Consider the following 72089-nt stretch of genomic DNA (forward strand, 5'->3'; position numbering starts at 1 on the left):
GTGATGTAGTGTAATAATCTAGATTAACACAGTATTGGAGAACAGTGCTGTAGTGTAATAATCTAGATTAACACAGTATTGGAGAACAGTGCTGTAGTGTAATAATCTAGATTAACACAGTATTGGAGAACAGTGCTGTAGTTTAATAATCTAGAGTAATACAGTATTGGAGAACAGTGCTGTAGTGTAATAATCTAGAGTAATACAGTATTGGAGAACAGTGCTGTAGTGTAATAATCTATCAGTAATACAGTATTGGAGAACAGTGCTGTAGTGTAATAATCTAGATTAACACAGTATTGGAGAACAGTGCTGTAGTGTAATAATCTATCAGTAATACAGTATTGGAGAACAGTGCTGTAGTGTAATAATCTAGAGTAATACAGTATTGGAGAACAGTGCTGTAGTGTAATAATCTAGCAGTAATACAGTATTGGAGAACAGTGCTGTAGTGTAATAATCTAGCAGTAATACAGTATTGGAGAACAGTGCTGTAGTGTAATAATCTAGCAGTAATACAGTATTGGAGAACAGTGCTGTAGTGTAATAATCTAGCGGGTAATACAGTATTGGAGAACAGTGCTGTAGTGTAATAATCTAGCAGTAATACAGTATTGGAGAACAGTGCTGTAGTGTAATAATCTATCAGTAATACAGTATTGGAGAACAGTGCTGTAGTGTAATAATCTAGCAGTAATACAGTATTGGAGAACAGTGCTGTAGTGTAATAATCTAGCAGTAATACAGTATTGGAGAACAGTGCTGTAGTGTAATAATCTAGCAGTAATACAGTATTGGAGAACAGTGCTGTAGTGTAATAATCTATCAGTAATACAGTATTGGAGAACAGTGCTGTAGTGTAATAATCTATCAGTAATACATTGGAGAACAGTGCTGTAGTGTAATAATCTATCAGTAATACAGTATTGGAGAACAGTGCTGTAGTGTAATAATCTATCAGTAATACAGTATTGGAGAACAGTGCTGTAGTGTAATAATCTAGATTAACACAGTATTGGAGAACAGTGCTGTAGTGTAATAATCTATCAGTAATACAGTATTGGAGAACAGTGCTGTAGTGTAATAATCTAGAGTAACACAGTATTGGAGAACAGTGCTGTAGTGTAATAATCTATCAGTAATACAGTATTGGAGAACAGTGCTGTAGTGTAATAATCTATCAGTAATACAGTATTGGGGAACAGTGCTGTAGTGTAATAATCTAGATTAACACAGTATTGGAGAACAGTGCTGTAGTGTAATAATCTAGATTAACACAGTATTGGAGAACAGTGCTGTAGTGTAATAATCTAGCAGTAATACAGTATTGGAGAACAGTGCTGTAGTGTAATAATCTAGCAGTAATACAGTATTGGAGAACAGTGCTGTAGTGTAATAATCTAGATTAACACAGTATTGGAGAACAGTGCTGTAGTGTAATAATCTAGAGTAATACAGTATTTGAGAACAGTGCTGTAGTGTAATAATCTAGAGTAACACAGTATTGGAGAACAGTGCTGTAGTGTAATAATCTAGAGTAACACAGTATTGGAGAACAGTGCTGTAGTGTAATAATCTAGAGTAATACAGTATTGGAGAACAGTGCTGTAGTGTAATAATCTAGAGTAATACAGTATTGGAGAACAGTGCTGTAGTGTAATAATCTAGAGTAATACAGTATTGGAGAACAGTGCTGTAGTGTAATAATCTAGATTAACACAGTATTGGAGAACAGTGCTGTAGTGTAATAATCTAGATTAACACAGTATTGGAGAACAGTGCTGTAGTTTAATAATCTAGAGCAATACAGTATTGGAGAACAGTGCTGTAGTGTAATAATCTAGAGTAATACAGTATTGGAGAACAGTGCTGTAGTGTAATAATCTATCAGTAATACAGTATTGGAGAACAGTGCTGTAGTGTAATAATCTAGAGTAATACAGTATTGGAGAACAGTGCTGTAGTGTAATAATCTATCAGTAATACAGTATTGGAGAACAGTGCTGTAGTGTAATAATCTAGAGTAATACAGTATTGGAGAACAGTGCTGTAGTGTAATAATCTAGATTAACACAGTATTGGAGAACAGTGCTGTAGTGTAATAATCTATATTAACACAGTATTGGAGAACAGTGCTGTAGTGTAATAATCTAGATTAACACAGTATTGGAGAACAGTGCTGTAGTGTAATATTCTAGCAGTAATACAGTATTGGAGAACAGTGCTGTAGTGTAATAATCTAGCGGGTAATACAGTATTGGAGAACAGTGCTGTAGTGTAATATTCTAGCAGTAATACAGTATTGGAGAACAGTGCTGTAGTGTAATAATCTAGCGGGTAATACAGTATTGGAGAACAGTGCTGTAGTGTAATAATCTAGAGTAATACAGTATTGGGGAACAGTGCTGTAGTGTAATAGTCTAGATTAACAGAGTATTGGAGAACAGTGCTGTAGTGTAATAATCTAGATTAACACAGTATTGGAGAACAGTGCTGTAGTGTAATAATCTAGAGTAACACAGTATTGGAGAACAGTGCTGTAGTGTAATAATCTAGAGTAATACAGTATTGGAGAACAGTGCTGTAGTGTAATAATCTAGCAGTAATACAGTATTGGAGAACAGTGCTGTAGTGTAATAATCTAGCGGGTAGTACAGTATTGGGGAACAGTGCTGTAGTGTAATAATCTAGATGAACACAGTATTGGAGAACAGTGCTGTAGTGTAATAATCTAGATTAACACAGTATTGGAGAACAGTGCTGTAGTGTAATAATCTAGATTAACACAGTATTGGAGAACAGTGCTGTAGTGTAATAATCTAGATTAACACAGTATTGGAGAACAGTGCTGTAGTGTAATATTCTAGCAGTAATACAGTATTGGAGAACAGTGCTGTAGTGTAATAATCTAGCGGGTAATACAGTATTGGAGAACAGTGCTGTAGTGTAATATTCTAGCAGTAATACAGTATTGGAGAACAGTGCTGTAGTGTAATAATCTAGCGGGTAATACAGTATTGGAGAACAGTGCTGTAGTGTAATAATCTAGAGTAACACAGTATTGGAGAACAATGCTGTAGTGTAATAATCTAGAGTAATAAAGTATTGGAGAACAGTGCTGTAGTGTAATAATCTAGCAGTAATACAGTATTGGAGAACAGTGTTGTAGTGTAATAATCTAGAGTAATACAGTATTGGAGAACAGTGCTGTAGTGTAATAATCTAGATTAACACAGTATTGGAGAACAATGCTGTAGTGTAATAATCTAGAGTAATACAGTATTTGAGAACAGTGCTGTAGTGTAATAATCTAGAGTAACACAGTATTGGAGAACAGTGCTGTAGTGTAATAATCTAGAGTAATACAGTATTGGAGAACAGTGCTGTAGTGTAATAATCTAGAGTAATACAGTATTGGAGAACAGTGCTGTAGTGTAATAATCTAGCGGGTAATACAGTATTGGAGAACAGTGCTGTAGTGTAATAATCTAGAGTAAAACAGTATTGGGGAACAGTGCTGTAGTGTAATAGTCTAGATTAACAGAGTATTGGAGAACAGTGCTGTAGTGTAATAATCTAGATTAACACAGTATTGGAGAACAGTGCTGTAGTGTAATAATCTAGAGTAACACAGTATTGGAGAACAGTGCTGTAGTGTAATAATCTAGAGTAATACAGTATTGGAGAACAGTGCTGTAGTGTAATAATCTAGCAGTAATACAGTATTGGAGAACAGTGCTGTAGTGTAATAATCTAGCGGGTATACAGTATTGGGGAACAGTGCTGTAGTGTAATAATCTAGATTAACACAGTATTGGAGAACAGTGCTGTAGTGTAATAATCTAGATTAACACAGTATTGGAGAACAGTGCTGTAGTGTAATAATCTAGATTAACACAGTATTGGAGAACAGTGCTGTAGTGTAATAATCTAGATTAACACAGTATTGGAGAACAGTGCTGTAGTGTAATATTCTAGCAGTAATACAGTATTGGAGAACAGTGCTGTAGTGTAATAATCTAGCGGGTAATACAGTATTGGAGAACAGTGCTGTAGTGTAATATTCTAGCAGTAATACAGTATTGGAGAACAGTGCTGTAGTGTAATAATCTAGCGGGTAATACAGTATTGGAGAACAGTGCTGTAGTGTAATAATCTAGAGTAACAGAGTATTGGAGAACAATGCTGTAGTGTAATAATCTACAGTAATAAAGTATTGGAGAACAGTGCTGTAGTGTAATAATCTAGCAGTAATACAGTATTGGAGAACAGTGTTGTAGTGTAATAATCTAGAGTAATACAGTATTGGAGAACAGTGCTGTAGTGTAATAATCTAGATTAACACAGTATTGGAGAACATTGCTGTAGTGTAATAATCTAGAGTAATACAGTATTTGAGAACAGTGCTGTAGTGTAATAATCTAGAGTAGCACAGTATTGGAGAACAGTGCTGTAGTGTAATAATCTAGAGTAATACAGTATTGGAGAACAGTGCTGTAGTGTAATAATCTAGAGTAATACAGTATTGGAGAACAGTGCTGTAGTGTAATAATCTAGATTAACACAGTATTGGAGAACAGTGCTGTAGTGTAATAATCTAGAGTAATACAGTATTTGAGAACAGTGCTGTAGTGTAATAATCTAGAGTAACACAGTATTGGAGAACAGTGCTGTAGTGTAATAATATAGAGTAACACAGTATTGGAGAACAGTGCTGTAGTGTAATAATCTATCAGTAATACAGTATTGGAGAACAGTGCTGTAGTGTAATAATCTAGAGTAATACAGTATTGGAGAACAGTGCTGTAGTGTAATAATCTAGATTAACACAGTATTGGAGAACAGTGCTGTAGTGTAATAATCTAGATTAACACAGTATTGGAGAACAGTGCTGTAGTGTAATAATCTAGATTAACACAGTATTGGAGAACAGTGCTGTAGTTTAATAATCTAGAGTAATACAGTATTGGAGAACAGTGCTGTAGTGTAATAATCTAGAGTAATACAGTATTGGAGAACAGTGCTGTAGTGTAATAATCTATCAGTAATACAGTATTGGAGAACAGTGCTGTAGTGTAATAATCTAGATTAACACAGTATTGGAGAACAGTGCTGTAGTGTAATAATCTATCAGTAATACAGTATTGGAGAACAGTGCTGCAGTGTAATAATCTAGAGTAACACAGTATTGGAGAACAATGCTGTAGTGTAATAATCTAGAGTAATAAAGTATTGGAGAACAGTGCTGTAGTGTAATAATCTAGCAGTAATACAGTATTGGAGAACAGTGCCGTAGTGTAATAATCTAGCGGGTAATACAGTATTGGAGAACAGTGCTGTAGTGTAATATTCTAGCAGTAATACAGTATTGGAGAACAGTGCTGTAGTGTAATAATCTAGCGGGTAATACAGTATTGGAGAACAGTGCTGTAGTGTAATAATCTAGCAGTAATACAGTATTGGAGAACAGTGCTGTAGTGTAATAATCTATCAGTAATACAGTGTTGGAGAACAGTGCTGTAGTGTAATATTCTAGCAGTAATACAGTATTGGAGAACAGTGCTGTAGTGTAATAATCTAGCGGGTAATACAGTATTGGAGAACAGTGCTGTAGTGTAATAATCTAGCAGTAATACAGTATTGGAGAACAGTGCTGTAGTGTAATAATCTATCAGTAATACAGTGTTGGAGAACAGTGCTGTAGTGTAATAATCTATCAGTAATACAGTGTTGGAGAACAGTGCTGTAGTGTAATAATCTATCAGTAACACAGTATTGGAGAACAGTGCTGTAGTGTAATAATCTATCAGTAACACAGTATTGGAGAACAGTGCTGTAGTGTAATAATCTAGATTAACACAGTATTGGAGAACAGTGCTGTAGTGTAATAATCTATCAGTAATACAGTGTTGGAGAACAGTGCTGTAGTGTAATAATCTAGAGTAACACAGTATTGGAGAACAGTGCTGTAGTGTAATAATCTATCAGTAATACAGTGTTGGAGAACAGTGCTGTAGTGTAATAATCTATCAGTAACACAGTGTTGGAGAACAGTGCTGTAGTGTAATAGTCTAGATTAACAGAGTATTGGAGAACAGTGCTGTAGTGTAATAATCTAGATTAACACAGTATTGGAGAACAGTGCTGTAGTGTAATAATCTAGCAGTAATACAGTATTGGAGAACAGTGTTGTAGTGTAATAATCTAGCGGGTAATACAATATTGGAGAACAGTGCTGTAGTGTAATAATCTAGATTAACACAGTATTGGAGAACATTGCTGTAGTGTAATAATCTAGAGTAATACAGTATTTGAGAACAGTGCTGTAGTGTAATAATCTAGAGTAACACAGTATTGGAGAACAGTGCTGTAGTGTAATAATATAGAGTAACACAGTATTGGGGAACAGTGCTGTAGTGTAATAATCTAGAGTAACACAGTATTGGAGAACAGTGCTGTAGTGTAATAATATAGAGTAACACAGTATTGGGGAACAGTGCTGTAGTGTAATAATCTAGAGTAATACAGTATTGGAGAACAGTGCTGTAGTGTAATAATCTAGATTAACACAGTATTGGAGAACAGTGCTGTAGTGTAATAATCTAGATTAACACAGTATTGGAGAACAGTGCTGTAGTTTAATAATCTAGAGCAATACAGTATTGGAGAACAGTGCTGTAGTGTAATAATCTAGAGTAATACAGTATTGGAGAACAGTGCTGTAGTGTAATAATCTATCAGTAATACAGTATTGGAGAACAGTGCTGTAGTGTAATAATCTAGAGTAATACAGTATTGGAGAACAGTGCTGTAGTGTAATAATCTATCAGTAATACAGTATTGGAGAACAGTGCTGCAGTGTAATAATCTAGAGTAATACAGTATTGGAGAACAATGCTGTAGTGTAATAATCTAGAGTAACACAGTATTGGAGAACAGTGCTGTAGTGTAATAATCTAGAGTAATACAGTATTGGTTTTGATAATGAACCAGTAGCTAGCACTGGAACTTGTTTTTTATTTTTTATTTAACCCCCTTTTTCGTGGTATCGAATTGTTAGTAGCTACTATCTTGTCTCATCGCTTCAACTCCCGTAAGGGCTCGGGAGAGACGAAGATTGAAAGTCATGCGTCCTCCGATACACAACCCAACCAATCCGCACTGCTTCTTAAAACAGCGTGCAACCAACCCGGAGGCCAGCCGCACCAATGTGTCAGAGGAAACACCGTGCATCTGGCAACCTTGGTTAGCACTGGTGCGACTCCTGTGGGAAGTAGGAGAAACAAACTGAAGCCTGCCTTACAAACCCAATTAGCCCCTGGAAACATCCCAACTCCACAGGTCACAAACCTAGCACATACAGTGCCTTGCGAAAGTATTCGGCCCCCTTGAACTTTGCAACCTTTTGCCACATTTCAGGCTTCAAACATAAAGAACATAAAAAAGTTTGAAATATCCAATAAATGTCATTCCACTTCATGATTGTGTCCCACTTGTTGTTGATTCTTCACAAAAAAATACAGTTTTATATCTTTATGTTTGAAGCCTGAAATGTGGCAAAAGGTCGCAAAGTTCAAGGGGGCCGAATACTTTCGCAAGGCACTGTATATCAGCTACCACAGAGACCAGGACAGAAAGGCCTGAGTGGATTTCACGTTGAATGATGTCAACGTCATTAAAAAATCAAATGCATTATCTTAATAGATCGACACTTGGCCCAAAATAATTAAAGTTAAGCACGTATTAAACTTGTATTTAACTTGATTCACTTTATGCCCTTGTTTCCATTTCTCCATGACTACTGATCTGACAGGATTTGATGGATGGTCCTGAAGGAAAGGAGACTAATGAAGGATGCCAGGAACACCATGCACAAATCTTGTAATATACAATGTAGGTACAGTGCATTCAGGAAGTATTCACACCCTTTCACTTTTTCCACATTTTGTTGTGTTACAGCCTGAATTTAAAATCGATTAAATTTAGATTTTGTGTCGCTGGCCTCATAATGTCAAAGTGGAATTGTGTTTTTCCAAAATTAATTTAAGTAATAAAATATTAAAAGCTGAAATGTCTTGAGTCAATAAGTATTCAACCCCTTTGTTGAGGCATGCCTAAATAAGTTCAGGAGTTACAAATTTGCTTAGCATAGTCACAAAATAAGTTGAATGGACTTACTCTATGTGCCCAAAAATATTTTTGTGTTTACTCTATGTGTTTAAAATGATTTTTGAAGGACTACCTCATCTCTGTATCCCACACATACAATTATCTGGGACGAGCAGTGAATTTCAAACACAGATTCAACCATAAAGACCATGGAAGTTTTCCAATGCCTCGCAAAGGTCTGGGTAAAAAACAAAAGCAGACATTGACTATACCTTTGAACATGGTGAAGTTATTAATTACAATTTGGATGGTGTATCAATACACTTAGTCACTACAAGGATACATGCATCCTTCCTAACTAATTTTCCTGAGAGGAAGGAAACGGCTCAGGGATTTCACCATGAGGCCAATGGTGACTTTAAAACAGTAATAGAGCTTAATGTCTGTGATAGTGTAACGGCGTTCTTCGTTTGTGGAAAGAGAGTCGGACCGAAATGCAGCGTGTAGGTTACTCATGTGCTTTAATAAAGGAAATAGCGATACATGAAATAACTGGGAGAATACAAAACAACAAACGGAACGTGAAACTATACAGCCTATCTGGTGAATACACAAAGACAGGTACAATCACCCACGAAATACAACGTGAACTCAGGCTACCTAAATACGGTTCCCAATCAGAGACAACGATAAGCAGCTGACTCCAATTGAGAATCGCCTCAGGCAGCCAAGCCTAACTAGACACACCCCTAATCAACACAATCCCAATTACTACAAACCCCAATACGAAACACAACATATAAACCCATGTCACACCCTGGCTTACCCAAACATATACCAAAAACACAAAATATAATGACCAAGGCGTGACAGAACCCCCCCCCTAAGGTGCGGACTCCGGGACGCACCTCAAGAGCATAGGGAGGGTCCGGGTGGGCGTCTGTCCATGGTGGCGGTTCCGGCTCGGGACGTGGACCCCACTCCATGAATGTCCTAGTTCCTCCCCTTCGCGTCCTGGGATAATCCACCTTCTCCGCCGACCATGGCCTAATAGTCCTCACCCAGATCCCCACATAACTGAGGAGCCGCTCGTAACAGAGGGGCAGCTCGGGACAGAGGGGCAGCTCGGGACAGAGGGGCAGCTCGGGACAGAGGGGCAGCTCGGAACAGAGGCAGCTCGGGACCGAGGGGATGCCCGGGACCGAGGGGATGCCCGGGACCGAGGGGAAGCCCGGGACCGAGGGGAAGCCCGGGACTGTGAGGAATCCCAGTACTGAGATGAAGCTCAGTACTGAGATGAAGCTCAGTACTGAGATGAAGCTCAGACAGGTAGTAGGCTCCGGTAAATCCTGGCTGGCTGGCGGAACTGGAAGATTCTGGTTGTCTGGCAGATCTGGAAGAGACTGGTTGTCTGGCAGATCTGGAAGAGACTGGTTGTCTGGCAGATCTGGAAGAGACTGGTTGTCGGGCAGATCTGGAAGAGACTGGGTGTCGGGCAGATCTGGAAGAGACTGGGTGTCGGGCAGATCTGGAAGAGACTGGTTGTCTGGCGGATCTGGAAGAGACTGGTTGTCTGGCGGATCTGGAAGAGACTGGTTGTCTGGCGGATCTGGAAGAGACTGGTTGTCTGGCACTTCTGGCGGATCCTGGCAGACTGGCGGCGCTGGGCAGACTGGCGACGCTGGGCAGACTGGGAGCACTGGCAGCACTGGGCAGACTGGGAGCACTGGCGGCGCTGGGCAGACTGGCGACGCTGGGCAGACTGGCGACGCTGGGCAGACTGGGAGCACTGGCGGCGCTGGGCAGACTGACAGCTCTGGCTGCTTCATGCAGACTGACAGCACTTGGCAGACTGACAGATCTCTGCAGACTGGCAGCTCAGGCTGCTCCGAACAGGCAGGAGGCTCCGGCAGCGCAGGAGAGGATACAGGCTCTGGCTGCGCTGAACAGGCGGGAGGCTCCGGCAGCGCAGGAGAGGAGACAGGCTCTGGCTGCGCTGATGAACAGGCGAGGCGCACTGAAGGCCTGGTGCGTGGTGCTGGAACTGGTGGTATTGGATTGAGGACACGCACAGAGCCTGCCCAAGCTTACCTGGCTCGATGCCCACTCTAGCCCGGCCAATAGGAAGAGCTGGTATGTGTCGCAGCTGGCTCTGCACCCGCACTGGAAACACCGTGTGCTCCATAGCATAACACGGTGCCTGCCCGGTCTCTCTAGCCCAACGGTGAGCACAGGGAGTATGTGCAGGTTTCCTACCTGGCATAACTATTCTCCCTTCCCGCCCCCCCCAATAATTTTTGGGGGGTGACTTTCCGGTTTCCAACCGCGTCGCCGTGCTGCTTCCTCATACCTGCGCCTCTCCGCTTTAGCTGCTTCTATTTCCTCCTTGGGACGGAGATATTCTCCCGGCTGCGCCCAGGGTCCTTTACCGTCTAATTCCTCCTCCCATGTCCAAATCTCCAAATGGTGCAGTCTCTCCCACTGCAACTGTTCTTCCCGATTAACAGGGAGAGTAGGCTCAGGTCTGACTCCTGACTCAGCCACTCTCTCTCTGCGCTTTCCTCCGTTACTTTCCGTTTTCGCTTTGTATAGCCGTGCATTCCTTCTCGAATCCATACGTCTATAGCCCTCCTCGCATTGCTGCAGCGAATCCCAGGCGGGCTCCTGCACTCTCTCTGGGTCGTCCGCCCACCTGTCGATTTCTTCCCACGTCGTATACTCCATTCCATTGATATCCATAACGTCCTCTCTTCGCTTCTCCTGCTGCCTGTTAACACGCTGCTCGGTCCGTGAGAGGTGGGTGATTCTGTAACGGCGTTCTTCGTTTGTGGAAAGAGAGTCGGACCGAAATGCAGCGTGTAGGTTACTCATGTGCTTTAATAAAGGAAATAGCGATACATGAAATAACTGGGAGAATACAAAACAACAAACGGAACGTGAAACTATACAGCCTATTTTTTTTTTATAAAAATAGTTTATTATCTTCAATACCATTCATTCTTTACAACTCATAATTTACATACATACACAAATAATGGTATTTTAAATAAACTAATTAAACTAAAACATAAACCACAAACAAAACCTCAGGGGAGCATCTTCCCTCCCCGTTACCCTACAAAATACCTCTCCCTATCTCCCCGTCCCTAATCTATCCTCTTACAAATCTAAATGACACCCAGCCCTAAACCCCCTTCCACCTCTTCCGAGCAGCATGCTGCCCCCACTTCCTCTCCTCCCTCTTCATCCTCCCCCTCAAATCTCCTTCCACCCCCAATCTTTCCCTGTCTTCACCATGTTCTGCCTTGCTTCCCACAGCCCCCATTTAAAGAGACTCATGAGAAGCCAGAGCAGAAACCTGTCCCTATCCGTCCCTCTCGCTCTCCCTACACCCCTCTCTAACCTGGCCCACGTCAATACAAAATCCCCTTTACCAAACCTAACAACACCCGTGCCCTAGCCCATACTACTCCGGCAAAGGCACAGTCCCAAAAGACATGGCGCACAGTCTCCTCCCTGCCACAAGAGGATCTTAGACAGGTGGGGGATTGCACCAAATTATACCGGTACAAGATGGAACGTACCGGCAAACACTTATGAAGGCTCAACCAATTCAGGTCCTTGAGCCTGTTATCCAGACCCCGCGCCTGCACTCCCTCCCAGACCACTTCCGAGATGCCCACTACAGGCGCCGGACTCCCTGCCTTTCTGACCTCCTCGTACAGGTGCCTGTGATCTAAACCTACTCGGGCAACTTCAACCTCAGGGTGCGCACGCAGCCACTTGGCCGCATGACCAAAGTGCCACGGCAGCTGTTCCGCCCGAGGACCCGTGTTAGACCACACCATTATGCTTCTCGCCTGATACGAGAAAAACACCCGCAGGAGGTAACCGGATGGGTGTATCACTGGCTGAGCAAGCTCCGTTAACAAGAAGGAAACAAAAATTGAGTCCAGCTTGAGGGGGAAATGTGGTACCCCCCTACCTCCCTCCCCGATGGGACAGATCATGCGTGCCCTGGCGACCCACTCGCACCTGCCACTCCACATAAACTGAAACACAAGCCTCACTAGAGGCCTCCTCAGACAAGCCGGCAATGGGTAGATGTATGCCAAATACAAAAGAGATGGCAACACATCCACCTTTAGGACCAGAACTTTGCCCATAAAAGACAAATACCTAGCTTTCCACATTGCTAGCTTCCTCTGTACCACTGCGATACGCATGTTCCAGTTTAGCGTCGCTGAGCCGGAGGTCTCAAAATGGACCCCGAGAATCCTCAGGGCCCCCTCACAGAGAGATAACCCCCCAGGCACATCCGTTCTACCGCGCCATCTTCCGAAAAACTTGACAGAAGACTTTGCATGGTTCAGAACTGCTCCCGACGCTCGGGTGAAATCCCCAAAGATGGCAAGGGACCTTGTCAGGCACGAGTCCTTGCACAACAGCAAGGAAGTGTCGTCGGCGTACTGCGTCATCTTAACACGCAGCCCACCACTTCCAGGGATCAGCAAACCTTCCACCCCTGTGTCTGCCCTAATGGCAGCCCCCAGAGGCTCCATGTACAGAACGAAGAAGAGAGCCGAGAGTGGGCACCCCTGCCTGACCCCAGACGAGAGGTCAAAAACGTCACCCAAGTGACTATTTACACTAACTCGGCACCCCGCTCCGACATATAATGTACGAATCCATCCTATGAACTTCTCCCCAAATCCTAATCGACCTAACACTCTGAATAAAAAGGATCTATTCACGCGATCGAAGGCTTTCGCCTGATCTAGCGCTGCTACCATTAAAGGCAGACCTCTATCTTCAACCCAAGCGATGGAGTCCCTGATTAACTGTAGGTTCCATCTAATAGAGCGGCCCTCTACCCCGCACGTCTGATCCTCATGAACGACGTAGGGAAGGGCTGTGCTCAACCGGTCTGCTAAAACCTTTGCAAGTAGCTTGTAATCTACACACAGCATGGTCAACGGCCGCCAGTTGCCAAGGTCTGTTACTTCCCCTTCTTATATAAAAGTGACAGCACACCAACAGCCATTGATCCCCCGGGACCCCGTCTCAAGGATGGCCTTCAAGACTTCGAGGACCACTGGTCCAAGTATACCCCAAAACTTGAGATAAAACTCAGCCGGCAGCCCATCTATCCCAGGCACCTTCCCTTTTCCCATCCTCCTAAGAGCGCTCTCAACCTCTTCTAGTGAGATCTGGGCCTCCATCACTTCTCTAATGTCCTCCGGCAACCGCCTGGACAAGTGTTCTAAAAACACATTTCCCTGCTCTATTAGCCTGGCAATGGCGCCCGCACTGCTATCCCCCCCTCTTCCTAAATCTGTATTAAAATCCCCCCCTATCACTAATTTCCTATTTGTGACACACAGGGGCGTCAGACAGTCCACCATCTCCCTTCTGTCTGCCACCACCTGTGGCCCATACACCACCACTAATCTAAATTTACAATCCCTTATCGTGACATCCACCCCTATAACCCTCCCCTGCATTACCACGAAAGAATCCTCCACTTTTACCTCCCTGTGCCCACACAAAATCCCTACCCCGATGAGTGCACCCCCCAACACCCCAAACCGACTCCCCCTTGTCCCACTCCCTCTTAAACCTAATAACATCCCTCCATCCCTCAGGTGAACCTCCTGTAAAAACAAAAATCAAACCCCACACCCTCCAAATAACTAAAAACCGCCCTCCTCTTAACAAAATCCCTTAAACCCCTTACATTTAAACTAACAAATGTAAAATTAGACTCCATGAAAAATAAATACATGTAATACACTCAAATTCTAAACCCAGACAGAAAAAACATAAAACAGGAGACTCACCCGATGCTCCCCTGCTCCATATCTACCGGTGAGAACACCATCCGTAATCCCGACATCCCCCTCTTCCTCCATCACACCCTCCCAGGATGCAGGAATAGTGTTTGGCTCCGGAGTGCCCTGCACCCTGGGTCTACCCCCACAATCCTCCCCTCCCCAGTGTTGCAGCTGGTTTGGAAAAAAAAATTGGGGAGGCTGAGTCCCCAAACAAAAAACTCCCCACCTCCTCTTGTACCCAGTCCTGAGTCTTGTTATGTGTGTCCCCACCCAACAGAAGTTGAGGGCCTGGGGAAACCAGCAGCAACCCAGAGGTTTCTCCCGCCCCCATCACTCTCTTGGCCATCCCTTCCCCCTCACTGTCGGTCAATCGCCCCCTCCTCTTCATACTCTTCTTTGGTGATGGCGGCAGTGAAGAGATACCACCCTCCCCCCGCCAGCTCCTCCACCATACCCCTCATCTCTTCCACCATGGCACTTTCCCCCAGTCCACTTTCTCTTCCACCGTCTCCTTCTCCACCACTCCTCCCTCGCTTTCTTCTCTCTCATGCTCCTCCACTCGGTTGCCTTCTTCCGCCGCTTTTTCTGGTTCTCCTACTCCCGTGCCTTCCGTTTCCTTCTCTCTTCCATCCGCCGCTTCTGGCTCCTCCTCCCTCCTTGTGGCCTTCCCCTCTGGACCTGAACTCTGGTCATGAGGCGTGCTTCCTTCCCCTCCTCTTCTTCCCCCATCCCCCGCTCCTGCTCCCCCCAGCCGCAGACGCATATGACCTCTGACGGGCCGGGCACCCTCCTCCACAGGTGTGCTGACGAGCCACACCCATGGCACGTCTTAGGCTTGTCACAATCCCTCGCCTCGTGATCCTCAGATGCACAAAATCTGCATTTTCTTGCACTGCATGAGGCGAATATGTGACCATAAGCCATACAGCGTCTGCAAAATGGGGGCTGACGTGCATAATACAACGTCCCCCTGTCAGCCCCTAGGGTGAACATAGCAGGAGGATGGAGGTAGCCACCATGTCCCCTTGGGTCCTCTCTGAGGGCCTGGAAGCCTCTCCTCCCATTCCAAAACCCAAGGGAGTCTTTGAGGTGCCTTGCTGAGGAGACGTTATCCATGTATCTCCCCAGAAAAGCCCTCACCTCTTCGTCCTTAACGTAAGGGTTGTAAATGTTCACAGTTACAACCCTAAAGTTATTCTTCGCCAGGCTTGTTATTTCGTAGTGGCACATCGGCCTCTCACCTCCCACTGCTCTTGCCCTTCTCAGGATATCATCGTGTTTTTCCTCTGTATATAGTGCAACGTCGTATGCTCCCTCCAACGAGTTGCCTTGGAAACAAAACACGTCCTTCACCGTCAGCTTTAGAATCCCCATCAATATTATCCTTCCAAAGGATTCCCGTCCTAATGGCTCAAACTCCTTTTCCTTCCAAGCAAACCGAATCGTGTTGGCCAGCCCAATCCCAGGGACCGACCGTGTTGATGTATTTAGCACCATCTTCGCAAGGAGAATGGCGCTCGTTCTCTTCTCTTCCAAAACAATTGAAAAGAAAAAACCAAGTGACTGAGCCTATCTGGTGACATACACAGAGACAGGTACAATCACCCACGAAATACAACGTGAACTCAGGCTACCTAAATACGGTTCCCAATCAGAGACAACGATAAGCAGCTGACTCCAATTGAGAATCGCCTCAGGCAGCCAAGCCTAACTAGACACACCCCTAATCAACACAATCCCAATTACTACAAACCCCAATACGAAACACAACATATAAACCCATGTCACACCCTGGCTTACCCAAACATATACCAAAAACACAAAATATAATGACCAAGGCGTGACAGATAGGAGAAACTGAGGATGGCTCAATAACCTTATAGTTACTCAGAGTGGTCTCATAGACTAAATGTAACATAGTAAACGTAAATCCGGGATACTCAAATTAGTATATAATATGTTACGTTTGGTATGGCTACATAAGACAGAAGGTTACTGAAGGCAAAACCAAAAGGAGGGTGGTTGGTCAGGGTGGATGAGTAGGCATACAACGCGAACGTCTAGCAACGTTTCGTGTTTGAATCTCATCACCAGCTAGCTAACGTTAGCATTAGCCACCTAGCTAACGTTAGCCACAACAAATTAGAATTTGTAACATATCATGAGTTTTGCAAATTAGTAACATATTGTACGTTTTGGAAATTCTTAACATATTATACAAATTTAAATTCGTAACATATCAAACGAAATGGATGATGGACATCCACAAATGTATACATACCATATGAAACGTAACATATGATACTAAATGGAGCGTTGTGAATTTACCTACAGAATCATACGAAATGCTCGAAGACCAGGTTGTCTAAATGACAGAGTGAAAAAAAGGAAGCCTGTAAAGAATAAAAATATTCCAAAGATGCTTCCTGTTTACAATAAGGCACTAAAGTAACATTTTTAAAAATGTGGCAAAGAAATTAACTCTATTCCGTTCATTTTCATCCTAACAAACTCCCTAGCCTTTGTCGATGACAAGCATACCCATACCATGTTGCAGCCACCACCATGCTTAAAAATATGAAGAGTGGTACTCTGATGTACTGTGTTTGATTTGCTACAAACATAACACTTTTTTTTATTCAGGATATAAAATTAAGCACAGGCAAAATCCTAGAGGAATACCTGGTTCAATCAGCTTTCCAGCAGATACTGGGAGACAAATTCACCTTTCAGCAGGACAAAAACCTAAAACACAAGGAAAATATACTCTGGAGTTGCTTACCAAGACAACATTGAATGTTCCTGAGAAGCCTAGTTACAGTTTTGACTTAAATCGGCTTGAAAATCTATGGCAAGAGAACATGTCTATCTAGTAATGATCAACAACCAACTTGACAGAGCTTGAATTGTAAAAATAATAATGTGCAAATGTTGTAGAATCCAAGTGTGCAAAGCTCTTAGAGACCCAGAAAGACTCACAGCTGTAATCACTGCAAAAGATCATTCCAACATGTATTGACTCAGGTGTGTGAATACTTACGTAAATTAGATATTTATGTTTTTCATTTTCAATACATTTGCAAACATTTCTCAAAACATGTTTTCACTTTTTCATTATGGAGTATTGTCTGTATGAGAAAATAATATTTTTAAAACATTGTTTTATTCAGGCCGTAACACAACAAAATGTGAAATAACTCAAGGTGTATGAACACTTTCTGAAGGCACTGTACACACACAGGGAGGTTTAACTGAAATAAGTTAACATGATGAGCATTTATCATTCAATTGCATCAGTGGTGCAATCAGCAACAATAAAGAATTGGGGCACCTTGTTTTGAAGGCATAGGCAGCAGAAATCACAATGTAAAAACCATGTCAAAAGGACAAATTGGAGGCTATTGTTCTCACATTTGAACACAAAATCCAACGACAGTGTCTTTAATAGTAAACGACAGTGTCTTTAATAGTAAGAAAGTGAAATAATCTCACTCAATAATAAGTACAGCTCCCACAAGATAATAAAAAAATATAGTAATAAAGAACAGAGTGGTTAAGGGCTCTGGGTTCACGCCCAGGCTCTGTCGTAACCGGGAGGTCCGTGCGGCGACGCACAACTGGCCTAGCGTCGTCCGGGTTAGGGAGGGCTTGGCCGGTAGGGATGTCCTTGTCTCATCGCGCACCAGCGACTCCTGTGGCGGGCCGGGCACAGTGCGCGCTAACCAAGGTTGCCAGGTGCATGGTGTTTCCTCCGACACATTGGTGCGGCTGCCTTCCGGGTTGGATGCGCGCTGTGTTAAGAGGCAGTGCGATTGGGTTGTGTATCGGAGGACGCATGACTTTCAACCTTCGTCTCTCCCGAGCCCTTACAGGAGTTGTAGCGATGAGACAAGATAGTAGCTACTAAAAACAATTGGATACCACGAAAAAAGGGGTAAAAAAAAAAGAACAATTTTACAATAAAACATTGCGACAGCGCTTTTTACAAGATAATTGTTTGTACTTTGGTAGTGCAAATGTATTGTTATAGCAGGATGGACATTTTTTAGAATGTCCATTAACATTTTCCGCCCTATAGTTGTGGAAATGACGAAAATCAAAGGAATACTTGATGGGAAATGGTTTATGAGATCAGTGATAATTTCCGAACCTGTAAGGAAATGGAAATAAAATACATTCAAGAGTAATTCATTTTATAAATATAACCAATCTCATTGGAAAGTACCGTTCAGGTACTTTTCATTCAAAAGTAATTTTCAATCCCTTTCAGTGTCAAAGGTTGTCCAAGGAGTTGTCCAAGTCGAACACAGTGAAGCTACACCATCTTTGCTCTCCTTCTCCTCCTCCTGCTCCTTCGCCTTCTCCACCTCCTCCTCCTTCTCCTCTTCCTCCTCCTCCTTCTTCTCCTCCTCCTTCTCCTCTTCTCCTTTCCTTTATTCAAGAGGATCAGCCTCAGGAAATGACCTCAGAATCTGGTTCAGAGTCAGAGTTGTCCAAGTTGGACACAGTGGAACTATACCACTCTTCTGTGCCCTCATCTCCATCCCCGCCTTCTCTTCCTCCTCCCCCTGCTCCTCTCTCAGACAGCATCTCCATAGCTGCCTGATGGTAAGGGTGTTTGCGTCTGGTGTGTCGACGCAGGGTGTTGCGCTCGGCGAAGCGTGTGTGGCACAGCGGGCACTGGTAGGGCTTCTCTCCTGTGTGTACCCTCTGATGGCGCTGCAGCTCGCCTGCCTCCCTGAAACGCTTGGAGCAAATGGGGCACACAAAGTTCCTCTCGCCCGTGTGAATGTGCTTGTGTCTCTGTCCAGGGTCAAAGGACGAGGGTCATGTTTGTTAGATCATACTATACATTCATGTTCATAAATTATGATATGTTTATACCGACTTATTACATAGCAGTCATTACAAGATGAAATCTGACACAAAGGACCTAGTTCCACTTCAAACACAATCAAAACAGGTAACCTGCCTAAATGACTACCAACCAGTAGCACTCACGATTGTAGCTATGAAGTGCTTTGAAAGGCTAGTCATGGCTCACATCAACACCATTATCCAAGAAACCATAGATCCACTCCAATTTGCATACCACCATTTCAGATCCTGCCCTTTCCCACCTCTATTTCACTTCACACTGCCCTTTCCCACCTGGACAAAAGGAACATCAATGCTAGTCATTGACTATAGCTCAGCGTTCAACACCATAGTGCCCACAAAGCTCATCACTAAGCTAAGGACCCTGGGACTAAACACCTCCCTCTGCAACTGGATCCTGAACTTCCTGACGGGCCGCCCCCAGGTGGTAAGAATAGGTAACATCACAGCCGCCACACTGATCATCAACACAGGGGCCCCTCAGGGCTGCGTGCTCACTCCCCTCCTGTAATCTCTATTCACTCATGACTGCATGGCCAGGCACAACTCCAACATCATCATTAAGTTTGCCGATGACAAAACAGTGGTAGGCCTGATCACCAACAACGACAAGACAGCCTATAGGGAGGTCTGGCCGTGTGGTGCCAGGAAAACAACCTCTCCCTCAACGTGATAAAGTCAAAGGAGATGATTGTGGACTACAGGAAAAGGAGGACCGAGCACGCCCCCATTCTCATCGACGGGCTGTAGTGGAACAGGTTGAGAGCATCAAGTTCCTTGGTCTCCACATCACCAACAAACTATCATGGTACAAACACCAAGACAGTTGTGAAGAGGGCACGACAATGCCTATTCCCCCTCAGGAGACTGAAAAGATTTGGCATGGGTCCTCAGATCCTCAAAAGGTTCTACAGCTGCACCATCGAGAGCATCCTGACTGGTTGCATCACTGCCTGGTATGGCAACTGCTCGGCCTCCGACCGCAAGGCACTACAGAGGGTAGTGCGTATGGCCCAGTAGATCACTGTGGCCAAGCTTCCTGCCAACCAGGACCTCTATACCGGGCAGTATCAGAGGAAGGCCCTAAAATTTGTCAAAGACTCCAGCCACCCCAGTCAGACTGTTCTTTCTTCTACCGCATGGCAAGTGGTACTGTGGCACCATGTCTAGGTCTAAGAGGCTTTTAAACAGCTTCTACCCCCAAGCCATAAGACTCCTGAACATCTAATCAAATGGCTACCCAGACTATTTGCATTGCCCCCCCCCCCTTTTACACTGCTGCTACTCTCTGTTATTATCTATGCATAGTCACTTTAATAACTCTACCTACATGTACATATTACCTCAATTACATGTGTACCATACCCCCTTATTTTACTGCTGCTCTTTAATTATTTGTTACTTTTATTTCTTATTTTATTTCTTGTTTATTTTTATTTTTTAACTGCATTGTTGGTTAGGGGCTTGTATGTAAGCATTTCACTGTAAGGTGAAAGGAGAAACACCTGTTGTATTCGGTGCAGTGGCCAATTAAATTTGATTTGATTTGAAAACAATATGTCATCATGGGCCCACCAAATCACCACAACACAATTCAAACATTTATTAAAAACTGAGCTCACCTGCAAATGGCTGGAGCGTTTGAAGGCCTTGCCACACTGCAGGCAGACATGGGGTTTGTTCTGAGAGTGGGTGATGGAGTGACGCTCCAGGTCAGACAGGTAGTAGAAGATCCTGGGGCAGAGAGGGCAGTAGAGGACCCTTCGTGGCCCAGAGGAGGGAGAGGAGGCTGGGGACAGGGGGTCCAGAGGGTCCAGGGGGTTCAGGTTCCTGGGTCCACTGGAGGGGAAGATGGGGGCAAGGGGAGGGGAGAGAGGAGCGGTGGCAGAGGAGAAGTAGAGATGGTCGTCCCATGGGAGGGGCTTTTGATTGGTCGGATGCCTCCAAACGGAAGTCAATGGACAGAGAAGGTGATTGCAGGTGTGTAAGGGGAGGGGCTTTAGTAGGAGATGGCCCATTTGGGACAGACTCCATTCGGGTTTCTTCAGTAGATAGTGACTGATGATCGGTGTTGGGGTCACAACAGTTTGGTTCAGTGTGTTTGTGAGGAGGTGAGCTGAGTAGAACTGCTTTAGAACTGCCATCAGCACTGGGCTGCTTGGAGGGAGGGGAGGAGACCACAGAGGGGGAGGTCAGGGGGGCGGGAGGGTTAACGCTGGAACTCTCTCTTGATAGGATGGTAGGGGAGTTGTTGGGTGTCGATATAATAACTGGGTGGGAGGGATTGGCAGGGAGGGATGGCCCTGATGTGGCAAGCTGACCAGAAGAGAGAGAGAGAGAAAGAGGGGATGAAGAGGAGGCAGTGATTTGGGAGAGCTGACCGGTGGAGGGGTCAATAAGAGCAATGGGGGTGGAGGTAGAGAAAGACTGACCGGAGGAAGAGGTGGTGGAGGAGGAGAGGAGAAGGAACATAGAGGTGGAGGCACTGGGAGTGTTTTGGGTGAGGGAGAGGGGGAGAGAGAAGGCCAGGAGGCCTGGGTTGGTATCAGTCTTGGTTAGGGGAATGGAGGAGTGCTGGGGGGAGGAGGGGAAGAGGAGGATGGGGGTGTTGGAGGAGGGGTTAGTCAGGATCTGGATGGGCTGAGGGGGTTGGAGGTGTACAGCAGAACCAGAGGGTTGGGAAACAGAAGCACTAGCCTCACTAACAGATATCACACCTGAATCTAGAACCTTAGGGGGTTGCACATTCTGTGAGAGTTCTGGGTTCTTTGAGTGTTCTGTATTGTTTAGAAGTTCTGACTTCTGTGAGGGTTTCATAGATGTAACAGGAGCGGGACATGTGTTTTCCTTGTGTGTGTGTGGAGTTTTTACTAAACTTTGGCTGAGGTAAGTGACCCCTGCTGTGGTTATATGAGACGACCTGTCATCCTCTACCTCCAATGAGCTGGACTGCACCTTTGGCTGGCTTGAGGGGGGGTTGTCTGGCCTGGAAGAGTCCATTTGGGGCACTTTGTGCCCCTCAGGAGTGAGTGTGTATGGAATACCCTGGTCATCTATCAGGAGAAGACCTTCACTTTCAGAGTCTATGGAAGAGAGGGAGGTGAAGACGGAGGTAGAGAAGAACCAGGGAGACAAGAGAGGTCCCCCCAAAATGTCAGCTCCATCCATTTTCAATATAGATTCCTCTTCATCATCGCCATCATCTTCCTCTACTATGTCCCTATCTCCATCCCCCTCTACCTCATCTACCTCCATAAGCAGTGAGCTCTCATGCCAAAGGCTCCTCTCCTTAATCTCTCTCTTTTAGGGAAGCTCAGATCCAATACTTCTCCCTCCTCTTCCTCTCTTCTCCCCCAAACTCCTTTCCCTGCCTCTGCTCTCTCTCCTCTATCCTCTCCCGGTCTCTCTTTTCCACCATGACATCGACTAGGGGGTAGGAAAAGAGGGATCACTCTCTCATCCTCTCTATCTTTCCTTTCTTTCTCTCCCCTTATCCCTCCATCCCTCTCTGCCTTGGCTGTGTCGGAGATGAGAGGCGTTTCAGGGACAATGGGACTACCATTCCTGTGTTGTGTAACATCACTCTCTCCATCTCTCCTCTCATCCCTCTCCTCTGTCTCCATCCTATAGAGAGGCTCCTCCGTGTGTTTTATCTCTTCAACACACACATCCTCCATCTGACCCGTACCAGTCACAGTAGTGGAGGTCAGGGCATTTCAACTGGTCCCAGACCAAACAGCTCTGGCTTCTAACCTACTCCCTTTAGAATCAGAGGGAGACACGTCTTTGGTAGAGCTGAGAGCTGCAGAGTCTGTGATTGGCCTGTTGCACAATCCAGGAACGTTTGATTTGACTCCGATTGGTTGATCGCACACACCAGGAGACTGTGATTGGTTGGTTGAGCCCGCAGGGTTCAACTACTTCCTGTAATGCTGGCTGTGTCCCTCTCACATCTGGCGCTCTCCCAGCCCCTCCTCGTTTGGCCTAAAAAGGTTTTGATTGGAAACCTGTACCGGAGTACACCTGTTTAAGGGAGCATTATTGGAGGTTGCCTGGTGGGCAGGATAAGATCAAGGAGTCCACTGGCTCCTCATGGATCTCTGGCACAGTCCACGATCTCTTCAAGGATTGGCCGACACTCCTGTCATCTGAGCCACCATTGGTCAGAGCCCCTGTCTGTTGAGAATCCATTTTGGAACATGCCTGAATCTGTCAAATGGGGATTCAATATTTTATCATCTTAACAAGAGATTAATTATTACATTAAAATAATAAGAGGACTTGTCAATCAAATGACTATAGGCTTCATTGATAAGGAAGATGTTCTGAGGTGGCCAGGTGTCTTTATGCTGTTTCACAGGATATCAGAGCAGCAAAATGAGGAAGTTGATTAAATTAGTATCATGTTGTTAGAATATCTTACTTGTTCTTTCATTCTGCATAATGAAATATGCCTAGACTCAAACTATTCACATAGCCTATTTAGTCTATTATGAATTTCTTAAACTCCTATTCTTGTTTTACTACAAAAACAGGGCCTTCAGGGGGTATTCACACCCTTCGACCTTTTCCACATTTTGTTGTGTTACAGCCTGAATTGAAAATGGGTTAAATGTAGATATTTGTGTCACCGGCCTACCACACAATACCCCATAATGTCCAGGTGGAATTATGTATTTCAAAAGTTTTACAAATTCATTAAAAATGAAAAGCTGAAATGTCTTGAGTCAATAAGTATAATAAGTATTCAATCCCTTGGTTATGGTAAGCCTAAATAAGTCCAGGAGTAAAACATTGCTTAACAGGTCACATAATAAATTGCATGGACTCACTCTCTGTGCAATAATAGTTTTTAACATGAATGACTAACTCATCTCTGTACCCCAATTATCTCTAAGGTCCCTCAGTCGAGCAGTGAATTTCAAACACAGATTCAACCACAAATACCAGGGAAGTTTTCCAATGCCTCGCAAAGGGCATCTATTAGTAAATGGGTACAAAAAAATCCCTTTGAGCATTGTGAAGTCATTAATTACACTTTGGATGGTATATCAATACACCCAGTCACTACAAAGATACCATCGTCCTTCCTAACTCAGTTGCCGGAGATTTCACCATGAGGCCAATGGTGACTTTAAAACAGTTACAGAGTTGAATAGCTGTGATAGGAGAAAACTGAGGATGGATCAACAACATTGTAGCTACTCGACAATCCTAACCTAATTGACAGAGTGAAAAGAAGGAAGCCTGTGCAGAATACAAATATTCCAAAACATGAATCCTGTTTGCAACATAACACTTGGATACAAAGTGTTATGTTTGGGGCAAATCCAATACAACGCACATTACTGAGTACCACTCTCCATATCTTCAAGCATAGTGGTGGCTGCATCATGTTATGGGTATGCTTGTAATCGTTAAGGACTGCAGAGTTTTTCCAGGATAAAAAAAGCTACGGAATTGAACTAAGCACAGGCAAAATACTAGAGGAAAACCTGGTTCAGTCTGCTTTCCACCAGACACTGGGATTTGAATTCACCTTTCAGCAGGACAATAACCTAAAACACAAGGCCAAATCTACACTGGAGTTGCTTACCAAGAAGACAGTGAATGTTCCTGAGTGTCCGAGTTACAGTTTTGATTTAAATATGCTTGAAAATCTATGGCAAGCTCTGAAAATGGTTCTTTAGCAATGATCAACAACCAATTTGACAAAGTTTAAAGAATTTTGAAAAGAATAATGGACAAATGTTGCACAATCCAGGTGTGCAAAGCTCTTAGAGACTTACCCAGAAACACTCACAGCTGTAATCACTGCCAAAGGTGGTTTTAACATGTATTAACTCAGGGGGTTGAATACTTATTTAATCAAGATATTATAATGTGTTTTTTTTTCATTAATTTGTTTTAAAAAATATTTTAAAACATATTAGAATTTTTCTTCCACTTTGACATTACAGAGTATTTTGTGTAGATTGTTGAGGGGGAAACTGACAATTAAAACAATTTTAATCACACTTTGTAACAACAAAATGTGTAAAAAGTCCAGGGGTGTGAATACTTTCTGAAGGCACTGTAGGTTCAATCATCCCCATCACCTTCATAACATCCCCACCACCACCTTGTCATTATCACCATTACATTGTCACCATCATCATCATCAACAACATTATCATCATTCAAACCGGTTCCAATTCCTGCTATTATCTCAATAACTTGAGGCAAGATGTGTTTTAAAGGCTACAGTGTGGTCTCGTGTTCTACAATCATTGATTGCCTGATATGCTTAATTGCTATGATTGTCAATCTTAAAAATGTAACGCAGCATGCGTAAATTACGCACATGTTACATTACATTTGCTGTTATTATGGACTTCACTGGTCACTGGTTTTATATAATTTGCTTACCGGGCTCTAAACAAAGTCGCCAATATACCACATAGCATGAACGCGACAGTCTGCAGTGGAGGGTTCAAGAGAGCATGATGTCAGCGAAATCATACTATCCGGGGGTAAAAGCCCATTTTTTCTTTCGATTTCAGAATTTCATTTGTCTGCCATAGTCTAACACAAAATAAGACATTCGATAAATATCTGGCAACGTGTTTGGGTCGACATCATATTTGTTTTCCTCCATTTGAACCCTTATCCATCCTTGTACTGTATTTATGTTGGAATAAAAAGTGTCGCTCTTCATGGGAGACGCCATTGCGCGCAGTCCGAGGTCCGAATAGCCAAACCCTGTTTCATATCTGTGAATGTACTGCGCATCAATGGACACGACACTCGAACCTGGGACAATGTTTGCTAACTGCATTTAATGTAATATATTCGGTTCACTTATTTTGAATGACGCCGCGGTATTTGTCTAAATTATGTTGATATTTTTGCCGTAATAACTGCCCTTGCTGTCTATGGACCCACAACCAGCCATTTTACAAGTCGAGGGTTCGAGCCCTGTAGGGAGCTCAGCCCGACAGCTGGCAGAAAGGGCGATGTAGGAAACTTTACCGGCATATTGTAATTTATTTCACTAACTTAATTGTCTGGACATACACTTGTCAATATAACAGGTGTGGGATGCGCCCGGTATACTGTCCATACATTTAAAACTCGATAATAAACTACATACTCCACCCATAAGTCACTCGCTGCATAGACACTGGCTTACCCGAGCTGTGGATACTTCCGGAGGACCAAATATGAATGAGAGGCGGACTAGTTAGGATTGAGATTCTGCGCGCAGCCTGCTGCACGAGGAGAGAGAGGTGGGAGCTCATGGTGTCGCAGCATTCGGCTTCGGTTGATGCTATCTGGGATCCTTGGGCCGTCCTAACTTTAACCCCTACCCATACCATAACCTTAGCCCTTAACCAAATGTAAACTTTAATGGGGAGGGGGGGGGCTACAGGGGAGGGGGGTAGAGGCGTCCCGAGGATACCGGATAGCAAGGACAATTCTGGGTCCGACTAGACTCAATCCATGTTGAGTAAACAGTGGCCAGCTACTGTATATGGTATGAGATCAGATCAGATCACCATTTAATCCAAGTTCATGTAACCTTAGAAAATACAAAAGAGGGATGTAGGTGTGCACGCTGGTGTGGGAGCGAGAGAGAGAGAGAGAGAGATATCAGGGTGTCCTAATTGTTGTGAAAATCAAGTGTTCATCTCTATTTCATTTCAATTACATGAAAAATCACATTCATCACATTACAGCAAAACGTTGTTTTTATTTCAAAACCGTCACATCAATAGAACTTCCAAGCCTCAGGGCTTGGTGTGTCAACAACAGAAGGAGGAGGAGTATCCTGAGGGCCAGCTTGGGGCAGGAACACACTATGTTAAAACAAAACAACACGTAAGGTCAGTCAGATCCCGCAGTGGGAGGAGTCAGAGTCACACGGTAACAACACATGAAGTGAACATTTGAACTATATGAGTCATGACTACGTTTTACATCTGTATTATTGCATGTATTATCATTAACACAGCTGTTATTAAGACATGTAGAGCCTATCATTGGTACAGGCTGAGAGAGAGGGGGACAAGAGATAGAGATGGGAGTGTTGGGGTATTAGTCCAGGTCTACAAGAGAGCAGGCCTCGATCTCCGACACCAGCCGATGAGGGAATAGTTTGTACTGCAGCCAGGTGGGTTCTGGGACACAGAAGGAGGGAGGTGATAGACATGTTACATCAGATGAAGACAATATAAGCACATACTGTCTCTGACTGAACCCTGAGGTCTCCTAACCACTGAACAGTCACATAGAAAGACTAGTAAGGCACCAAGGGGTTTTCCATAGATCCTGTTAGACAGGGCACCAGTTCTGGGTTCCCAACTCACCCAGGTAGCAGAAGGGGGGGTTGAGCCTGCCGTCGAAACAGGTCTGTGTGTAGGGGAAGCTGCACTGCTTCCTGGAGTGTTTACAGTAGAACGTCACGCTCTCCCCGTGAGGAACCACCGAGTCTGTCACGTCATAGGGCCAACGCTTCAGCCCACCAATCAGAACACGGCTCCGCTCCGCTGGGATTGGACAGCGCGCTAAGAGCAGGAAGTACAGGATGAAGAACAAATAAAGAAGAAAGGTCAATATTCTACCTACACTCTCTCTGTCTCTCACTCACACACACACACACACACAGTGGACCCTGGGTGTATCAGTTAGGACTCACCTCTGCAGTAGGGCACTGTGCTCCAGGTGCCGTTGGGCTGGCAGGTGACCCGGTTGGGTCCATCCAGCAGGTGGTTCTTCTTACAGAGGTAATAGATGGCATCGCCCACATCGTACTCAGTCCTCTGTACCGCCACCAGGTACCCCTGGTTCACCTCCTGGGGGGGTGGACACCACACCCCTGGAACAGGAGAGAGAGGGTCACTGTATATACACATTTACTTGTTCTTCAAGCCTGCACACCCTGTGAGTCCCGAGGATCAGACCAGGATACAAGAACAATGCTGAATAAATTGGCAAGAGATGTTATTCTCTGTTTAGGCCAAAAGATGGCAGTAAAGCACTATGAAACATAACAACCGACATTTCAGTCTCTCTCACACACATAAAAAGACACACACACACAAAGTAGAACGATTTCATGTGCAGAGTACAATAACCTCCTCCGCAAAATACACACACACAAACACACAACCACACTCAAAAGGCGCCAGCCACCCACACGCCAACCATCAAATTCCATGGCTCTGATGCTCTCCCTCTGCTTGCTCTCTCTCTATCAAACACTATATATTATAAAACACACACACGTACTTTGACAGATGGGGTGAGGGTACTGCCAGGTCTGATCAATATTACAGAGATTCTCACTGTTTCCCACCAGCTCCCTGGAGAGAGAATGGGGGGAGATAATGAGAGAGAGGGGGAGAGACAGAGAGAGGGGGGTGGTTATATGACTAATTGACTGGTAATACACTAAGCGGTGTAGCAGGGGTTAAATGTTCACCTCTCCGTTGGCTCTGTTTCAGAAAGTGTGTATTTTGCATACAATACATGATTCCAATTGACATATGCATTGGGATGTGATACATTATTAGATGTGAGTCAGTAAAAAGCATATTAATAGCCTAGTTAACAACAGTATTGTAGATAGCCCAGTCTCTACATGATGAAGTTCCTCCACTTCCACCCCTTACCACCCATCTCTCTCTCTCTCTCCTTTGTCTGCCATCTGTCTTTCATCGCTCTCTCTCTGTCTCAAACCTCTCATCCTGCCTCTCGCTCAACCACCCTGCCTCTTCCAAACTATCTAGCTTGCATCCTCTCCCTCTCCCTCTCTCTCTCTCTCTCTCTCTCTCTCATCTGTACCACCCATCTAGCTCTCTCATTTGTCTGCAATCTGTCTTTCATCTCTCTCTCTCTCTCTCTCTCTCTCTCTCTCTCTGTCTCAAACCTCTCATCTTGCCTCTTGCTCTCCCACCCTGCCTCTTCCAACCTCTCTAGCTTGCATCCTCTCTCTCTCACCCTCCCTCCCTCTCTCACCCTCTCTCCACCCCTCTCTCTCTCTCTCTCTCCCTCCCTCCCTCCCTCTCTCACCCAGACAGACAGGTGTAGCGGATGGTTGTTCCAGCGACTGTGGATCCATCGATGCTGAAGGTGTTGGTCAACTCCTCAGGTAAAGGACATGAGACCTGGGGGGAGGTGGGGGCTACAGATGGGGCAGACGTAGATGTACATGAGGGAGGGAGGAGGCAAGAGAAGGGTGGAAGAGGGAGGGAGGAGAGAGGAACAGAGAGGGGGAGAAGGGAGAGGGGGAGGGAAGGGGAGAGTGAGAAGCACATCTGTAACAAAACACATTTGTACATTCTGTTCTGGTTCACACACACACACACACAGGGTGCTGATTATATTTTGCAGTGCCTTCAGAAAGTATTCACACCTCTTGACTTTTTCCACATTTGTTGTGTTAAGGCCTGAATTTAAAATTGATTAAATTTAGATTTTGTGTCATTGATCTACCCACAATTTCCCATAATGTGGAATTATGTTTTTATACATTTTTGCTAATTATTATTATTTTTTAATTATTTTTTTCACCTTTATTTAACCAGGTAGGCTAGTTGAGAACAAGTTCTCATTTGCAACTGCGACCTGGCCAAGATAAAGAATAGCAGTGTGAACAGACAACACAGAGTTACACATGGAGTAAACAAAGTCAATAACACAGTAGAAAAAAAGAGACTCTATATACATTGTGTGCAAAAGGCATGAGGAGGTAGGCGAATAATTACAATTTTGCAGATTAACACTGGAGTGATAAATGATCAGATGGTCATGTACAGGTAGAGATATTTGTGTGCAAAAGAGCAGAAAAGTAAATAAATAAAAACAGTATGGGGATGAGGTAGGTAAAAATGGGTGGGCTATTTACCGATAGACTATGTACAGCTGCAGCGATCGGTTAGCTGCTAATGAAAAATTAAAAGCTGAAAGGTCTTAAGTCAATAAGTATTCATGTAACGTCCGTTGTTAGAAGGAGACCAAGGTGCAGCGTGGTAGGCATACATTTTACTTTATTGTCAAATGACACCAAAAAACAACAAACTACAAACGACCGTAAAGTTCTGCAGGCTCCACAGCAACTATGCAAAAACAAGATCCCACAAATGAAAGAGGGAAAAAGGACTGCCTAAGTATGATTCCCAATCAGAGACAACGATAGACAGCTGTCCCTGATTGAGAATCATACCCGGCCAAAACAAAGAAATAGAAAGCATAGACTTCCCGCCCAAGTCACACCCTGACCTAACAAACATAGAGAAAAAAAGGGTCTCTAAGGTCAGGGCGTGAAAATTCAACCCCTTTGTTATAGCAAGCCTAAATAAGTTCAGGAGTAAACATTTGCTTAACAAGTCACATAATAAATTGCATGGAATAACTCTGTGTGGAATAATGGTTTTTATGAACAGGATTTTTGAATGAATACCTCGTCTCTGTACCCCACACATACAATTATCTGTAAGGTCCCTCAGTCGAGCAGTGAATTTCAAACACAGATTCAACCACAAAAACCATTGAGGTTTTCCAATGCCTTGCAAAGGGATGGGTAAAAACGAAAGCAGATATTGAATATCCCTTTGAGCATGGTGAAGTTATTAATTACACTTCGGATGGTGTATAAATACAATCAGTCACTACAAAGATACAGGCGTCCTTCCTCAGTTGCCAGAGAGGAAGGAAACCGATCAGGGATGTCAACATGAGGCCAATGGTGACTTTAAAACAGTTTGTCACACCCTGAACAGCTTCACCTGTCCTCATTCTTATCTCCACCCCCTCCAGGTGTTGCTTGTTTTCCCTAGTGTATTTATCCCTGTGTCTCTGTGCCAGTTCGTCTTGTATGTTCCAAGTCAACCAGCGGTTTTCCCGTACTCCTGTACTCCCGTACTCCTGCCTTTGCTATTCTGGTTTTGACCCTTGCCTGTTCTGTACTCTGTACCCGCCTGCCTGACCATTCTGCCTGCCTTGACTACGAGCCTGTCTGCCACTCTGTACCTCCTGGACTCTGATCTGGTTTTGACCTTTTGCCTGTCCACGACCATTCTCTTGCCTACTCCTTTTGTATTATTAAACATTGTAAAACTCCAACTATCTGCCTCCTTTGTCTGCATCTGGGTCTCGCCTTTTGTCATGATACTGTTATAGTTTAATGGCTGTGATAGGAGAAAACTGAGGATGGATCAACAACATTGCAGTTACTCCACAATACTAATCTAAATGACGGAATGAAACAAAGGAAGTCTGTACAGAATTAAAATATTCCAAACATGCACCCTGTTTGCAATAAGGCACTGAATTAATGCTGTATTATATGTTTGGGGAAAATCCAGCACAACACATCACTGAGCACCAGTCTTCCTATTTTCAAGCATAGTGGTGGCTGCATCATGTTGTGGGTATACTTGTCATCGGCAAAGACTAGGGAGGTCTTTTTGAATATAAAGAAAATGAATAGAGCTAAGCACAGGCTGTCCCGCCCTGACCTTAGAGATCCTTTTTATCTCTATTTTGGTTTCACGGCGTGAGTTGGGGTGGGCATTCTATGTTTTGTGTTCTATGTTTTCTATTTCTGTGTGTTTTGCCGGGTGTGGTTCTCAATCAGAGGCAGCTGTCTATCGTTGTCTCTGATTGAGAACCATACTTAGGTAGCCTTTTCTCACCTGTGTTTTGTAAGGTAGTTGTTTTCTGTTTTTGTGTCTGCACCAGACAGAACTGTGTCGGTTTTGTTCGTTCTCTTTGTTATTTTTGTTATTTCAGTGTTCAGTTCAAATAAAAGTATGAACACGTACCACGCTGCACCTGGGTCCTCTCCTTCCAACAGCCGTTACACAGGCAACGTAAAAAGAGAACCTGTTTCAGTCTGCTTTCCAACAGATACTGGGAGACAAATCCCCTTTCAGCAGGACAATAAACTAAAATGCAAGGACATTGGAGTTACTTACCAAGACGACATTGAATGTTACTAAGTGGCCTAGTTACAGTTTTGACTTAAATTGTCTTGAAAATGTCTAGCAATGATCAACAATGAACTTGACAATGCTTGAAGAATTTTAAAAAAGAACAATGGGCAAATATTGTACAATCAAGGTTTGCTAAGCTCTTAGATGTCACGTTCTGACCTTTATTTCCTTTGTTTTGTATTCATTATTTAGTATGGTCAGGGCGTGAGTTGGGGTGGGCAGTCTATGTTTGATTTTCTATGATTTGGGGATTTCTATGTTTCGGCCTAGTATGGTTCTCAATCAGAGGCAGGTGTCATTAGTTGTCTCTGATTGAGAATCATACTTAGGTAGCCTGGGTTGCACTGTTTGTTTGTGGGTGATTGTCTATGCTAGTGGCTTGTGTCAGCACAGGTCTCATTTGTAGCTTCACAGTCTTTATTGGTTTATTGTTTTTGTATGCAGTGTTCAGTACTTTCTTTAATTAAATATTCACTATGAACACATACCACGCCGCATTTTGGTCCTCTGATCCTTCTCGCCTCTCCTCTTCAGATGAAGAGGAGGAAGATCGTGACATTAGACTCGTCCAGAAAGGCTCACAGCTATAATCGCTGCCAAAGGTGATCTAACATGTGGGTTGAATATACTTCTCTAAACAAAATATTATTTTTAATTTAAAAAAAATTAAAAACATGTTTCTTCCACTGAGACATTACAGAATATTTTGTGTAGATTGTTGACAAAAAAAATCAATGAAATCTATTTTAATCGCGCTTTGTAACACAACAAAATGTGGAAAAAGACAAGGGGTGTGAAAACTTTCTGAAGGCCCTGTATGTCATCCACTGGTGGTGCCTATGTGCTGTTGAGCATAATACCATTCATAGCCTACACACACAGAAACACACACACATTGTTGAAAGACACACATATCAGCATGTAACTAATGTGCATAATAGGGTTCATAGAAAATACAGGAACACAACACGCAAATACACACAGACAGACACACACACAGAGCCGTGTTTAGCTAATGTGAATAACGGGATTGAGAGAAAGGTAACAGCTGGAGTGCATTCGGAAAGTACTCAGATGCCTTGACTTTCTCTACATTTTGTTACGTTAGTTTTATTTAAAAATGTATTTAAAAAAAATACACATCAATCTACACACAATACCCCATAATGAAAAATTGAAAACCGGTTTTTAGACATTTTAGCTATTTTATTACAAATAAAAAACAGAAATACCTTATTTACATAAGTATTCAAATCATTTGCTATGAGACTCGAAATTTAGCTCAGGTGCATCCTGTTTCCATTGATCATCCTTGTGATGTTTCTACAACTTGATTGGAGGCCACCTGTGGTAAATTAAATTGATTAGACATGATTTGGAAAGGCACACAACTGTCTATATAAGGTCCCACAGTTGACAGTGCATGTCAGAGCAAAAACCAAGCCATAAGGTCAAAGGAATTGTCCTTAGAGCTCAGAGACAGGATTGTGTCGAGGCACAGATCTGGGGAAGGGTACCAAAACATTTATTTAGCATTGAAGGTCCTCAAGAACCCAGTGGTGGAAGAAGTTTGGAACCACCAAAACTCTTCCTAGAGCTGGCCGCCTAGCCAAACTGAACAATGGGGGGAAGAAGGGCCATGGTCAGGGAGGTGACCAAGAACCAGAGGGTCACACTAACAGAGCTCCAGAGTTCCTCTGTGGAGATGGGAGGACCTTCCAGAAGGACAACCATCTCTGCAGCATTCCACCAATCAGGCATTTATGATAGAGTGGCCAGACAGGAGCCACTCCTCAGTAAAATGCACATGACAGCCCGCTTGGAGTTTGCCAAAAGGCACCTAAATACTCTACGGCCATGAGAAACAAGATTTTCTGGTCTGATGAAACCAAGATTGAACTCTTTGGCCTGAATGCCAAGCATCACATCTGGAGGAAACCTGGCACCAACCCTACGGTGAAGCATGAATGTGGCAGCATCATGCTATGGGGATGTGTTTCAGCGGCAGGGACTGAGAGACTAGTCAGGATCGAGGGAAAGATGAACGGAGCAAAGTACAGCGAGATCCTTGATGAAAACCTGCTCTGGAGCTCTCAGGACCTCAGACTGGGGCGAAGGTTCACCTTCTAACAGGACAACAACCGTAAGCACACAGCCAAGACAACGCAGGAGTGGCTTCGGGACAAGTGACGGAATGTCCTTGAGTGGCCCAGCCAGAGCCCGGAATTTAACCCAATCAAACATCTCTGGAGAGACCTGAAAATAGCTGTGCAGCAACACTCCCCATCCAACCTGACAGAGCTTGAGAGGATCTACAGAGAAGAATGGGAGAAACTCCCCAAATACAGGTGTCCCAGCTTGTTGCGTCATACCCATGAAGACTTGAGGCTGTAATCGTGCTTCAACAAAGTACTGAGTAAAGTGTCTGAATACTTACATAAAATGTCATATTTCATTTTTTTTATTTTATAAATTTTTAATAATAAAAAACAGTTTTTGCTTTGTCATTATGGGGTATTGTGTTTAGACCAATGAAGAAGAAAAAACAATTTAATCCATTTTAGAATCAGGCTGTAACCTAACAAAATGTGTAAAAAGTCAAGGAGTCTGAATACTTTCTGAATGCACTAGAAGTGGAATGGGGGGACTCCTCTTCAGCATACATAGCGGTCAACACCTGACATGTCCCTTTAACGTTTGTATGTTATAGGTGTCGTAGCTATGAGTCAGGAAACTGAATATCCTTTGTGAAAACAGGAATCTGAAAATAGATTATGATACCTAGCTGATAAGCATGCATACTGCTGCAGAGAGAGAGGGAGAGAGAGAGAGATTGAGAGAGAGAGAGAGAGAGAGAGAGAGAGAATGACAGAGTGACAGAGAGTGACAGAGAGAGAGCGAGAGTGTGACAGAGTGGCAGTGAGAGAGATTGACAGAGAGAGAGAGATAGTGGCAGAGAGAGAGAGAGAGAGAGATTGAGAGAGATTGAGAGAGAGAGAGAGAGAGAGAGAGAGAGAGAGAGAGAGAGAGAGAGAGTGGCAGAGAGAGAGAGAGAGAGCGAGAGAGAGACTGAGAAATATAGAAAGAGAGAGATGCTGCATTAGTTGTGTAACCACATGGATGGCTTATTCCTGGAAGTATGAGAGCCTCTCGTTCGTGGAAATATAAATATCAAGAGAGGCTCTTTGTAGGGGAGTTGAAGTGACCTCAGATTTATAGGGAGGGATGTTCGATGGGTATTGTGATATGCAGAGTAACGACAGCAGGTAGAGAGAGGCTCTCTTCTGTGTAAAACTCTCCCATAGACACACATGAACAACATCAAAAGGGGTCAGTTCACTGAGTGTTTTTGAAATATATCTAATCCTATACGTAGCTATATAAATTCTGTATGGGCAGGGTGAGTGAGTTGAGTGTGTGGCTGTATGGGGAGTGAGTGTGAGTGCCTGGAGCTGGGTTGGTTCAGTGTTCTAACTGTGGCCCTCCTCTCTCTGTGTGCTCTCCAGCCTCCCTCCCTCCCTGCCTGCCTCCCACACAGCCAGGGCCCAGTGTGAAACTACTGTTGGCTGACAGGTAGCTCTGTCTTAAAGGAGTGGTAGTGAAAGCAGAGAGATGTCCATAGATGACCAGGTGGTCAAAGCTGTGCACCTCTTTCCCAGTCAAGTCCACCACATATGTGCACACGCACACACACACACACACGCACGCACGCACGCACGCACGCACACGCACACGCACACACACACACACACACACACACACACACACACACACACACACGCACACGCACACGCACACGCACACGCACACGCACACGCACACACACACTGCACACCTCTCTCTACAGCCCAGTTCTGCTTCACCAAACAAACACACTAAATAGCCCAGAGCTGCTTACTTGTCCTTGGCTCTCTCTGAGGGGAGAGACCTTATCAGGGGCCTCTCAGATGGAAAAGGATGAGAGGAGAAGAGGATGAGAGGAAGAATGATGATAAAGAAGGATGATAGAGGAGAGAGGAGAGGAGAAGAGGGAACAGCATGGCCCAGAGCTGCATGAGCAAGAGAGCTCTCTGACTGTGATCCGTCGCCCACACACACACACACACACACACACACACAAACAGCTCTTTGACACTATCTGTGATCCACCTCCCACACACATTCAATGTATACACAAAATCTCTTCCTTTCTCTCGCCCCCACTCCCTCTCTCCCCCTCCTCTCTCTCTCTCTCTCTCTCTCTCTCTCTCTCTCTCTCTCTCCCCCTCACCCCCCTCTCTCTCCCCTCTCTCTCTCTCTGTCTCTCCCTCTCCCTTCTCTCTCTCTCTCTCTCTCTCCCTCTCTCCCCCCACTCTCTGTCTCTCTGTCTCTCTTAAACTCACACACATACACACAGCTATTTGACACTCTGACAGTGATCTACCGCCCACTGCCTCTCAATAAGCACGATGGAGCACAGCTCGAATACACAAATGTACAGAATACACACAGGAAGACACCCAGCCAACCTACTGCATGTCTCTGAGAAGGAGCTCTGTGAGATTTGGACATGGACATACACACACACACACACACACACACACACACACACACACACACACACACACACACACACACACACAAACACATAACACTGTAAGTACACACACACACAAACATATCACACTATAAGTGTGGGTCCTTCTAATGAGCAGAGATGATGTTATCTAAATTGCATCCAGAACATTCTGCCTCTCTTCTCTGTTCTTGTACCCACCTGTGCAGTTGGGATCATCACCGCTCCATTGTCGGTCGCCTTGGCAACGACGGATGGCTGCATCCAAGCCATTGGGCAACATGTAGCCTGTGTCACAACGCACCTCAAGGAGGGCAGAGAAAGAGGGAGTGGGAGAGAGGAGGGAAGCAACAAAGCTGCTCCCTGAGGGCAGGGGCCAGGGACAAGTACGACCTGGGGAAGAAAGAGAGGAAGAGATGGAGGAGTGGAGAGGTTAACGAGGAAAGATCAGATAATCAAGAACAGTTTAGAATGGGCTTAGTGTGTTTCTGGGCAGATGAACTGAAAAGGCACTTCCAGATGGGGCATCACTGGTGATGATGTAAAGCCATGTTGAATGCCCTCATTTCCTCATTTGGAACACACATGAACATGTGCAATGATTTAAATTAACCCCCGCAGCTAAAGCCCAACTGACAAACCAGAACACAAACACGTACCTGGAGCCACACAGCTGAGGTCCAACTGACAAACAAAGAACACACACACACATGTACCTGGAGCCACACAGCTGAGGACACACTGACAAACCAGAACACACACACGTACCTGGAGCCACACAGCTGAGGCCACACTGGCCATCACACAGACACTGGCGCTTGTTGCCACAGTCCTTGTCCTGTGTACAGGGTTTTGGACACGTCCTTCTCCGTTCGTTACCCAGCAGCCTCTCTGGACACGCATCAGATGCCTGGACTAGGAGAGAGACAGAGGTGGAGAGATGTGGCCCTCTAGCTCAGTTGGTAGAGGATGGTGAATGCAACGTAAGCATGGTGGGTTTGATATCCGGGACCACCCAAATGTCTGCAAGTCACTTTGGATAGATGTGTCTACTAAATGGCATATATTATTATATTATGTCAGAGGTCTTCAACCTTTTCTTGCCCAGGGACCCCTACCAGGTAAACCGGCCCCCCTGGGACCCCCTCCCAGGTAAACCGGCCACCCAGGGACCCCCTCCCAGGTAAACCGTCCACCCAGGGACCCCCTCCCAGGTAAATCGTCCACCCAGAGACCCACTCCCAGGTAAACCGTCCACCCAGGGACCCCCTCCCAGGTAAACCGTCCACCCAGGGACCCACTCCCAGGTAAACCATCCACCCAGGGACCCCCTCCCAGGTAAACCGTCCACCCAGGGACCCCCTCCCAGGTAAACCGGACACCCAGGGACCCACTCCCAGGTAAACTGGCCACCCAGGGACCCCCTCCCAGGTAAACCGTCCACCCAGGGACCCACTCCCAGGTAAACCGTCCACCCAGGGACCCCCTCCCAGGTAAACCGGCCACCCTGTGTTGGGAAAAATGTATGTCCAAGACAAGTCAAGAAAGCTTACTTTCTTAATTGGCTCCAATAAGTGTAATTGTCTTTATATTAAGAGTTGAGAAATAAAGTTGGCATCATTCGATAGAAGATATTCTCCTATTTTCTACTGTTGATATGTAATTCAAAATTCCTTTATTCTGTTGTTGCTAGCAATATTCATAAAAACACTGAGAGACCATATATACAGTACCAGTCAAAAGTTTGGACACCTACTCATTCCAGGGTTTTTCTTTATTTTTACTATTTTTTACATTGTAGAATAATAGTGAAGACATCAACACTATGAAATAACACATGGAATCATGTAGTAAATGTATTTTTTAACAAATCAAAATATATATTCTTCAAAGTAGCCAACCTTTCCCTTTATGACAGCTTTACACACTCTTGGCATTCTCTCAACCAGCTTCATAAGATAAGGTAGTCACCTGGAATACATTTCAATTAAGCCTTGTTTTAAAAGTTCATTTGTGGAATTTATTTCCTTCTTAATGCGTTTGAGCCAATCAGATGTGTTGTGACAAGGTAGTGGGGTGTCGTGTCTTTCCTATCATTAACTGAAGACTGATAGTTTTTATCAAAGATTCTCTGTAATTAGTATTACACGATTAGACTGATTAATCATGTAACCGCAATTACTAGGAAGTCGGGGCACCAAGGAAAAATATTCAGATTACAAAGTTATAATTTCCTAAAATAACTTTTCAGATATTTTATCTGATCAATTAGTCTTCGAATTAATGAATTATTTACTTTACCTCACGTTAGTCTCATTCCAAACGTCGTAAATTGTTGGTTATCTGCACAAACCCAGTCTTCACTATGAGTCATCCATACATCAATTGTCTTAAATTATTTATTTATTACTAACTACGTAATTCACAGAAATGCATAAACAAACAAACAAACAAGGTAAATGTGGTTACATGAATTGAGAATGTGCCCTAGTGGGCTAAACCGGCATGGCGGCTTGTTAGACAAAAGGGGAAGTGGGGTCGACTAAGTCACTACAGAGTGATAATTATAACAATTGAAATGCTAATCCTTTGCACATGAACGCTCACTCATTCGGGAACAATTGCAATCAATATATATATTTACACTCAGTGTGTCGTTTTGATCGCTGGTGAAAAGTTTGTTTCTTTTGTAGAATTGTCCGTCTCTCTCCCTCTCTCTCTCTGTCGTGTTTATAGTGGATAGTTCAAAGTGACATTCATTCGTTTCGTTATAGAATGGATGTTTCGGCGGTTGTCGTTCTTTGCATTCAATGATACCGAATTCCTAGCTGCAGACTAGTAATTAATATCAAAGACTTGTTCTTATTCTGTCGGTATGTTACGATCAACTAGGAGTGGTGGGTGGAATCAGGCGCAGAGAGCAGGGTTCAGTCTTTCTTTCAAATTTATTCCCCAGCGCAACAAAACAGTCACGCCAACACACAGGGCGTATATAAGTTGCCAGTCCAAACAACAGGACAAAATAGTCCGGAGAATAAATACACGAATAACTCACACCATCAAACACAGAGTAACAAGAACATGCCCGCACAAATACCCAGCGGGCCTAGTGCCCTTAAATACCCTACAAACAAACCCTAATACAAAACAGGTGTACTCAATTACCCAATAACCCAAAACAAACGGAAAGGGAAACGATGGCAGCTAATAGGCCGGCTACGACGACCGCCGAGCACCGCCCGAACAGGAAGAGGCACCATCTTCGGCAAGGTTCGTGACACGGTATCGATAGTCTAAGAGTTTAACCATGTGGTATGGTTAAAAGATTCAGCAATGGTCTACAACCTTTGTCTCCCCTAATGGAGAAAAACATGGTCTGCAACCTTTAGCCATCTCGTAATTGAGGTAAGCTCGGTCTGCTGATCGAAAACCCGAGTGGGGGTTTTATTCGGAAGGGCCGAAAAAGGGCTGTCCCAGGAGGCCTGACCCTAACTGGGGTCAGGAGCGGTCCTCTGATTTAGTTCAAATCAAAAGGGAATTGTATTTTTCTTCGTTAAAAAGTCCAAAATCGTATTATACAATTATACAAACAGTATCATACCTACTCATTCATCTTATACAACAATTAGATGTAAACCTTATATCTGAGGCTATTATATAAACAGCGTTATGGTAATGTGGCCACACCGTCTCCCATGAGCTTCCCCAAGTTGTGACAAACGGACCAGTTCGTAGCTGGATTCTTCACCAATCTTTTATACTTTCTCCGGAACATGAAATTTGTTCGTACCTCAAGTTCTGTGAGATGGAAGGAATTCCTTTGTCCTCTATGAACATTTACTCTGCCTCTTATACTGTGTGTCCATGAGGAGATCCTCAGGAATTTACGACGTCTCTCTGACCACAGCAACCTAGTTGAAGGAGGCAAGGGGGAGGCAGGGAGAGGGGGATGGGGCTTGCTATACCCAAAGAGGCCAACGTCATGACAGGGGGTAAACAGAAGATGGCTCAATTTGGTAAAAGACCAAGACCTTATTAGAACAGCTCAAATAAGCAAAGAAAAATGACAGTCTATCATTATTTTGAGACATGAAGGTCAGTCAATCCGAAAAATGTCAAGAACTTTGAAAGTTTCTTCCAGTGCAGTCGCAAAAACCATCAAGCGCTAAGATGAAACTGGCTCTCATGAGGACCGCCACAGGAATGGAAGACCCAGAGTTACCTCTGCTGCAGAGGATAAGTTCATTAGAGTTACCAGCATCAGAAATTGCAGCCCAAATAAGTTCAAGTTCAAGTAACAGACACATCTCAACATCAACTGTTCAGAGGAGACTGCATGAGTCAGGCCTTCATTGTCGAATTGCTGTAAAGAAACCTCTACTAAAGGACACCAATAAGAAGAAGAGACTTTCTTGGGCCAAGAAACACAAGCAATGGACATTAGATCGGTGGAAATATGTCCTTTGGTCTGATGAGTCCAAATATGAGATTTTTGGTTCCAAATGTCATGTCTTTTGTGAGATGCAGGGTAGGTGAACGGATAATCTCTGCATGTGTATTTCCCACCATGAAGCATGGAGGAGGAGGTGTGATGGTGTGGGGGTCCTTTGCTGGAGACACTATCTGTGATTTATTTAGAATTCAAAGCACACTTAACCAGCATGACTACCACTGCTTTCTGCAGCAATACGCCACCCCATCTGGTTTGCACTTAGTGGGACTATCATTTGTTTTTCAACGGGACAATGACCCAAAACACACCTCCAGGTATATAAGGGAGAGAGTGATGGAGTGCTGCATCAGATGACCTGGCCTCTACAATCCCCCAACCTCAACCAAATTGAGATGGTTTGGAATGAGTTGGACTGCAGAGTGAAGGAAAAGCAGTCAACAAGTGCTCATGTGGGAACTCCTTCAGTTGGAAAAGCATTCCAGGAATGACTACTCCATCTCTGTACCCCACACATACAATTATCTGTAAGGTCCCTCAGTCGAGCAGTGAATTTCAAACACAGATTCAACCAAAAATATCAGGGAGGTTTTCCAATGCCTCAGAAAGAAGGGAACCTATTGGTAGATGGGTAAAAAAAAGCAGACACTGAATATCCCTTTGAACATGGTGAAGTTATTAATTACAAGTTGGATGGTGTATCAAATACACCCAGTCACTATAAAGATACAGGCGTCCTTCCTAACTCAGTTGCCAGAGAGGAAGGAAACCGCTCAGGGATTTCACGATTAGGCCAATGGTGACTTTAAAATAGTTACAGAGTTAAATGGCTGTGATAGGAGAAAACTGAGGATGGATCAACAACATTGTAGTTACTCCATAATAGTAACCTAAATGACAGAGCGAAAATAAGCAAGCCTGTACTGTCACACCCTGATCTGTTTCACCTGTCTTTGTGCTTGTCTCCACCCCCCAAGTGTTTTATACCTGTGTTCTCTGTTTATCTGTTGCCAGTTCGTTTTGTTTTGTGAAACCTACCAGCATTTTTACACTTGCTCCTGTCTGTTCTAGTTCCTGTTTTCTAGTTTTTCCTGGTTTTGACCATTCTGCCTGCCCTGACCCTGAGCCTGCCAACCGTTCTGGGCCTTTTGCACCCTATCTGGATTACTGACCTCTGCCTGCCCTTGACCTGTCGTTTTGCCTGCCCCTGTCCGAGTAATACACTTGTGTTACTTCAACACTGTCTGCATCTGGGTCTTACCTGAAACGTGCCATGTACAGAATAAAAATATTCCCAAAATACATCCTGTTTGCAATAAGGCACTAAAGTAAAACTGCAAAACAATTGGTAAAGGAATTCACTTTATTTCCTGAATACAGAGCGTTTTGTTTGGGATAAATCCAACACAACACATCACTTAGTACCACTCTTCATATTTTCAAGCATGGTGGTGGCTGCATCTTGTTGTGGGTATACTTGTCTTTGGCAAGGACTAGCGAGTTGTTTAGGATTAAAAAAAATGGAATAGAGCTAAGCACAGTCAAAATCCTAGAGGAAAACCTGTTTCAGTCTGCTTTCCAACAGACACTAGGATACAAATTCACCTTTCACCAAGACAATAACCCAAAATACAAGGCCAAATATACACTGGAGTTGCTTACCAAGATGACATAGAATGTCCCTGAGGGGCATAGTTAGAATGTTGACTTAAATCTGATTGAAAATGGCTGTTTAGCAATGAACCAACTTAACAGAGCTTGATGAATAAATACAAATTATGTGCAAATATTTTGGGCTCCCGAGTGGTGCAGTGGTCTAAGACACTACATCTCAGTGCAAGAGGAGTCACTGCAGTACCTGTTTTGAATCCAGGCTGCATCACATCCGGCCGTGATTGGGCAGCGTTGTCCAGGTTTGGCCGGGGTAGGCCATCATTGTAAATAAGAATTTGTTCTTAACTGACTTGCCTAGTTAAATAAAAATAAATTGTACAATCCAGGTGTGCAAAGCTCTTAGAGACTTACCCAGAAAGATACACAGCTATAAGGTGATTTGAATGTTTAATTTTCAATAAATTTGTTAACATTTCTAGAAAAGTGTAATAAGTCCAGGAGTATGAATACTTTCTGGAGGCACTGTAGATAGATGAATCAAATCAGACCTTGCCCAGGTGAGTGAAATGGAGAGGACGGAACATGAAATCGTAGTTGAAATGTGAACTGAAGTTTAAGTTGGAATCAGATGGGGAATTTTTTCTATCAAACCTGGTACCAAAGTTTTCAAAGAGGACCATTTTCTTCTGGCACATTTGTAGGGATTCATGTACTCAGGTAAGCAAAGGTTACAGTGCAGAATGTAAACCTGGTTACAGTTTGATAGAATAGGGGCCTAAATCTGATTCCAATTGGGCATCTAGTTCTGTGATTTCATCTCTTCCTAGGAATCCATTGTATTTTTCTTCCACGTGTTTAACATAAAACACATAATTAATTCATATCCGCAATACAGCATGGACTGTAGCCCAGCACACACACACACACAAACACACACACAGAGAGGGACACGCCCTTAATGTACAGCACATCTGGAACAGAGAAAGAGGGGTCCCCCAACTCGTGTTCTCTCATGCTGACAGCTGCACATGTGTGACCAATTAAGAACATATATTCATATACTGTACACACAGGTGGACACAGGGGGACACACATACTACATACACACAACTGTGCAAACACACATACGCAGGCATTGTCTCTCATACAGCTGCAGTACACTGCCCTACCATAGCCACAAGTAGGGGTGCTGAGGGTGCTGCAGCACCCACTGAAAAATATAAATTTAAAAAAGAAATACAAAATTGGTGAACTGGGCCTTTATTACTCCTGTATAAGGGGGGAAATTCACTTACAGTGTGTTACATTTAGTTTAGTATTGTGTCTCATATTCCTAGCACGCAATGACTACTTCAAGCTTATGACTCTACAAACCTGTTGGATGCATTTGTTTTGGTTGTGTTTTGGATTATGTTGAGCATAATAGAAATGAATGCCAAATAATGTATTGTGTCATTTTGGAGTAACTTTTACTGTTAATAAGAATAGAATAGGTTTCTGAACACTATTACATTAATGTGGATGCGACCATGATTGCTAAAAATGGTGAGTTCTTTGTGAATAAGGATGAGTGAGAAGGTTACAGAGGCATACAGTAAATATCATACCACCCAACGACTGCTAACCTCTGAGAGATTAGTATGTTTTGCTTTGTACAAAACACAACCAAAAAAAACTGCAAATGCATTCAATAAGTTTGTAGTCAGGAGTGTATCAGCATGTCCCAACCATAACACACAACCAAAACCACAGCCTATGTCAAGACAACAAAGACAGGAACAAATATTCAATATGCAGTACACTCATTGAAAAACAAATGCAAGCTCTAGAGTTTTAAATTATCTGAAATAATCAACTGATTTACTCATCTATCCAAGGGCCAAACCAAAGCCCAGCTCAGTCTAGGTGGGACAAGCTCTGTCTAGGAATCACATACGGTTACATAGTGTCATAGACAATGTGTGTCAGAGAGAGATAGAGGAGGTCTGAGCTTAGCTTACCTGCAGTCTGCAGAGAGACAGAGCCAGCCAGAGCCCACAGAGACAGCAGCAGCACAGAGTCCATCCTTCCAGCCTAGACCCTGGTCTCAGCCGTTATGAGGGAGGCACACTGGGAAACAGAACATTTTGGGGAGAGGGGAACAAAAGGGAAAAGGGGGGAGAGAGAGGGAGGGATAAGGTACAGCCCGGGAACACACATCTGGTTTGCGTTGAGTGTTCAGAACACTGGGTAAAATTCCATTGGAAGAGACCTTTCACCCATTTATGTTGATAGAGCTGATAGAAGGGGGTCAAGAGGTCAAACAGAGCAGCTGACATTACAGTCTCCCACTCACACAATACCTGTAATCAACAGGGTCTACTGATCAAACAGTTACAGGTTCTATTATTACTACCTGAGCCAGATCTCAAACACACACACACAATGATAATGTAAGGGGTGCGTACTGGCGGCAGAGAAGTCAGGCGCAGGAGAGCAAAAACTGTGTTACAACTGCAAGGAGAGGAACTAACTTCGGGGGAAAGTTATGACAGATAAAGGTCCATAGACATCTGCTGATGTCATCTCTGTTGGACAGTTGTTTTTATTGAGTCACTTCAACAGTGTTACAATCAAAGAAAAACTACACCATTTTACAGTTACTACTATAGTCTTCTGTCTATATCCTTTTTTATATTTAAAGAAAATACATATTTTGATAATAATGGAAACATTATTGTCATATCTTCTTATCATATATTATATGAATGTTTATATTATATGAGTATTTATATTATATTAGTATTTGTATTGTATGAGTATTTATATTATATGAGTATTTATATTATATTAGTATATGTATTATATGAGTATTTATATCATATTATTATTATTGTTATTATTATAACTGTCACGTTCTGACCTTTATTTCCTTTGTTTTGTTTTTATTTAGTATGGTCAGGGCATGAGTTGGGGTGGGCAGTCTATGTTTTGTATTTCTATGTTTGGTTTCTGTTTCGGCCTAGTATGGTTCTCAATCAGAGGCAGGTGTCGTTAGTTGTCTCTGATTGAGAATCATACTTAGGTAGCCTGGGTTTCACTGTTGGTTTGTGGGTGTTTGTTTCCGTGTCTGTGTTTGTCACCACACAGGACTGTTTTGGTTTTCATTCATGTTCACATTTATTGTTTTGTAGTTCTTAGTGTTAAGTTTGTTTTATAATAAACGATATGGACACTTACTACGCTGCGTTTTGGTCCGATCCCTGCTACACCTCCTCTTCAGATGAAGAGGAGGAAATCTGCCGTTACAGTAACAAGTGACCACAAAGCACATCCATCCAAAACAATATGTGTTTAAGGGTGAATTGTGATACATTTAGGAATTCTTGTTGTATTCTTTGGCCAAAAGCACAATACCCCAGCACCGAACCATGCATGTTTGGACTATCTGGCTTGATTACAGAAAGTTAGCTATGTGAAACTAAATGAAGTCTCATGGGGACTGCTGTTTCACCACATGACATTATTGACTTTTAGTTCAATCTGTCAGGGGGCGACAGGAAGAATATACATGTAAACAGGGCTGAAAGTGACTGGTAACAGGATATACATGTAAACATGGCTGAAAAGTGACTGGTGGCAGGATATACATGTAAACAGGGCTGAAAAGTGACTGGTAGCAGGATATACATGTAAACAGGGCTGAAAAGTGACTGGTAGCAGGATATACATGTTAACAGGGCTGAAAAGTGACTGGTAGCAGGATATACATGTTAACAGGGCTGAAAAGTGACTGGTAGCAGGATATACATGTAAACAGGGCTGAAAAGTGACTGGTAGCAGGATATACATGTAAACAGGGCTGAAAAGTGACTGGTAGCAGGATATACATGTTAACAGGGCTGGAAAGTGACTGGTAACAGGATATACATGTTAACAGGGCTGAAAAGGGACTGGTAGCAGGATATACATGTAAACAGGGCTGAAAAGTGACTGGTAGCAGGATATACATGTAAACAGGGCTGAAAAGTGACTGGTGGCAGGATATACATGTAAACAGGGCTGAAAAGTGACTGGTAGCAGGATATACATGTAAACAGGGCTGAAAAGTGACTGGTAACAGGATATACATGTTAACTGGGCTGGAAAGTGACTGGTAGCAGGATATACATGTTAACAGGGCTGAAAAGTGACTGGTAGCAGGATATACATGTAAACAGGGCTGAAAAGTGACTGGTAACAGGATAAATAGATAAATACTAATGTTAATGGCAATCAATAACCAATGAACAGCAGCGTAATGGTAGTAATACATCAATAATCATTTTAGCAGCAGTGTAGGTGTGTAGTTGTTAGCCATTTAACAGTCTTATGGCCAGGGGGTAGAAGCTGTTCAGGAGTCTGGGCCATGCCTTGATGCACTGGTACCGTCTGCCAGACGTGAGCATGGAGAACAGCCCATGTCTCGGGTGGCAGGAGTCTTATACCATTTTTGGTGATTTTCTCAGACAGATAGTGTACTTCCTGGATGGCTGGGAGTTCGCCCCCAGTGACGCGTTGGGCCATCTGCACCACCCTCTGTAGGGCCTTCCGGTTGAGGGCGGTGCAGTTGCCATACCAGACGGTTCTACAACCAGTTAGAATGCTCTCGATGGTGCAGCTGTAAAAGTTCCTTGTGATCTGAGGGGCCATGCCAAATCCTTTCAGCCTCCTGAGGGAGAAGAGACACTGCAGTGCCTTCTTCACAACTGTGCTGGTGTGAAGGGAGCATGTTAAGTCCTCAGTGATGTGGACAAAGAGGAACTTGAAGCTCTTGACCCTGTCCACTACAGCCCTGTTGATATGGGTGGCCCCCCTATTTCCTATAGTCCACAAACAACTCCTTGGTCTTGCTGATGTTGAGGGAGAGGTTGTTGTCCTGGCAGCGTGTCCTGAGGGTCAGTGTGGTGGAGGTGTTGTTACCTACCCTCACCCCCTGAGGGTGGCCTGTCAGGAATTCCAGGAGCCAGTTGCAGAGAGAGGTGTTCAGTCCCAGGGACCCAAGTTTGGTGACGAGGGCAGTGTCATGTCTTTGGCTCTGATGGATTAAGTGATATGACATGCTATTCTATAAAATAATTTCTCCATAATTAATATTACCTGATTGAGCTAATAATATTTATAGAACTGTTATCTTCCGAATAAACTCTTAAAGACCTAGTAATATTTTACATCAATAGCAGTCAATATTAATCGTCATCTTAATTCAGTCTCAGTAAATTCTTAGTTATCTGCACGAACACTGGCTAACAAGTTGAATTAGTTTAATTATTTATTAATAAATACCTAACTAATCACACAGAATTACACATACACATAATTAAATCATAACTTGATTACAAATGACGTCATAAAGGAAACGTCCCTGGTGGGCGGAACAGATATGACTGAAATTGCATCGTCTGTATATCTATTGAGGCGGTATGCAAATTGGAGTGGGTCTGTAGGGTGACTGGGATGATGGAGTTAATGTGTGTCATGACCAGCCTATCAAAGCACTATATGATGACAAACAATGCCATTAACAATGATCAAATAGTTGCTTTGCTTTAAGCCACAAGCATCTAGTTCATGGAGTTCCACCTAAAAACACAACCACAACCACCCACACACACACACACACACACACATATATACATGCACACACACATACTTAAATAATAGCTCAAATAAATATAAAGAGAGGACATCAAACTATTGCTAAAGAGTAGTACCACTACCAGTGACTTTGCTGATAAATACTTTGTTGAGGGAAAATGTACATGATACGATTGTGATGTGTTGTTGTCTCACCTAGCCACATTACATGACCAAAAGTATGTGGACAGTTGCTCGAAGAACATCTCATTCTAAAATCATGGACATTAATATGGAGTTGGTCCCCCCTTTGCTGCTATAACACACTCCATTCTTCTGGGAAGGCTTTTCACTAGACGTTGGAACATTGCTGTAGGGACTTGCTTCCATTCAGCCACAAGAGTATTAGTGAGGTCAGGCACTGATGTTGGGTGATTATGCCTGGCTCACAGTCGACGTTCTAATTCCTCCCAACTGTGTTTGATGGGGTTGAGCTCAGGGCTCTGTGCAGGTCAGTCAAGTTCTTCCACACCGATCTCGACAAACCATTTCTGCATGGACCTCACTTTGTGCGGGATCATGAGTGGCGCAGAGGTCTAAGGCACTGCATCGCAGTGCTAGAGGCTTCACTACAGGTCCGGGTTTGATCCCGGGTCGTATCACAACTGGCCGTGATCTGGAGTCCCATAGGGCGGCACACAATTGGCCCAGAGTCGTCCGGGCTAGGGGAGGGTTTGGCCGGGGTAGGCCGTCATTGTAAATAAGAATTTGTTCTTAACTGACTTGCCTAGTTAAATAAAGGTTAAATAAATAAATACAAAAATTGTGCACAGGGGCAGTGTCATGCGGAAACAGGAAAGGGCCTGCCCTAAACTGTTGCCACAAAGTTGGAAGTCTAGAATGTCATTATATGCTGTAGCGTTAAGATTTCCTTTCACTGGAACTAAGGGGCCAAGCCCAAACCATAAAAACAGCCCAGACCATTTTTCCTCCACCAAGCTTTACAATTGGCACGATGCATTGGGGCAGGTAGCATTTTCCTGGTATCCAAACCCAGATTCGTCCGTCGGACTCCCAGATGGTGAAGCGTGATTCATCACTCCAGAAAACGCGTTTCCACTGGTTGTGTGCGGCTGCTTGGCCATGGAAACCCATTTCATGAAGCTCCCGGCGAAGTTGTGCTGAAATTTTTTCCAGAGGCAGTTTGGAAGTCGGTAGTGTGTTGCAACCAAGGACAGACTATTTTTACGTGTTACATGCTTCATCACTTGGCAGTCCCGTTCTGTGAGCTTGTGTGGCCTACCACTTTGCGGCTGAGCTGTTGTTGCTCCTAGACGTTTCCACTTCACAGTAACAGCACTTACAATTGACCGTGGCAGCTCTAGCAGGGCAGAAATTTGATGAACTGACTTATTGGAAAGGTGGCATCCTATGACGGTGCCACGTTGAAAGACACTGAGCTCCTCAGTACGGCCATTCTACTGCCAATGTTTGTCTATGGAGATTGCATGGCGTTGTGCTCGATTTTATACACCTGTCTGCAACGGGTGTGGCTGAAATAGCCAAATCCACCAATTTGAATGGATGTCCACATACTTTTGTATATATAGTTTATCTTAAGATGAATAAGAGCGTCTGCTAAATAACAAAAATGTCAATGTAAAACGTGAGTAAATACAAAGAAAACAGAGAAGCAGTAAGTAAGAACAATCTTTTATTTGTGTTTTCGGGAAAGTTCGACGACATCCCCATTGCCAGCACTGAGTGGGCTGGAACAGTGGACACCACCGGTGCAGATGGGTAGTTGTAGCTCAATAAAAGTCACTATAAGAGTTATCATCATCCACGTCAGGGAGATCAGGAACAACATCCAGTTGGGAGAGCATACATACAGTCACTGAGGTGAAAATAGGCTGCAGAAAACCAAGAGGAAAACTGTGGCTAGCGTGCATAGTCCATACACGACTAGAGAACTGAACAGACGTGTACAGTCAGAAGTGCATGGGATTCTACCGCTGTCGTTCTCCAGTTATGAGATGAGCCAGCGAGATTGTGGAATCCATGATCAACAGAGAAACCAAGATGGCCGTCTTCCTCTGGGAACTGTGTTTCAGAGAAGTCCGGATAGAAACTGTCCGTAGGGGTTATGAACAAACCAGCGGCTCTCGAGGGACCAAAACAGGATGTACATGGTGCAGGGCAGGAAGTGACATAAAAATCGGGATGCATTTCTGAATAGTCTCTCTGTGAGGATAGCTTGAGTTCAAAGATGCTTCAATACGAAACAAATCATGTTCATCCAAAGAAATAAAATCATTCAATTATATATAACAGCACAATAAAGGGGGGTAACAATCATCATAATAGTAATGGTAGTTATATATAACATGGTCGTTGAGGAAAAGAAGCACTATCACTGGGTTGACTGGGCCCTTTCTCTCCCCTGGGTTTAGTGAGTCGGTAGTGAAACATGACACTATGTGGATACTAAGACGATGCTCAACAACACCGAAATGCCGGAAAACTGACAGAAAGTATCAACAACCTTAATAAATCAACATTTAAAATTTTGGCTTTTTTATTAGTCCCAGAAATCTGAGAATTTAACACCATTCCGATCGATGGGGAGAGTAATAATAGCATAATCTCGAATGATAACCTATTCCCTGGGTATATGCGAGAATAGGGTCACATTTGATTTGACACCCTACCACAAACCCCATCTCCTGGAATACATTTGCATATACGCAGTCATACACGCATCTCATCTCTGCAACATTCACACTTAGCATATACCTATGTAAAATACACAAACTGGTATATTCAATATAGACAATATTTATATTCTACCAATAATAAGAATGCTATCTAAAATCATTAATATAGTACAATAACACAAGTGTGCTTTTTCCTGGGTAGTTGGTGGACTATTTAGGAGGGTGTGAAGACATTGTGGTATTATGTATACAATCTAGAACCACAGAGACCGGTTGTTAGGATTGGTTAAAGGTAAAAGTAGCCTTTTCGTGATTGGTTGTAAGCGACATTAACCGTGTTGGGATTGGATCAATTCGATATAAAAAACATAGGAAGGAAGAAAACATCACAATGCAGAGAGAAGATCAAAACGGTCCACTGTAACCAGAACAACTAAAAGATCCTACCAACCCAGCTTGGGCAAGATATTCTATATCAGTTAGAACTGACAGCAATCTAAAAGGACAAAAAGTGACAGAAAGAGAGCGAGAGAGAGAGATGGCCAAGGGCTCAGCAATATGAGTTCATAGTATACATAATAAAAACTAACAGTCGCCCCATCCATTAGCTGTAGTGTGATTGAATGCCCTGCTAGTCTTGGGGTCACATAATACAATTCTCTATATGACAGAGGAGATAGTGCAGCTATAATCAAATGTAAGAGCTGTTGCACCAAAGCCCAGACATCTAGACAACTACTAAACAGACCAAACTGTTAAAGGTTGCAAAGGTTGTAACAATATGAAGGACTTGTTATTTACAAACACTGGACAAGTGCTGAAGATTGTGCTGGGTTAATAGTGTTTCTCCCATTTCTCTCTCGCTCTCTCTCTCTTTCACTTTCCTACCATTTCAGCCCAAACCCCATCAGTTAGAAACACAACAAAGAAAACAAATTAAGTGCTTGAGTAAAATCCACAAAGAAATGTTGAACTGTACAATTTTAAAATCATTTTGCTCTCTATTTTACAGTTTAAAATGGCCACCTTGCCTCCTAGTCCCTGACTCTGAATCCTGTCTAAAAATCCCTGTCTAAGACCTCTAAAATAGCATCTCCTTTATCAATTTACTTTAAAAAGATATTTTCTCATAGCCCTCCATTTCTCTATATCTTACATCTTTCCCATTCATATAGAAAATATACAAAAATGATTTCCAAAATTTGCTCCCCCTCTAGTCTTAATATAAAAATATACAATTCTCCGATATCAAAATCCTCAGTCACGTCTTCTCTTCTTTCGTCTAAAGGGGAAACAGTCCTCCGGATTATGTAATCTCTCTGTCCCTAACCTTTAACCCTGTCCACTCTTACATCATCAAAATGTGACACCTGAGCTTCTTTATATCACCCTTCTCATCGTCTCATACATTCATCATCATCATCATCGTTATCATCATCATGTCACCCCATTCCACCCATCAGTTTCTTCTCTTTCTCCTCCTCTTCTTCACTGGTCTCCATGGCGATTCTCATATTTGTTGAGAATGTTGCGGCAGCGACCAAGCTCCTTCCTCATGTCAGCCACTTCCTGTCTGAGTGCCTGGTTCTCTCTCTCCAGGAAGGCGGCGCGGACCGAGATCTGGTTTTCCTTCAAGCGCCGCGCGTCACGGGAACGCTTGGCTGCCTCGTTGTTCTTACACCGCCGGGACCAGTACTTATCATCCTGAAAGAGGGAGACACCGTTAGATACAGACCTACTGACATTACCTTGTAGAAAATGATATGACCCTGGACCAGAGGTTAGGGACAACTTCTACCAACTCTTAATACTTCTACCTACTCTCTGACTACCAACCTTGAGGTCTGCTGGCACCAGCATCTTGCGGGCCTTCTTGATCATGGGCTGTGGTTTGAGTTCGTCCTCACTGAAGCGGTGTCTGCGGGGGTCGAAGGCGTCCTGGCCGGGCACACTGGACAGAGCCACGTCGGCCGCGTCGGGTTCAAAGCCACCCATCACATCTGGACCGTTGGATGTGGGCGTCATGAGAGGAGTGCAGGACGAAGAGGAGACGGAGGAACCGGGCGAGCCGCAGTCGTCGTTCATGCTCGATTGACTGCCTCCTGAAAGAGAGAGAATCGGTTGTTATTTTCTTATTAAACCTTTATATGAACCAGGAGATTCCATGTAGATACATTATGACTCACTGACCTCTCAGGTCCATCAGAGAGCAATAACACACAGCATGTATCTACAAGTCAAAATCTGTCAAATAAAAGAGCTGTAGAGCTGATAGGCTGCAGTTACAGACCATGTCCACCAGGTGGTGGAAGGGAGCTACTTTCTGCTCTGAGAAACTAATAAACAGGAACGTTTTTCTCCCTGCATTCAAGTGTGAATTCTACAGACCAACGTCTTTCCAAGTATCGTGAGCATGAGTTTCACTTCAATATGAATCAATTATCATGGAGAAATTGAACTCAAATGGGAACTTTACATATGCAAGAGCACTATTCTCAAGTTTTCTTGTGTATAAACATTCAATATCACCCTTTTAGTCAGAGTATATATTTCAATCCGGGTTTAATATTATTATCAACATGCCCAGACTCCTATAAGGCTGGTTTTGACAGTTTTCTTGAAATGTTTCTAAAACTGTTATACAACTGTCACCCCACCCCTTGAAATCAGTTCTTTAAAGCTCACTCACCCCCTTTAGGGCCTAATGCACATAACACCTTGACATTCCTATCATAAAGACTCCAAACAGCCTTTTCCTCTTCCTATTCCTCCTTTACGAGAACACAATCAGAACACAGCCTACACTACACCCACCTCGAGTTAAGTCAATGGTCAGGTGTCTGAATGAAAACTCAAATCAGATCATTATAAATACGTTCTCCTGTCTTGCCTCATAATTTGTGTTACACTGTAACGACTATGTAGCAAACACATCATCCAACCCACAATATCAAATCTGGCTTCATCAATGCTTCTTTTACATTAATATCCCATTTGTCTTGTAAATGTGAAAGTGTCGTATTTAACTCATGTCTAAACTGTCTAAAGTGTATTATTGTGACATGTGACATTGGAATACAACTGAAATGCAGCTAAAAAACAACCAGTTTATGAAGGGTTAAATACAATGGCTACTGACATTCCCCATCTACTGTACAGCACCACATCTTAATCATTACTATCTCTGTAAATCTCTCTCTTCTGCATTCAAACATTCCATTTGAACTTCAGTATCAGCAGGCAATGGGAACCTCTTCCGCCCTCCCCCTCCCTCTCCCTCCCACCCTCGTGCCTCTCCGCTCCTCCCAGTCCTCCGCTTGGCCCTCCTCTCGTTCTCCTGCTCCAGTGCTCACAGCCTCTGCACGTGAAGGGACGCTGCACGTGCACATTGCTGTAGCGTGTGAGGTGAGGAGAGGAGAGATTTAAAGACACGCGATCACAAGCATTCACTACACACACCTACTTCCTCTCCTTATCTCTGTCTCGATCTCCCTATGTACAGTAAGACCGTAGTGTTCAGTAAATGGCTGGTTGGACCTGAATTGAACATAAACCAACCAAACCAAACCCCTTTGTCAGTGCTGTGAGATGCATTTGTTAAATGTCTCCTATGTCTCTTTCTCTCAGGCAGCCTAAATGTTAAACCTAGCTCAGTGTGCAGGGTAGTTTGTAGCCTACAGGAAATACCTGTCGTTGCTTTCTCAACCCCTCCTTGTTGTTCCCTCTCTGTCAAGTTAACTCAGCGTTAAGGGATTCCATTTGGCTTCACAGAAAATGATGCTTGGTCACCATAGGAGAGGAGTTCAATATGAGTACTGAGGACAACTTAAAGAGCTGAATCACACGAAGACTTTGTGCAGACTTTACTACAGCCTTCTCTCTAAGGACATAACCACCCTGTATTGATACAGGGTCACCATGGTAACTGCCATGTCACTGATCCTCCATTTTAGTCCTTCATCTAGTTGCCACTTCACAAGGCCAAAACAACATGGCACCATAATCCTTGCTTCATTTGGCCAAACTGGACCACTGAATACATTGTCGATACCATGTAAACTACGATACATTCACCAACCACCCACCACCCCTACAATCCCTTTCCATAGAATCCCCATAAACCATCTCAATCTCCACCCCTCTCCCCATGTTCCTACTGAAGATGTGTACAATAAACAGATGTACACTGTTCCGTATTGTATCCATGGGATAAAATCATCATAGAAATCCCTGTATGTTGCCCTCCCCTCCTCTGACACCCGGTTCGGGTTACTCACCATAGTCAAGTCCTCCCTGCATGTTGGACTGGGCCACCTCCAGGCCGATGAGCGACGGGGAAGATGAGGATGACGAGGAGGAGGCTGAAGAGCAGGGTGGGGGCGATGAGGGGGGGCACTGGGAACTCTGATTGGGCACCGCCGACTGGGAACTCTGGGATGGGATCTGTGCTGTACTGGAACTGTTCTGGCCGTGGACTCCGCCCATGCCGTTCTCTGTGAGGAATTCCTCCAGGTCCATGTACTGCAGCTGGAAGAGGCCTCCTTCCACTGGCAGGGTCCTCTCCCACAGGAGGGGTCCCAGGAACGCAGACTGGTTAAATCCTCCAGCTCCTCCTCCGCTGACGTTACTGTTGCTGCTGCTCACCCCACTGCTGCCGCTACGCATGTTGCAGCCGCCGTTCCCGCCACCCAAGGAGTCCTCATCCATGTCTGTGATGGTTCTGTCTTTGTCTGGGATGGTGGGAGAGAGACAAAATTGAGGTTATTGGTTAGTAAACGATGGACAGGGGTTGGAACTCTCAAGAGTTGTAGTTGTCGCATCAAATGTTTGACCCTTGGTGCTGTCAGAGGTGATTTTGGGATTATAAAAAAAATCTAAAATAAAAAGTGTCATGGTATCCCACTAGATACACTCCCTCAAGTCTGGTTCCTCACAAGGTTTCTTCCATCTACATACACTCTTTGCTTTTTAGTTTTGGGGGGGAATTTATTAGGGTCATATGACAGGATATGTCCAAAGCTATAGGCGTTCTTGTAAACCTATTTCATTTAATTCAATGAGACAAGAGGGTGCTATGGCCCAAGCCTCATAGCTGTTGAGGTCCAGGGGCACAATGATCCTATAGATGTGTCAACTCTACAGATACTGAGAGATAGATGATATCTGTGGAATGGTGTGACCATTGGATGCATCAGCTGCACTGCTATGCGCACAAACACCACTGAATGCTTCAGTCAGACCGTAACAGATGGTCATACAAGAAACTGCACAAGAATCCAAATCAGAATGTTGGATGAAAAGCAATATGGTTTTTACTACATGTCTGCATGTCTATGTCTATATTTGGTGAGACAAATGAATTTGGTAATATAGGCATCCATACCACAGGCCTCGCTGGTACTGTTTAGCATGTCAGATATTATACCAAAAGATGTGGTCTTAATCTGCATGCTAATCTAAAACTATGCCAGGGGATTGGAGGGGCGGAGATTATAATCCATATGAGAACATCATGCTCAGCTCACAGCAGAGTGCAACATGGGATGGCACCATCATTCTATTGGACATTTGGGGGTCATAATTGGACAGTGAGTGACCTTTGTGTTTGGAGTGTTTGTTATGCTTAATGACCATGTCATAACGTAATGGCATATTGGTTTCCTTACCCTGTAAACTGTCTATGGATAAGGTATGACAGTACTTTCCCTGGCACTGTTTCCACATGCTAACGTTTTAGCATTTGTGGCACAAATCCTATTCAAGTCATGGGACCGATATTAGCATGTCCAAATCATCCAAAAGTATCTCAAGTTGATTGTGAAGCTCAACAAAGTCACTTATAGATGATTTGAACATGATTACTATCCCATAATTTCCTTTCTGGTTTACTGCTCTATACTATAGGAGTGATTGGATTCTATTAACATTTTCCAAAGAGCATTTGATCCTACACTCTTAGAAGCAAGGGTTCCAAAAAGGTTATTTGGCTGTCCCCGTAGGAGAACCCGTTTTGGTTGCAAGTAGAACCATTTTGGGTTCCATGCAGAACCCTCTACATTGAACCCAAAAGGGTTCTACCTTGAACCAAAAATAGTTATTCAAAGGGTTCTCCTATGGGGACAGCCGAAGTACCCTTAAGTTCTGTTCTGAGACAAAGTTTCCTATTGTGGTCCTGACCTGTACTGTCAGAAGTGAAAATACAAACTGACCATGAATCAGTTCTAAAGGACAACTTCCACCACCATGTATATCCTATGGTGTGTGTTGGTTGCAGAATGTCAATCATGAATCATCCTTCAGAGCTGAGTTCTGTACTGAAGAACCACACCAGTATGTATACCTTATGTGTGTTGTTTCCAAACAACAAGTCTGACTGTGGTGCATGTGTCATGTCATGTGCGTGTGACAATGGCAGGGCCAGATATTAAGTTATGCTGGTGAGCACAGCTGTCTTCACTGTACTGTACTCAATTGAGTCAGGCAGACAATAGAGACTGGTAGATATGATTTCATTGAATGTCAGTTACAAAATATGCTAAATAACAGAAATAGGATTGTACCCTGATGAAGACAGCTTGGCTGTCGAAACGTTGGTAAATTATTTTTTTGCATCTGAGCTCGTAGAGTGTGCGGCTGTCCTTTATTTTTAAATAACAGAAAAACAACATTGGCATGTAGTGTCTGTTGTAAGTGCAGCAAACAGCAACATTGTTGCACTGTAGAACCTTCAGTGGTAACAGCATGATAACAATGTAAATCAAGTTCTCACCTTTAACGTCGCAGCAGTCTTTGACAATTGCACGGTCTCCCTTCATCGGATGCTGCAGGAGGGATTTCAAACTAGCCATGGAGTTGAGGTGTCCACCGCTGATGGAGCCACCAGACTGGTTGCAATTCCCGAACTGCGGGCTAGCGCCGGCTGGGAGGTCCGGGGTCAGGAGCTGGGTGAGCTGCCTGGACATAGTTGACCGGACCTGGTTGTTGATTAGGATCCTTGGGCGCAGGCGGAGTCGAAAGGACTGGCAGAACTATCACCGCTATCCAATTAACGAGAATATTGAATTAACATTTATTATAGTTAGAATTGGGTACAAACCAGGTGCAATGAATAGTCTATTTGAAATGACATTACAAACTTGTTGAAGTAATATAAAACGCATATATGAGTGCATATCTCGACAAGATATGAGAACATTAAAGTTTGTATACCAGTATACCAGAGTGTAGCCTAATAATAACAAGCAATAGTTGCAAAACGTGTCCCTTTGATTTGTTTAGAATGTCAATAAACATGTTCTTACCTTTCCCTCTAGTTAGGCTATGAAGTGTTCTTATATCCACTGTTGTATCATTATAATAGACAGTATTCCAGTAGATATGGTCAACACTATATTATTTTAAATCCCCGGTGCAGATCAAGATGTTATTCTCCAATAGAGACCAGTTGTAAACGTCAAACTAATGACTGGTGCCCATGGTCAATTCAAAGGTGGACAAAATAAAATCCGAGCTGGAGATCAATAAATTGTTTTCGAAAAATATCCTGAGTTGATCAACACCCCCAAAAATTACGATTCAAATATGATCAAAATGAAACTCGAAGCAAGGAAAAAGAATGTCCTACTCCACAATGCCAAATGAACAAATAATGAAGAGCGAAAAGCGGAGAAGGCTCTGGGTACGCGCGCTATTTGTCGGGTGACAAGCTGTATTACTTTTTTCTTGAAGCTTTCCTGTCGCTCTATCGTTCTTTCGGGGGGGGGGGTATTATTTTCCCCCGCGTACTTTGTGTAGCCAACGTACTGAAGCACCGGCTTGGATTTGGGCTGCGCGACGGCTGTCCTCTCAGCTGGAACGAACACGGGCAGTTCACGTGACGTCACAACTCATAGGGCAAGGCGCGAGAGAAGGCATGATTGGTTTATTTGTTCAATATGCATGACAAACACACAACCCCCCTCGTGCCACACCTCGAGGGGGCACGCCAAGCACTTGTTGTTTGTATGCTCATGGACAGACGGACAACAAATGGACAATTAGCAATCACCCGCCACCGTTATCATTATGACTTTGAATTAACGTCTTTAAATGACACTAGCAACTGAGGGGACCTTGAGACATATCCTCTATAGAACGTGCATCTAGGCATACAGATTATTGCCCAAATAAAATGCCAATGTGATTATTTAATTATAATGGCAATGGGCCCTGCACCATTCTATGAGCAAGCAACTGAGTGTAGACTACAGTTTTCCCAGTCCGCTTGTAATCCAGAGAAAACGTGAGTGGCTGCCGGGTTTTCAGGCGAAAGGAACACAGCAGCACGTTGCTTCCTAAAAGCAGAATAGCTGTTATAGCGCACATGGCCCAGTCACGAGGAGGTGCAACCCTTATGCATGTTGCTCTAGTTTCGATTGGTTGGAGAAAATAATGTCTCCTCCCCTAGTGAGCGCTTATTGGAAAGAACTAGGCCACCCGCCCCGCCCTACGGATTCCCCCCATGCTACGGCCGCGTGAGACCGATTCAAAGCAGAACAGCGCGAGGTGTCTGCAGTACTGTATTTTAACCCACAGTCAAAGAGCCACAGGAAATTGTTTCCTTTTTTTGACTGCTAGTCGGACATTGGAAAAACAATATTTAGACAGATCCCAGGAACAATATACATCCTTCTGAGGATATTACTGTGTGTACCAGTCACTTGTTTTCTTTACAAACAGGCATATGCCAACAACATGAGTATAATTAATGGGGAAACAATTGATACACTGATTGATGATAAACTATCATACATGTGTGTTTACTGCAAAACGAACCTTGCATGCCTTTATGCCTGACCTATTCATGATCATTCATCTGTTAGAACAATTTGAGAAGGTTTGAGAGAGCCTAGAACAGACCTACAGAAGAGGTAGTTAGAATATAGAAAAGACTGACAATGACCTTAAATTACATTCACATGGTCTAAAAATGGTTTTCTATTTTAAATCATAATCAATTTTGCTTTAAGCTATAGTAGGCTATATATTTTGTCTGTATACTCGTTATTGTGGCAGCACCATCTCACCAGGTTAAATGTACTTAGCGAACAAAGGTGACTCTGATTTGATAGGTAGGCTATAATATGCTTCTTCGGCTGTAGGCCTACATGACATGTGGAGAATGCACTAACACACGAACACACCATGGTATCTAGAAATTAAAATGATAGTTAGCATTTCATGTTTCTTTTTGTATTTAGAAATGAATTATTGATGTTTAGTAGTATTTGGTGTTGAAACAGAGGGAATAAGCATAATGAAGCTAAATGTGCATATCCCTCTATAGCAGTTAGTGTGACAGTGCTGCTGCCACCTAAAAAATACTTAAGTCAAACCAGAACAACAGACCACAGCTGTCATATTTCATTAAGGTGAACTCTAATACTGTAGTCTACATTACAATAGCCTATATTCACACAAACTAACAGAACTAGGTCAGTAGGGCAGCCATAACTGCCTTGCAATTCTGTATGTAGACTATGTATGTATGCATTTATGTTGATGTTCTATCTGTGTCGTACACAAAAATATTTATCTCACACTCGCATGCAAGCATGAGTCTGCAAACACACACACACACATTTGTACACACTCGGTCACTCACATGCACGCACGGCTCAGACGTGAGCACTCACTGACACACACACACACATTTGTACACACTCGGTCACTCACATGCACGCACGGCTCAGACGTGAGCACTCACTGACACACACACACACACATTTGTACACATGCGGTCACTCACATGCACGGCTCAGACGTGAGCACTCACTGACACACACAGCTCAGACATGGACACTGCACGTTTCCGACTCTTGAATCCACCCCCTATTGGTATAAAATCCATGTGACTGCCACTCTAAAACACAGGGGCCAGAGTACAGTGAGCAGAAATGAGTTGCCTAATGCCATCTAGTGGATTTAACATAATACTGTAGGCTGTAGATGTCCATTATTTATTTATTTTGGGTGGTTGTGAGTTGTGGCCATTTCAAATTGGGGTCATGGAAAGCAAAGCAACAAAAAAAAGCATTTCTGGTCGAATATACAACATTAATTGGATTGACCTGCCAATAAGTTGGATAACCATAGTTGTGTTGGATAACCATAGTGGTGCTGGATAACTATAGTGGTGTTGGATAACCATAGTTGTGTTGGATAACCATAGTGGTGTTGGATAACCATAGATGTGCTGGATAACCATAGTGGTGCTGGATAACTATAGTGGTGTTGGATAACCATAGTTGTGTTGGATAACCATAGTTGTGCTGGATAACCATAGTTGTGTTGGATAACCATAGTTGTGTTGGATAACCATAGTTGTGTTGGATAACCATAGTGGTGCTGGATAACCATAGTAGTGTTGGATAACCATAGTAGTGTTGGATAACCATAGTTGTGCTGGATAACCATAGTGGTGCTGGATAACTATAGTGGTGTTGGATAACCATAGTTGTGTTGGATAACCATAGTGGTGCTGGATAACCATAGTTGTGCTGGATAACCATAGTGGTGTTGGATAACCATAGTGGTGTTGGATAACCATAGTGGTGTTGGATAACCATAGTGGTGTTGGATAACCATAGTGGTGTTGGATAACTATAGTGGTGTTGGATAACCATAGTGGTGTTGGATAACTATAGTTGTGTTGGATAACCATAGTGGTGTTGGATAACCATAGTTGTGTTGGATAACCATAGTGGTGCTGGATAACCATAGTGGTGTTGGATACCATAGTTGTGCTGGATAACTATAGTTGTGTTGGATACCATAGTGGTGTTGGATAACCATAGTTGTGTTGGATAACCATAGTTGTGTTGGATAACCATAGTGGTGTTGGATAACCATAGTGGTGCTGGATAACCATAGTTGTGTTGGATAACCATAGTGGTGCTGGATAACCATAGTTGTGTTGGATAACTATAGTTGTGTTGGATAACCATAGTTGTGTTGGATAACCATAGTTGTGCTGGATAACTATAGTTGTGTTGGATAACCATAGTGGTGTTGGATAACCATAGTTGTGTTGGATAACCATAGTTGTGTTGGATAACCATAGTTGTGTTGGATACCATAGTGGTGTTGGATAACTATAGTTGTGTTGGATACCATAGTGGTGTTGGATAACTATAGTTGTGTTGGATAACCATAGTGGTGTTGGATAACCATAGTTGTGTTGGATAACCATAGTTGTGTTGGATAACCATAGTGGTGTTGGATAACCATAGTTGTGCTGGATAACCATAGTGGTGTTGAATAACCATAGTTGTGCTAAGTTGAAATGTATTTGTATATCCATGATGACATCCTGAAATCCATCAGGCCCACACAGCTATTTAACTATATCTGGGACAAAACTATTGTACTGATTTTGGTATTCGTAACATTTTTCTCATTATAGAGTCAATACCCACATGATTAGTTATCAGTAACTATGCCGTTCTTCATCATTAGCCTTACATGATACATGGAGAAAAAGCACAGCAGAGAACACTTATGTTTTATTCAATGCTGAAGTATAATCAACAACTATCTTTGTTATAAGTAAATATAGTGATAGAAATGTACTTAGAACTATTCTTTTTCGTTAGAAGATAAAACAAGGCCTGACAGGGTTATGAACATGATTGCAACTCAGCAAAGAATAAGAGAAGAGGACAGGATAGAATCCAGGTTTGGCAGGTCGACAGATGGAGTTAACACACATTAATACATGTAATCAGAACTGCTTTTGCTACTATGAAGGAACAGTAAAAGATAAATAAAGTACTTTGTGAAAACAGAAACACAGCAGTGATAAGATATTAACACAATATACGTTACAGTGAGCTTTGTTCATCCTGTCTTGATCTCAATATCTTGGTATAAAAGCTACAATTGTTTCCACAGGCATGAAAATTAAATAAAGTCATGATTAGCAAGGCTTTTCGTAAGATACACTTTTTTGTCTGGAAGTGGTATTCACTTCAATCTATTAAGATTCTCAAATGTATTTTTAAAGACGTGATTAAATCACTGGGGACATTTTTCAGGACTTTGTTAACTTACGCTTAAAACACGTCCTTTTCGAATGTACTGAATTAATCATCACATAGTGAGTTCACAACCTCCGCAACAAACTGACCAAAAAACACACATGCACCGACAAACAGACTGCCTCTCTACCAACCAGAAGTCTGTGTCCCACCCTCTCCCTACTCCTACTAAATGCACTTTTTACATCAAATAAATCTCCAAAGGGGCTCTAGGTGAACATCAACAAGTACACAGCAGAGACAGAGTTATCATACAGCTAGGGGTATAGAAGGGATGCTAGTAAGGCTGAGGGGGTAGAGTTCAATTAGCAGGTCAAATCACCTAAACATGTCTAATAACTGCACAGTGTCAGCCAAGCATAGTGTCAATGCACTTAAGGGTTAATGATCATATGAAAACAGTCATGTCTTTCAACATCCTCCCATACAGTTGGATGGAAGAATTCCGGGTGATCCTTGGTTGATCTACAGTAGTTCATGTTGTTAAAACAGTCATTCTAACAGTCAGTGAGTTGAGTTGATGAGGTCCAGACAGACACCAGACCAATTTAAAACACCCCCCTCCCAAAGGCTTTTGTTTTTTAAAGTCCATCTTCTTCTATGTATAGTCCAAAACTGATAACCTCTCCCTTTCCTATCAATGAAAATCTAAACACGACTACCTTAGAATTCAGCAAGCTCAGTATCTGTACTCTGTAAGCAGGGAGTGCGACATCTCCCCCTGCTCCTCTCTGCTCTTCCTCTCCCCCGCCCTCTTGGACAACTTCAGGCGGATAGCGCCACCTCGTGGAAGTCCCTTGGCCCGATGTCGGCAGGTCACCTTGTGCCTGCGGAGGAGGGGGGCGTTCCAGAAGCGAGCAGAGCAGCGTCTGCAGGAGAAGGACCCTCGGGCACGATGAGTCGCCCGGTGGATGAAGGCTTCCAGGAGCCTGTGAGACTGCTTCCCACACACACCACAGCACAGACGCTCCTGGGGGGACAGGACTCTCTGGGTGTGTTTAGCTGCCCTGTGGGCTAGCAGGCCGGCCTGGCGGGCGAACATGGCGTGGGGACAGATGGAGCAGGCAAAACGTTTCACTGGGACTTTGAGAGATGACCGGATTTGTATCTTCATCCCTCTTGTTGTGACCAGCTCATATCCTCCCCCTCCCGCTTCCCCCCCTCGTCTAATCTTCAACAGAAGCTTTTTCTTCCTCAGCTGTTTTTGCAAAACAGACCTCTTCCTCTGGTCTTTCCTCTCCTCGTCTCTGACGAAGCCTGAGGACTCCCCCCACATGTCCCCCCTTCCCTCCCTCCTGTCGGACTTTCTCTTCTTCTTGTGCATCCTCATGTCATCGTGTGATTGGATGTTCCTGTGGTGTGGTTGCTGGGACTGTGGCTCTGAACGGTGGAGGTGATGTGAAGAATGGTGGTGGTGGTGGTGATGGTGGTCGGATGGCAGCTCCGTGAGGGGCTGGAATGGAGCTGTAGTGTGAAGGGTGTGACTACTGGACCCAGCTGGGTAAATGTGCTCCCCTTTCACCCTTGCTGGGGAATGCTGGTGCTGAGGGGGCATGATTGTGGAGTTGGGTGGCAGGGGCTGAGAGTAGGGAGGGATGCTGGAGGCTGAGGAGTGGGCCGTACCAGCATCATAGAAAAGGGGGGAGTAGCCAGCTGGGGGCTGAGGTGGCTGTTGTTGATGACTGTGGGTGACAACACTGTGACTCTGCTGCCCCCCGTGGCCCTCAGTGGAAGGTGCCATCTGAAGGAGGGCGTTGGTGGCTGCCTCGCTCTCTGACGCAGTCCCACTCACTCCACCACCAGCTGCACTGTTTACCCCTGACCCACTGCCGTCCCCTTGTGCGTTGTCAGGGCCGGTGCGGGCCAGGCCGTGCTGCGACAGCCTGTGTCGAGTGAGGCTGTTGGAGTAGGCAAAGGCCTTCCCACAAACCTCGCAGCTGAACAGCTTCTCACCTCCGTTCTCATGGACCGTCTGGTGATGAGCCGTCAGGTGGAAGTGATGACGGAAAGACTTCCAGCATATGGCACAGGTGTAGAGCCTGGGCGGGGGCTGGCTGTTAGAGCCTTGAGGCTTGACATCTTGGGGGTATGAATAATAGGAGGAGGAGCTGTTTCCTTGGTTCTGTTCCCTGTCTTGGCCCATCCCACATGACGGGTTTGTGTTGAAGTTGTTGAGGTTCTCCCCTCCTGGTGTTGTGGGGACCTCTTCCAGCTCCCCTTTCTGATGGAGCTTCCCGTGCCTCTTGAGGCTCTGGGAGTAGCCAAACTCTTTCCCACACAGGCTGCACTTGTAGTTCTTCTCCCCAGAGTGAACGGTGTGGTGCTTGGTGAGGTGGAAGGCCTCTCTGAAGTGCTTCCCACATGTACTGCAGCGGTGGGGCTTCTCCCCAGTATGGACACGGTCGTGCCTACGCAGGGTCTCGCGGCGTGCAAACCCCCTGCCGCAAACACTGCACAGATATGGCCGCGGAATGTTGCTCGACTCTCTAGGAGCTCTGGGGGTGTACTGCCTGCGTTTAGGGGGAGCGTTGGGGTCTTTGGGCTTTCTGGGTTTCCGGGGACGTTTTGGTTTGGCAGCAGGGTTCTGTGGATCATTCCCCTGCTGTTGGTTGTGGTTCATATTACCACTCATACCATCCTGGTTCCCTGCTCCTCTATAGGTCTTATCCATCCCAGATGTTGATGAAGGGGACCCCAAGGGGCCTAAGTCCAGCCCCCCCAACAGCCCTCCGATGATATCCCTCCTATCGTCGCCTCTGTTCCCACTGTTCATATCACAGTTGGCGGCAGCTGCGGCGGCAATGGCTGAGATGGCGTTGTTGACAGAGCTGGTGACGTCGTCTTCAGAGTCATCCAGGAGAGAGGACAGGGGGAGGTGCTGTTGGTGGTGATGTTGGGTTTGACTCTGAGGGTGGGGGTGCAGCGTCGGGGCCAATGGTGCCTTCCTCAGCGCCGGGCCCACCATCCCACTGCCACAGGGGGAGGCTCCAGAGTAACACGGAGACGGGTTACCTTGAGAACGGTGGTCGTCATGGTAGCCTGTGTAACGATTCCGAGAGTAATCAGTGGGGTATTTACCATCTGGCCTGTCCCTGCTGTTAGCATTCCCTCCCCTCTCTGACTGAAACAGACCACCATCACACCCTAGCCTTGACTTCTGACCTCCCTCACCTCCCATGATCACACCCTCTTCATCTTCCTCAGTTTTCCCATAAATCACCCCTCTACTACCCTGGTAATCCCCACCTCCTCCACCTTCTCCTCCGCCCCCTCCTCCCATTCTGCCCTCCCCTACAGCTCCTTCCTTGCTGCTGCCCTGTGGTTTTGATGCCCTACCTGGCTTGCCGCATGTGCCAGAGGCAGCATGGTTGAGTAGAGAGGTACTCTCACGGAAGCATCGACCGCAGGCTGGACAGCGGAAGGGCTTGTCCTGGTGAATCTTCTCGTGTCGCGTCAGCGACTCACGGCGGTTGAAAGCCCGGGAGCAGATGCTGCAGCCATACGGGCGAGCCTCTGAGTGGATGACGCCATGCTGGAGGAGGTGCCCCTTTTTCTTGAAGTGCTTGCCACAATCTGAGCAATTGAAGGTCTTGTCAGGGCTGGGGCAGGAAGATGAGGCCTGGACTGAGTTGGACGATTGTTGGGAGGACAGTGAGTTAGACTGAGAGTTCAGATCCTGGGTGGAGTGTTCCTGGGTGGAGTGTGGGAGACTGGGGTCAGTTAGTGGTTGGATATGAGTCGGGTTTGGGTTAATGCTGGCATTATTGCTAGTACCTGCTGCCGTAGACTCATGCATACGCAGGTGCCTGCGAAGGCTGGAGAGGTGAGTGAAGGTTTTTCCACACTCACCACAGTTATAGAGGGGCTCAGTGTCAGCCTGTGTAGATGCAGATGGCATGGAGCCCATGTTATCAGGTTTGGATAGGTGAGAACCATTAGTAACCAGGACTGATGCTGCAGTGGAGGAGGGGCCAGAGGAAGAGGAGGATGAGACAACTGATGACGAAGATGAGGATGATGAAGAGGCAAGGAGGGATGGATCTCCTCCCAAACCTGACATGCCAACCCCTCCGCCCCCACCCCCAACCAGCCCTGGGGAGGGGTCGTGGCCCAGCCCCCCTGCACTGCTGCTAGCATTGGGGTTCCCACTGCTGTGGCCGCTGCTGCTGTTACTGCCGCCATCTGACTTCCTCTGTGGCAGGTAGCCAGCCATTGCTTTCTTCCTTCTACTGCTGCTGCTTCCGCCCCCACTGCTGTCCCCCTTGCCGTCATCCTTGGAGAGGGACAGATGAAGAGGCAGGGGGAGCGGCAGGCCTGCTTCCTGCTGCATCAGAGAGGCCAGCTGGTTGGAGGAGAGCACTGGGATGCCCTGGAAGTCAAAACCACCCAGGGAAGAGGGCTGGGAGCCTGGGTGTAGGGGGTGGTGAGGGTGGGAGTGCGAATGGGGGTGGGACAGGGTATGGGGAGGCAGCTGCTGCTGCTGTGGAGGCTGCTGTTGCTGTGGCTGAGCGGTAGAGAGGGAATGCGAATGAGAGGAATGCAGAGCTGGAGGCGGAGCAAGGCCTGAGCTAGATCCCTCACTCTGACCTAAACCTATCCCCAGGTGGTTGTGGGTTCCCTGTTGAACCAGAAACTGCTCTAAGCTAGCGTTAGCAGGCACCCCAGAGAGAAAGTACTGATTAGCAGCTAGCATGCAACTGAACTGCTGATGAAGACTCCGTGCATCAGACTGGGCCCCAACCAGCTGGTGTCCCAGAGAGGTGACTGTACTGCTACTGGGGGATTGTTAGTTACCACTGAACTGGAAGGGGAGGGGGAAGAGGATGAAGGGCCAGGTGATGCTTGGGGGACAGAGAGGCCTGGATGCAGAGGGGGTGGTGGAGGGGGGGCAACTCCCAATCCCCCAGCACCCCCACTACTGCTACCCCCAGAAAAGTGCTCGAAGCGGCCGACCCCAGAATGCAGTTGCTCCTGTGCCAGAGCTGCCTCTGTCGGGTGGAAGGAACGCAGGAACTGTGGGTAGCCTGACACATGGCTTGAGCTGCTGCTACTCATCTTGCTTGACTTGGATCTTGAGCTTTGTGAGGATGAAGAAGGTTGTTGTTGTAGAGGGGGAGGAGGGGCGCTCATTTTGGCAAAAATAGAGGCAGAATCGGAAAAGGCGTTGCTTCTGGCCCCTTGGAGGGACCCAAGGCCTAGCCCAGACAGGAGAGCTCCTGAGGTCTCGGCCTGCTGTTGTTGTTGCTGCTGGAGCTGGTGCTGGTGAAGCTGCACCTGCTGCTGATGCTGAAGCTGTCGTTCTAACCCAAGGCCTTTGAACTGATGGGCCTGGTGTCCGCTTAACATCTCTATTATGTCCAAATTGTATTTTCCAAATTGGAACATCTCCCACTCACTGGCACATGGGGGTGCAGGAGCCACACCTCCAGCACCAGGAGCAGCGACAATGATCCCACCACTCCCACCAACGGACGAGCTTCGGCCGAGGGATCCTGAAGTGCCACTATTTGACCTGGAACTGCCTGAGTCGCCTCGGCTCGATCCCGAACTCCGCCCAATAACACTGCCGGTCCCCCCTGTTCGCGCACTTCGGCTGCTGCTACTTCCGCCCGATCGTCCACTGCCCCCACTCTCCATCCAACAGGAGAGGGAGCAAGTGTGTGGGGAATGGGGTTATTTAGAGTAAAGGGTATTTTTTCTCAAACGCGAACAGTTCTCACAGTTCTTTTCAACGTGGATACCGTATTCTCTTTTTATCTTGATGGGTTGGTGCCATTTTATTAAAGACTTTGTACAGTTTCATGGGGAGAAAAGGCCTTGTTTTGGTGTGCAATTGTTGTTGTTTGTTGGTCTCTTGGTGTTTTATGGTACAGAACAATCTTTATTAGAGAGCAGTTCAGTCAACAGCTGTTGGTTGGCTGTTTCAGTTACAGTGTTTTCATCCATATCATCGTTTCCCTTCATCCACGTCAGTTTATTCACTCATTCTCTAGGAAGAGATTATGTTTTCTTCTCCTCACTGAAAAACAGAGACTACATTTGTCAAAACAGATACTTCTGTTTGATAAAAACTGTTAAATTAAAGAGCTTACATTTGTAAATACACCAACATTTGTACCATTATGATACACCAAAGTGTGTAGGATAAAATAACATTTTCTTTAGCTTAAAATAAATTCACACAACAAAAAAAGTATATAATTATACACATATATATATATAGAGATATTTTTTAAACAATGTATTTTTTTTTATTATTGAAAATGGATAAAGTAGATGATGAAAATGCAATCACGAACCTTTGTTAACAATGTGTATATTTATGTTGTATTATCCAGGGCGCAATTGAAAAAGAGACCTAGGTCTCAATATGTCGCACCTGTTAAAATAAAGGTTAGATAAAATAAAACTTAGTAATGATATATTTTTTCAAATGTCAGTCTTACTAAAATTAATAGTTTTCCAAATGTAAGTATAGTGGCTGAATGACTATTTTATTACTACTGTTATTCTAATGTATTTATTGTTTATTACTAGGGTATTACTACTGCATATAGTTTCTTATGAACTGAGCACTGTCGTATTTTTTAAGTCCCCCTAACTGTAAATAAAACATGAATTATTATGAATTATTATTGCATGTTTATAAGACGTCGGCGAAATATTGATCACGTTATGGAAAATCTTACCTTTGAATTTTGACAGATGTCAATGAGTCAAAATATGTGTTCCCCCGACAGCGGAGGGAGATGGATTTTATTTCCCAATCGCATCTTTTTGATTGCCTTTCACATTAGTAGTGTAGATGACCAATCCTGTGTGGAGGACATAAATTCAGAATCAGCAACTGTTATTCAGCCACTGCATAAATTGCATAATTGCACAATACTAGCTACGGGAACTACTAAATTTGGGTTGCACATTGCTTTGACAAACATTGGGGGTTTTGCAAAGAAGCGCTTACATGCAAAACTGACAGCTTTTGGTATAACATTCTGCTATTTAGCTAGCAGATATCGAATGCAACCCATACAAATACACAACACACACGGCTTGCTATCTATAAGCATAAAAAAATATGCATTCAAAAGCCAATGAATGCCTCTTGGCAGAATAAAATACGAAATTTATTATTTACCTACACATCCAAGTACAAGTTCAGGATGCGGCCTGTCACGCCTTCCTACCATCTAGCTATCATTCGCTTAGCTCTCCATTTCTGCGTACTGTTTTCGACTCGTTAGCCATAGCCATGTTCACTGATGCTGAGCTAGGTGAATGCTCGGCTCCCTTTCGCTTTTAAATACTCAGTATTTGAGTCTGCAACCTTTTCCTCGCCATTTGACAGCATCAATCCCCATTGGTAATGATGAGTTGGTGATGTTTTTGTCGGCTTAAATGTTTTGGACGGTCGGTTATCATTTTGGGGGGGTAAAAGGGAATGACGTGTGCTCACTTAACATTGGTCCTTTCCGGCCCGTGAAATATTTCCGGGTAGCATAACCTGTGGTTCAGTAGTTGTTTTGGATAGCAAGCATGCTATCTATAGCTAACTGATATTTTGCATTGAATTATTCTTATTTACTTTTAGTAAAGATTTTTTATGGTATATTATGTCAAGTAGTCACCCGTATAGGTATCCGAATGACAAATAATGTGATAAAAATCCGTCAGAAATAGATTCAGACTCTGCGGGAGGTTGAAGCCATTTTAACTGGCTTCATGCTGCAGCTGGGCATAGCATTCACCAACCAGACGTGTTAAAATGGCTGCCGTGTATTTGCTAACTTGCATTTCATTATCATTCATATAAAAGTTTTTTTAAATGCCTAGATGTTTGGACATACTTGCTTGTCATTCTGGCACGTGCGGGGTGCAGGCTTTGTCATGCAAATGTACGGTTTCATTGAAATGGTAATGTATACCTGGATCAGGGGTAACTCCTGAAGGCTATTGGTGCAGGCTCTTACTCCAAACCCGTGGTAACATACCTGATTCAGTTAATTAAGGTCCTGGGGAACCGTTATAATTGTGTTGAAATTAAAGCTTGCAGGACAGTCGCTCTCCAGGGGGGTGGTTGCCATATTAGCTAGTGATTTAGTTGTAGCCTACTGTAGATTTAGGAACAACTTCCCACAGAATGTCTAACATTTATTCGATCTTACCTGTCAGTAAAGTCACTTCATATGAGAATAGTTGAGTAGGATGGCTAGTTTATCACTACTAATATCATACAATTTCATCAGTACTTGAGTAAGACCCTGATGAAAGAAACAAGTCTGACAACCTTTTCCACCAACTTTATTTTACAAATGTAGTGTTTGATCACTGCTGTATCCAAGGGGATCAAAATGCATTGGAGAAATTAAAAGTAGGCCTTTATATATTAAAATGAATAATAGTCATGAAGTTCACTTGTAAATATCATCCCATACAAATCTATATAATCTCATACAAATCTAGTTTTAGATTTATCCTTCCTCGTTCTACATATGTTTAAATGAATTAATGATGGTGTCGAAACATACACCTATTCATTCATCTCTTTGTGTCTTATTTTATTCACCATCTATTACATGTGTTATTTGTCATTACTCATCAAAAATATCCCTGTTGCCACATAATAGGCTATATAGAAATATGTTAAATGTTAAGCATTTGGGTGGTCACTGTACATTCCACTAAATACTCACATATAATTTGTTGAAGCCTCAAATTAATGTGTTATAGAAGAGAGCCACAACCCATTAGAATATTCTGATTGTACTAGCTATACAAAATACAATATACTTACACAAAAAAAAGGTTTACCATGTACAAAATAATGGCAGAAGTGTATGTAATGACTGTTTCAATGGTTATGGCTTGTGACGATAGTACAGACATTGCTACAGACTTTCTGTGACTTGAATACAAATCTAAAACTAGGTTAGCTGTCCTAATTCCCTGAAAAAAGACACTGTTACTGAACATTCAGGTAGTTACTGTTATACCCTTTTTACCTACCTGTGTTTAAGACATTAATGTAAACACATACATTGTGACATCATGTGTTAACCCTTTGGGTTTTATTGGGTTAGGCTGTGGTGTTAGCAAGTGTTTCAATTTGGTCCCAGACCCAGAACTTTTCCCTCCCTAGTCCCTATCAATATTGTCTGACCTTGTGAACGGTGAGTGTAATCAATCCACCCCAACACGTGGAACCAACACAACTTTTGCTAATACCTATGCAATATTTTCAAATAGTCTAGATAGAAGGCTCCATCTAGGGAAAGGGACTAGG

The 72089-nt window shown here is 43.9% G+C and overlaps 5 protein-coding genes across 6 annotated transcripts in view; all 5 read right to left on the reverse strand.

Annotated features, from left to right (window-relative positions):
* Positions 1 to 17089: 17089 nt before the first annotated feature.
* Positions 17090 to 23025, reverse strand: LOC115114329 (zinc finger protein 581-like). Its single transcript, XM_065016719.1, has 2 exons — positions 20444 to 23025; positions 17090 to 18746 (listed from the first exon to the last, which is right to left on the reverse strand). Exons 1-2 carry the CDS (start codon positions 20963 to 20965, stop codon positions 18396 to 18398), a joined length of 873 nt encoding a protein of 290 aa, XP_064872791.1. The 5' UTR covers positions 20966 to 23025; the 3' UTR covers positions 17090 to 18395.
* A 3508-nt stretch (positions 23026 to 26533) lies between these two features.
* On the reverse strand, positions 26534 to 44592 carry ntd5 (ntl-dependent gene 5). Its single transcript, XM_029620358.1, has 8 exons — positions 44418 to 44592; positions 37122 to 37268; positions 36555 to 36746; positions 28875 to 28986; positions 28092 to 28165; positions 27499 to 27678; positions 27170 to 27367; positions 26534 to 26980 (listed from the first exon to the last, which is right to left on the reverse strand). Exons 1-8 carry the CDS (start codon positions 44479 to 44481, stop codon positions 26898 to 26900), a joined length of 1050 nt encoding a protein of 349 aa, XP_029476218.1. The 5' UTR covers positions 44482 to 44592; the 3' UTR covers positions 26534 to 26897.
* Positions 44593 to 49713: 5121 nt separating this feature from the next.
* Positions 49714 to 59179, reverse strand: LOC135570750 (hepatic leukemia factor-like). Of its 2 annotated transcripts, none has more exons than XM_065016721.1 (5): positions 58031 to 59179; positions 57499 to 57766; positions 55007 to 55459; positions 52551 to 52831; positions 49714 to 52433 (listed from the first exon to the last, which is right to left on the reverse strand). In XM_065016721.1, the coding sequence occupies exons 2-5, from the start codon at positions 57689 to 57691 to the stop codon at positions 52218 to 52220; spliced, it is 1143 nt and encodes a 380-aa protein (XP_064872793.1). In that variant the 5' UTR covers positions 57692 to 57766; positions 58031 to 59179; the 3' UTR covers positions 49714 to 52217. The 2 variants fall into 2 exon arrangements, with proteins under 2 accessions (XP_064872793.1, XP_064872794.1); XM_065016722.1 differs by having other exon boundaries at positions 52566 to 52831; positions 58031 to 59172.
* Positions 59180 to 62259: 3080 nt separating this feature from the next.
* LOC115101110 (uncharacterized) lies at positions 62260 to 70284 on the reverse strand. The gene is given in 6 exon segments (XM_065016720.1): positions 62260 to 65845; positions 66143 to 67585; positions 67588 to 68825; positions 69106 to 69185; positions 69496 to 69621; positions 69945 to 70284. Coding segments are annotated over 3 exon segments (4659 nt in total). The 5' UTR covers positions 68444 to 68825; positions 69106 to 69185; positions 69496 to 69621; positions 69945 to 70284; the 3' UTR covers positions 62260 to 63485.
* Positions 70285 to 71037: 753 nt separating this feature from the next.
* Positions 71038 to 72089, reverse strand: part of LOC135570751 (uncharacterized) — a 9712-nt gene continuing 8660 nt past the window's right edge. The window contains exon 6 of the mRNA XM_065016723.1: positions 71038 to 72089. This exon is cut by the window's right edge and continues 3611 nt beyond it. The gene's annotated coding sequence lies outside the window, so the exon portion shown is untranslated.

This window comes from Oncorhynchus nerka, unplaced genomic scaffold (assembly GCF_034236695.1).
Source record: "Oncorhynchus nerka isolate Pitt River unplaced genomic scaffold, Oner_Uvic_2.0 unplaced_scaffold_897, whole genome shotgun sequence".
NCBI classification, from domain to species: domain Eukaryota; kingdom Metazoa; phylum Chordata; class Actinopteri; order Salmoniformes; family Salmonidae; genus Oncorhynchus; species Oncorhynchus nerka.

Coding starts and splice junctions, on each gene's coding strand:
- LOC115114329 (XM_065016719.1), bottom strand. CDS start 20,965: ATGGCAGTTCTAAAGCAGTTCTACTCAGCTCACCTCCTCACAAACACA. Junction 18,747..20,443: donor AACGCTCCAGCCATTTGCAG/GTGAGCTCAGTT, acceptor GACCCTGGACAG/AGACACAAGCACATTCACAC.
- ntd5 (XM_029620358.1), bottom strand. CDS start 44,481: ATGGACTCTGTGCTGCTGCTGTCTCTGTGGGCTCTGGCTGGCTCTGTC. Junction 36,747..37,121: donor CCTCAGCTGTGTGGCTCCAG/GTACGTGTGTGT, acceptor TTTCTTCCCCAG/GTCGTACTTGTCCCTGGCCC. Junction 28,166..28,874: donor CGCTACACCTGTCTGTCTGG/GTGAGAGAGGGA, acceptor TTCTCTCTCCAG/GGAGCTGGTGGGAAACAGTG.
- LOC135570750 (XM_065016721.1), bottom strand. CDS start 57,691: ATGTCCAGGCAGCTCACCCAGCTCCTGACCCCGGACCTCCCAGCCGGC. Junction 52,832..55,006: donor GCAGGGAGGACTTGACTATG/GTGAGTAACCCG, acceptor TCTCTCTTTCAG/GAGGCAGTCAATCGAGCATG. Junction 52,434..52,550: donor TCAAGGTTGGTAGTCAGAGA/GTAGGTAGAAGT, acceptor TCCCTCTTTCAG/GATGATAAGTACTGGTCCCG.